Consider the following 72,089-nt stretch of genomic DNA (forward strand, 5'->3'; position numbering starts at 1 on the left):
CTTCTTCCTTCTTTGGATTCAGGAGACAGACACTATCTCTACTTTTAAGATTAGGCTTAAAACCTTTCTTTTTGCTAAAGCATATAGTTAGGGCTGGACCAGGTGATCCTGAATCCTCCCTTAGTTATGCTGCAATAGACGTAGGCTGTCGGGGATTCCCATGATGCATTGAGTTTTTCCTTTCCAGTCACCTTTCTCACTCACTATGTGTTAACAGACCTCTCTGCATTGAATCATATCTGTTATTAACCTCTGTCTCTCTTCCACAGCATGTCTTTTATCCTGTCTTCCTTCTCTCTCCCCAACCAGTCGCAGCAGATGGCCCCGCCCCTCCCTGAGCCTGGTTCTGCCGGAGGTTTCTTCCTGTTAAAAGGGAGTTTTTCCTTCCCACTGTCACCAAAGTGCTTGCTCATAGGGGGTCATATGATTGTTGGGTTTTTCTCTGTATCTATTATTGTATGATCCACTGTGCAATATAAAGCACCTTGAGGCGACTGTTGTTGTGATTTAGCACTATATAAATAAAACTGAATTGAATTGAATTGAAAAAGAGGTCAAAAGTCCAAAGTAATTTGATATTTAAAATCCTCATAAATCATTTTCTATATGGTGTCAATACAATGACAGTAAGAAACAGCTTTTAATAGCTCTATTTAGCCTTGAAGAATCTTGTCAGTTTTTGACTAATGAATCGTTGAAACTTTTCGAATGTCATGCATGCAGGCAAATGCTAGTGTTAGCTATCCATCCATTCTCTTCCACTTATCAAATTCACACACCTATCCCAGCCTCTACAGGGGTGAGACAGCTATGGGGCACCGTTTGTAAACAGAAACACGCTGAAATCAACGGCAACATTTTTCCACATTTAGCTCAAAACCTTATAAAAACATGTTTTTTTCGAGTCATTTTTCTTAACATTTACTAAAATGTTTGTAACTTCTTATATTTAAAACACCATATTAAATCTTAAATCTTAAATCTAAATATAATATTTAAATCTAAATGTTAAATGTTACAGGAAACTAAATATTTAGCTAACGTGCAAATTTATTGAACGGGTCAACGGAAATACCAAAATAAAAGCTTTACGAAAACCTCCGGCGCTAAAGTGTGCCGGTGGTGGTCAGGTTGCATCTGCTCTCCCTTGACGGTCACTTCTCACCACCATGAGCTGCTTCACTTCTTGCCTACCAGCATGTGCAGCGATTTAGCTGGACATGTGCTGCGGTGATTGTGAAGTGGAGGCTGTAGCTGCTGAGGGTGCTGGACCTTTGGATGGTCGGCAAAACGGCTCTTCCAATGTTTTCAGCTAAAGGAAGTTGGAGTAGGCGGACTACCTGGACAGAACCCACACATGCAAGGGGGAGAACATGCAAACTCCACAGACTTCCAGGACTTTTTTAATGATGCTGAATGTTGTATGATGAACCCAGGGCGTTCTTGCTTCAAGACAGCATGGCACTGTGTCACCGAGCTGTCCCAAGTATCATATACTGAACATCATTTGGATAATTACTGAAAAGTTATTTTATAAGCCAACTATTTGCCAGTCACTGAATATTATTGATTAAGATGTCATTGACTGTTACTAATAAATACGTATTAACACTAGATGATGTAAAAAATTAACAACACTAAATGAAATTTTGAATGGATTGTTCACTTTTTTTGTATTTTAATAAATAAACATTTGATCCTCTTTGAAACAAATCAGTGAAGATGGTACACTAACACATGGCACACAGTATTCAACAACTTTACATGATTTTTTAAATCATCCATATTATTTAAATAGTGACTTTTAGATTAGTTTCCAGTGTGTACAGCTTTCTTTGAGTTAGAAACGTGACATATTCAAACCTCTGGCAGTGATGTCCTCTTTGAATTTGAAGTGTCTGGTGTCATCATGCCGAGGACTGAAGAGCTCTTCAACCTGTCTGTTCATCTGGCAAAGGATACGAAAAAGAGCTGCAAATTATTTAAAATGAATAATTCCACCGTAAAGACAATCACCTACAAGTGGATTGTAAATGACTGCCAATTTGTGTGAAATTCAGCCTAACTAGTCTACTGTTTAATGTGAAAAGAAGACTCCAGGATCCCCATCAGGTAACTGTTAGTATCAGAATGCATGTGTCCGCGATCATAAATGCACGAGTGGTGTCCCAGAAAATGTCTTTGCTGTCCAACAGGAACAGTGGAGCTGAACAACACTTTGTGAACATGGAGGTAAAGACCTGGCCTTTTGAAGTAATGCAGTCTGGACATGAAAGAGAAATTTGTTTGACCACAATAACAGCAGTCTTGTTTGGCTCAAATGAAGGGGAACTATTCTGGAGAGTAATTTTGAAGCATAGACGTGTTCTTGTTTGGGTTTGCTTGGCTGCCTTGGAGACTCAGCAGTTGGTTATTCATCTATGAACCCTACATCCTTTGAAAAACAGGCTGGTAAAAGCTATCCAAGATGGACTAGAAGTAGACGGTTCAACGGGACAAAAACACTGGTTCAGAAAGAAGGCAGAGTCATTGGCTGGTTTAGTCACAATGCAGATTTGAAACCCGTCACACTGTTGGAGGGTTTGAGAGAGATGTAGCACGTGGACGGAATTTCTAAAACAACTTGTAGCAGACTGATCTCAGACACTAGCTGATGTTTAAGCCACACGGTGGCTAAAGGGGACTTAGTTGTTTCATAGAAGATGGATATATATGCATGTATCCACCTGAAAGAGCATATTTTCTTTCTGTCTATACCATCCTAATCCGAACACTGGACGGACTTCTTTTTCATGAGTATGTGTGTGAATTATTGCACAACACACAAAGTTTCTATTGTAATGTGATGTTGGTGTGAGGCTGTGCTTTGTGTTGTCTGGAGAATCTCCCCTGTAAAACCACCTCGTTAGCAGCAGCATGTCCACCTTCTTGTATTCTGTCTCTTTTTTCTGTGCCTGATTTTAGAAGCTTTCTACTGTCTCAAATCTTCTCTTTGTACTCACCTGTATGTTCTGACGTACTGTATCAGACAGGTGTTGGTGAGGTTATCTAGTGTCAGCAGACAAAGAAGAGGTCCAGATTGTAGATATTGTCAGCAGTGAAATGGGATACTTGTTACAAAAAACAAAGTTCTAAGTGGTTAGTAGTCCACAATGAGCTCATAGAAGCAGGGACTGGATTTTGGAGTAAAAGCTTACATTCACATGTGGCTGATAGAGGAGGCATACATTTAGCTCGTTGCTGGAATCAGTTGTTTGCATCTCTGTTGCAGTGAATGAACACAGTGACAGCAGCCCTGCATGAATCTTTCATTTTCAGAGGTGTTATTTTTTTAGCATTGTCAGAGAGGTGCTGATTGTGCTACAGTTTCTGAGCAGTCTATGGTGAAATTAATTCAATTTATGTCTCCTTGGTGTATTTCATATTAATATCAGATACAAGAACGTGACTCAAATAAAAAATAAAAATGTAATGGTGAATGCAGAGAAAGGAATTTGCACCAGTGTTCGTAGTACTGATAGGTGCAAATTCAACCACCAGGTGGCACTGTTCTCCCAGGTTATTCCAGGAACGATTGAAAAACATCTGCACTTGAGTCCTTTGCTAAGAGATCTACAGCGCACACACGTGTTTGCTTTCTTTGTGACAAGCTGAACAGCAGATACACAAACCCTCCCAATGTCACCTTGGAAATGGAGACACACCTGTCCTCACCTGGTAACAATAAAGTGAAACACGTTTCAAGTGATGCCAGTGTACGCAACTGCACCCAGCTCAAAGTAAACGCATTTAATGAAATAAAATGCTAATAGAAACATTTCATACAGTTTGGAGAAGTTTTCATTGTCATCACCATATTTCTGAGTTCATGTCCATATAACAGCATGCAGCACCTCTGAAGGACATACAGATACATCCAGATCTACTGCCTAACAAATCCTTTCTGAGTAATCATCATATTTGCTGCTTGCATAGAGGCAGTCCTGGCCTTGACGCTTTCATACCTGTTCTCTGTAGAATTTCACAATGAACTGAAATGTTTCTCCAGTGACCTCTAAAGAGTTTCTCTGATTCTACGGGCATTCACAGTGTGACTGGCTTATTAAAGAGTCAGGTGGGCCGCTTACATTGGCCAGCGTGTGTCTGCTCCCCACGTAGCACTCGGTGGAAACCTTTCCTCTCACACACCTCTGCTGTACCAGTCATTTAAAGAACTACCTCATGACCTTTTCACATCATCATCTGGGGAGGTAATCTTGTGGAAGTCCGCTAAAGTTCCTGCTCTGCAGCGCCTGGTCAACAGCATGAATGTGGGAGTCAATCATCTGTCTCATGTCGGGAGTGAATGGGTCAAAAGAGGGCCGCTGAGCCCCTGAGCGTTTGAAATGCCCGTCTTGGTTGCTCTCTGCACACAGAAACCTCTCCTCTGTCATAGTGACGTTTAGAAAGGCTGTGATGAGCCGGAGCTGGGGGAGGAGATCTCGCTGCAGCTCCTCATAATGCACCACCAGGAGGCGACGGCCAAACTTCAGCCAGCTCACAGCATGAGATGCCCACCAGGGGGCATAGCTGGAGACAAACTCTGGCCATTCTGCAAGTGAAAGAGGGTACAGTTGGATTATTTTTAGCTAATTTGATCAGGAATCACACATAGACGTTGGATTTTATCAATATACTGCATGCTTCTGAGAATTTTCATTTTTGTGTCTGTGTCAGTGTTGAATAACTGATTGCAGAACTAAGTAAAAAAAATGTACGTGTCCCAAATGATCATCTGAGTGAATGTTTATCTGTGTGAATGTGGAAGACGCGACTCAACTGGTTATGACACAAACTATGGAAAAAAATATGCGTAAAAACTGTGGAGAGCTCCACTGTGTGGATATCAAACGGCAGTACAACTTCAACATAGTTACTCCCAAGGTGAAGACTATAAATCAAATGATTTCATGCACTGCAATCAGATGATAAACATCATTCATCATCGTGTGAAAAAAAAGAGAAACTGGAATGTCAGCCAGAAAGCAGGCAGAGAGGAGACAATGCAGCATGTGTGTGTATATGCCTGTGGTATAGACAGGCTGGCTCTTTGTTGGGTCTCTAACTAACTGGTTGTTGGAACTGGTGTTTTATTTTGTTTGCGTTTTTTGTGTAAGAGCAGCCAATAGCCACATACAAGGGTTGATGAGCGCATCGAGGTGTTTTTAAGCTTGAGACTGTGACTGAAATGAGATATTTTAACTTTTTTTCTATAACATTCATTACGTTCTTAAACTATACATGAGACATTGTAGTTACATTTTGTAAGAAACAAAGAAAAAAACTGTCAAGAAGTAGTGCAGCATGGTGATGGTTTAGCAGCATGATGCCACAGCAGTAGCTTTCAGTCCACACTCATCTGTATTCTGCATTATCCTCAGAACACTCTGTCAACAGCTTTCAGTGGGACCAAGAAACTGCTTTTTCACTGTCTTTTGAAAATCAAATATTTTCAGTGCTGTGAGCAACATGAATGTTGTCTTCTTTAACCCCACGGTATGGAGAGAAGGCATTTAAAAACTCAGAGCAAATAAAAACTATTAAATAGGTGAATGTAGTCCCCGTAAACTCATTTCAGTTCAAGCGACTTGTAAAAAAGTTGAATTAAAACCTGTGAGGAGAGATATTACAGTTTTTCTCAAATGTTAAAACACAAAAGCCAATCCTGTAACCCAAATGACCAGTAGTCTAAACACATTTACTAAATGTAGCCACCATATTCCAGTACCATAAACACATGTCACATGAAGACACAATTCACAAAACACAACCCTATGTACTCATAAATCTAAACACATTTTTCCTTGCTAAAACACATGTTGCAAAACAACTCTGCTCATATTCTCAAATGAAAGCCCATGTGATGCAAAATGCTTGCCACAGTCACCAATCTTTGAACACAGGGAACACACCTGGCGTCATTCACTACACACAATGACTCAAAATTGAAGACACTTGTTGCTAATGCTGTACCCACATGTAAAAGCAAGTTCAGAGTGCACAGTATGCTGAAGATTCCAAACAAGCACAATGGATGAAGGCAGAGTCAGGGGAAGAGGAATTTGATGCAGAGGAGGGAGAAGAGCTGGCCCTGGAAGAAGAGGAGCAGGCCAATGAGGAAGAGGAGAAGGCCAACATGGGAGAGGAGAAGGTCCAGGAGGGAGAGCAAGACAACCTCGCACCATCATTACGGACGAGATGCGAGCAACAGCTCAGCGACATGATGCCGCACAGTGATTGTGGTGTGTGTGTGGTGTGAATAATGTAAATAAAAAAACTTCACACCCTGTTCATGTTTTCAAGATTACTGTTGTGTGCAATAGATTCTGTTTTTGCATTGAGTTGTGTTACAGTAGTGTACGTACATGCAGGATTTTCTATAGATTTATACTACTCATATGAAACTCACAAATCTAAATGCCTAATCCTCTGCAGAGATCTACGACGATCCGTTACTGTATAGTTTCTAAAATATGCATTGGCAGTTATGAAACAAAGAACCTTCTCACAAATTGAGCATTGTGTTTTCAATTGTTTTGCTGTAGTGTGTAATGCTGTGTATAGTGTTTACAGTTTTGACAGCTTCGAGCTGCTCTCTTGGTGTGGGAGTTTGAGTTTTGCAGTGGGAAGGTGTGGTTGTGTTTATGTAGCTTTAGAGAAGGGTGTTGTGTTTGGACATTGGGGGACCTGGTGGTAACGTTTGTGACATGTGTTTTAGCATTTGAGAAAAACTGTAAAGAGACGTGAAAAGCATAAAGCTACAACCAACCAAGAACCTTCTTCCTGTGAAATGACGACCCTAACCGCAGCGGCGCCAATAACGAGATTTACGATCCCGCAAAGGTCCGTCTGCGTACACGTTTACGGTTTCAACCACTCCTATCCAGCCCTCCAAGATTCCCATTGCTTCTGATTGTCACAGGTAACGCAAGCATCTGCTTGGAAAGCGGTCTCCTGGCTGGAGTGGACAGTGAACACATCACCTATGCTCGACCATAAATCTCGCTATACCGCCCAAGTACGTGGGAACAATATGACCATGCAGAGACTCGCCCAAAAAGCCACAAACGAGACACAATGAAGGGTGTGATCTGATGTCTGCTATGCCTGAATGCTACATTCCATTTTTTAGACTTTACTCAACAGATAATTGTTTAGTGGAACAAAGTAAAAAGACAACTTTTGAACAAAGTTTAGACAAAGTTTGACTTTTCTTAAAGGGTGGCTGTCTGGTGCTCAGGAGTGAGTCTTGAGTGCTGGCCTGTAAATATAAAGGTGCTTCACGACATTCATCTCTTGTCTACTCTTGTTGTATCATCAACAGTAGGACATTATGCAGCAGTAACTATAGCAACCTTCAGCTGAGCCATAAACCACTTCATTCTATTGGACTACATCACCTTTACTCTTCCACTGGGCATCTGTGGCGTGTCCTAAGTGTCCGGCGCACTTGCGGTTGAATTCAGCCATTAAGGAGCGGTAAGGGTTGCGAATCAGCAGGATGGCAGAGTCAAACATCTCAATTTCTTTCTGCCCACTTTCATGGGTCTTTACGCAAATGCTGCGGCCACTCTTCCAGTAGTCCTTCTCGCCTTTGAAACCTGGTACCAATGAATAAATGAATAGATAACAGTCAGCTGTAGGGCAATATTTCATCAAGCACCCACTTAAACTCTCATTTCAGGACACGGACTGTGCTCTCCCCACCTCTGTTGTACAGCGTGCCATCGAAATAGAAGCTGCCAGTGTAGTAGCCGGTCACAAGCTCGATCAGGTGTCGTACCCAGGTGTTGCCTGCCCCGGGAAAACTAGAGAGAGCCACAAGGGAACTGGATCTTTGAGGCAGAAACATCCTCTCTTTGCACCTGGAGTCTGGAAGCACAGTTTTTTTGTTTCAGCTGTTGTATATCAGCAGAATATCAGAATATATCAGAATATGTATGAGAATATATAGTAAGTATTGTAGCAGAGAGCCTGAAATGGAGTTTTTTCTTTACGTGGCACAAATTGCAGTAGGATTGCAAGTCACAGATCAGAGCTGAAATTTGGGATGAAGACTGTTTTCATTTTTACTAAGCATCTGACCCCAAGAAAACAACACAGTGGTCACAGAAAGTCTCTCAGTTGGGACTTAGAATTAATGCAAGACTGGAACTTTAGCTACACTGCATGATCAGCAAAAAATGACTGACACGGCACAGTGGGATGGGCTCAAAATAATACATTTACAAATAAAAACACGTGCAGATGACTAACACATTTTTGCATTGTGTAACAAATATCTCACCAAGCACAGGGGTATGGTAAACTTGGTAGTGGTCAGGCTCTGTGGACGCCGTGAGTGCAGAGGCGATGGTGTGGTTCCCCACACACTGCTGGTTGTCCGACTGCTGGTTGAGACTGAAAAGAGATGACGTCCATGTACAGAAACAGTGGGGTTTCTTGAACACAGCCAGTGGGAGCTCCTACAAACCAAAAGCACAAATGTTCTTCAGGTTGTCATATGACTCATCACACCAATTTTTCTCTCCAAAGACTTCTAATCTAGCTAAGGGTGATCTGTCATCTCAGCTCAGATGCCACCTGACAGGTGGCAGAGCAGGTCAGCCGCTAACCAGAAGGTCGGTGGTTCAAGCCCAGGCTGCAATCCAAATATCCTTGGGCAAGAAACTGACCCGATGTTGCTCTCCGATGCATCCATCGGAGTGTGAATGTTAGATAGAGCATTTAAGAGCTTAGAAGAAGTGCTTGTGTGATTGGGTGAATGAATTCGTTGTGTAAAGCGCTTTGAGTGCTCAGACAGAGTAGAAAAGTGCTATATAAGAACCAGTCCATTTACCATTTACTCAGCTGAATCTGCAGAACATCCCAACTCTCTTATTTTTCCTCACTCTGCCAGGTAGCAGGAGGTTAGAATGCTCAATGTCACAACACGAGGACACTGGAGTGAAACTTTTTTGGAACTGATATGCATGCATAAACACACACCGCACGGTGAGAATTAATCATATTGCAGTCACTGCCAATATTTCTACCATCCATATTTCTGTTTTTTGGAGGCGACACAGCTGCACAGAGTAAGATCTCAGTGCAGGATGCAGAGTATCTACATCTCATTACAGACACATTAAACCTAAAATATTCAGCAAAAATCCAGAGAGCTCTGTGCTCCTACATGTGTTCTCCAGGGAGAGAAGACAGCTCCCTGAGTGGAGAACCACAAGTAGAGTGTGCAATAAATTGATCATCATTGCTGTAATTTGCAGAGGAGAAATTCAAACCTTATCAGTGCACGTCTCGATGCAGGACTGCGTGGTTAGGTTCGGCTGAAAGGAGTAGACGGGGAAGGTGCCGATGATGCTTTTCAGCAACTTGAAGCAACCCCGGTAGTGCACATTTCTGACTGCAAGGAGGAAAAACGCACACGGGGATGATAAGGAATAGCGCTCTGCTAGTGACTGCAAAACACATTTGAAGGGTTTGCCTTGCTTTGGTCAACATTGGGGAGCATTTATTTCTATACAAACAAGTAGCAAATGTCAGATTTTCAAAGAAATGTACATGCAAAGGGTTTCTGCGATAATTATCTTTCCATACTTGGCTGAATTCTGGTACACAGTGTAATACATTCACAAGTCAGCTGCAAATCTCCAGAGACGCCGAATCTTCCAGTCATGAATATTAATATTGTTTATGATCATCAGCTGCTTATATAATAGATTCGCCCTTGACTGCAACAGGAGGAGGGAGCAAATCTTTACACAAGTGAAAACTGTTTTTATAAGAAAAAGTTATGGATAATCATTATAGCTGGATTTGTCGTGGTCATTGTGGGGCTAATACACAATTAGTTTAGTTGAGTCAAGAGTTTAGTCATAAAACAAAGAAGAGTAATGAGCAGTCAAAAAGGTTTTAAAATGAAGCATTAAGGACCATCCAGAACAGCAACACAGGTTAAAAGCTTGACATTTTAAAAGTGGCACATTAACTTTGTGCAACATCCTGCTAAGATAATACAACTTTAAGTATTTACTTAAATATAAATGTCAAATAATATACAGTCAGAGGTTTATGTACACTCATCATGGGCATGAATGTCATGGTAATTTGAAGCTTTTAATGATGTCTTTGAACTGTTTGTTTTTCAGAGTGGAATAAAGGATACGTCTTTAATGACTATAAAAATAAGTTTACATTTATTTTGGATTTTCCCTAATGCACACAGACTCAAAAGTACACATACAGGCTGAAGTACGTAGATATATACTCTTAAAAATTTTAATAAGTGGTGCTAAAAGTTCTATGCTGATTTTTAACTTTTAACAAGACCAATGTAATTAACTCTTTGCTAGCAATCATGGTAGACTATACTGGTAGTTTCTCTTTGCCAGCACAAAAATGATTTAATTTGACAGACGTGACTGGACTGACCAAGACTCACAGCGATAACAGCAAGAAGGGGAGCTGTAGATCAGCATGAGTAGCATGGTCTCTTACAACCATTTCTAAATAACTGCACATTCCAAGATCATCAGTTCAAACAATTTTATGTACAAGTTATATAGATGTGTCACCACTTTGCCAGGATATGGAAGAAGACCTAAACTCTCAGCCTCACCCACATAGCAGACAGGTCTGGCCCGGATCTGGTCTCAAGCCGGCACTGCTGGCTGACTTCTGGCATGGTAAGTGGTATGTCATCCAGATATGGGCCAGGCCCATGGTTTGGTTTATGTGGCCCAGGCTCATAGAAAGCAGGTCTTCCCCAGATCCGGCATCAAGCTGGCTCTTCTGACTGACTGGTGTCATGGCAGGGTGTATGTCAACCAGATGTGGGCCAGGTCTGGCAATGATGGCGCTATTTATGTTCCTATTTTCCTATTTTAGTTAGAAGACCCAAATGCCATGTTGCAATACTATACTGCTATGGTATGGTTTCAAATGCAGGTTTGACAGGCTTGTGAGTGTACACTTTATCCAAAACCTAGTGAGGGTTTACTCATGTTCATCACCAGGTAGTTGTAGGCAGTGTTGGGGAGTAACGGAATACATGTACCGCCGTTACGTATTTAAAATACAAAACATGAGTACCTGTATTCCGTTACAGTTACCGTTTAAAAAGGTGGTATTCAGAATACTTTGTTGAAATAAATGGATTACACTGCGGTACTTCCCTGTTTCATTTTGTCGCGGGTCAGGACTGTTTGGGTTTTGTTTGACAGCTACGTGCCGTTGTTCCAGGCGGCAGCGTTACGGTTGCCATGGTTACAGGGTGACGCTCTCTCTCTGTGTTTCCTGGGTGAGAGAGCGCCTTTTTGTTGTTGTTGTGCTAAGCTAACATGCAGAATGCTACAAGCATAGCTCTAAAGAATGTAGCATCATGGGCAGTGTAGTCCGTGCTGCAGGGAGAATGGACTGCCATACACGTTATGTGTCTGTGAGCGCGAGGAGGGAGAAAAAGGAAAAGTACGAGCTGTCATCGAACAAAAACGGGAGCTGGAAGCATGTAAATATAATAATAACCACTGCAGCCAAACAGAATGCCTGACGAGCCCAGTTGTAAGTAAGCTATTAAGACTCGACTGTACACCGTGTTCGTGTTTTCCTCCGAAAACAATAAGTTCCATTGGAGCCTTTCAACGCCTCTCTCTGTCTCTGCTAGCAAAGTTGACCCAGACAACAAAGTAAAGCTATTTTTCGGCTATGAGCCCGACACGAACCCGACGTATTAGTCAGAGGTCCCTTTACTACGGTTCGGAGCCGCGGACCTTCAGTAATAGTAATAAATCACACAGCAATAGTACATTCACGTAGTTGTAAAAAGCATGATAATATATTAAGTAATCCAAAGTATCCAGAATACGTTACTGTCATTGAGTAACGTAACGGAATACGTTACAGAATACATTTTGAGGCATGTATTCTGTATTCTATAATGGAATACATTTTAAAAGTAACCTTCCCAACACTGGCTGTAGGTCAGGAGGTTGAGCAGGTCACCTACTGATCGGAAGATTATGAAGCGCCTTGAGGCGACTTTTGTTGTGATTCGGTGCTATATAAATAAAATTGAATTGAATTGAATTGAAGATTAGTGGTTTGATCCCTGGCTCTTCCAGTCGGCATGTCAAGAGTGTGAATGTGTATGAATGCAGTTAGGAAGCTCTCAGTTTAGAGAAAGTGTGTGATTGGGTGAATGTGGCATGTTGTATAGAGCACTTTGAGCAGAAAAGCGCTATATAAGATTCACTGTCATGTTACTTCTGCACTATTATGTTCTGGCACATGTTGTTATCATATGGGCTGATTCAAGTACACGTTAGGCTGACATCTGGGGCCAGATCTGAAACTGTTCTGGGCCAGCACAGGACCACCAGTGTGTCTGCAACTGGCCTTGTGCTGGCCAATGTGTGGGCCACCTCTGGCAAACCAGATCTGGGCCAACAAAGGGCCGTCATTCTTTGCAGTATGTGGACCATGTGTAAGCACATTGTGTGGGCCAGATCCGGGCCTTTCCAATTTTGCTATGTGGGCATATGAGAGGAAATCGAATGGGTGTATTCAGTAACCACCAACGCTCAAACCTGTCATGAACTGAAAACCGCTGGAACACCAGCGTCACTGTCTACAGTGAAGCAAGATTCACATTGCCATGGTCTAAGACGGTGTCGACCAGGAAAGAAATTCTTGCTTCTTCAAACTGAAATTTGCAGATGATCACAGAGATAAGCTATTATGGTCAGATCAAAACTTTTGCTATTTCTCCATAATGAAAAGAAACATGTTTGGGGGTGACAAACCCAAGAACTGGACTTGACTCCAAAAAAATCACCATTTACAGTTTTTGCTCGTTGCTTGAACACTATAAACCCATGCTTAGACTAAAGTAACACAACTTGAAGCTTTTGTTACCATACCCCAAACACATGTACCCATACCTTAAACAAAAGTGCTGCTTTGCACTCTGGTTGCAATTATGCAACACACTTACTCCTTTATGCAACACACATGGTCCTGCATACTACACTCTATTTCATACATAAGACACTTCGTTCAAAAATGAAATTTCAGGGTGCCATTTGGAAAACACATGTATCCAAAATACAAAACACATCGGGTAATTGCAACCACTCAAATATACACCTGAAGGCACTTACTTGCAAAACTGAACACCAATTAGCCAACCACAAAAAGCCCTCAGTTTAGCCAATTCAAGAACTTTGCAAGCATGGATGGAGGGAGAGCAAGAGGAAGAGGAGGAGGAGGTCAAAGAGGCCATGCACGGACCCATATTTCTGATGATATAAGAGCAACTTTGGTGGACCATGTCATCAACCACGGCCTGACTATGAGGGAAGCTGGGCAGAGAGTCCACCCACATCTAAGCCGCTTCACAGTGGCATCTGTAATAAGAAAATTCTGACTAGAAAACAGGTCTGTCTTCATCTCACTGCCTTCTACTCTACTCAGATGGTTTTCATAGTACTGTTCTACAGTTACCATATCAAGTGTACAGGGTATTGCAGGGTGCTAATGCTCCTTTTGCAGCCAAAGTGGTAGTTTCTGTGAAACATACCATGATTACTTATATTGAAGTACAGTGTTGTACAGTGGATGATACAGTATATACAGTGAAGTACTGTAAGAAAAATAAGCAAACCGATGACAATATGTGGTTGTATTTCTCTAGAATGACTCGAAGACCTTCTGGGGGAGGACGCCAACGCCTGTTCACACAACGGCAGGAACTTGCTGTTGTGGACCTAGTGAGGGCAGACAATGCCATCCGTCTCCACCAGCTACGACGGAAAATACTTGCAGACAGGCGAGTGTTCAGCAACATAGACCATGTGAGCATCACCACCATCAGACGCATCTTGGGTAAACACAGCATCACCATGAAGCAGCTCTACAGAGTCCCATTCGAGAGGAACAGTGACAGGGTCAAAGGACTTCGAGCTGAATATGTACGGGTACGTGTAACTGTCACTTACATTTACAATAGAGTATTGGTGAAGTCCAGTAGCAGCTGAATATGTACCATATCAGTACCACATGGATCCATTCTGAGAGCTACACAGGTACCTGTGTGATGGGGTGAGGGTGCTGTATGTGTAGCACTGTAGTACAGTGATATGTTCCCCTTTTTTTCAGAGAATCTTGGCCATGGATGGAGCTGCACAGCCTCATGAATACATTTTCATTGATGAAGCTGGATTCGACCTGAGCAAAACAAGACGACGGGGTCGTAATGTAATTGGCCAAAGGGCAATTGTGCACGTCCCAGGGCAGCGCGGGGGAAACATCACATTATGTGCCGCCATATGCCTTCGAGGGCTTCTGCACCATCATGCAGTACTGGGTCCATACAATAGCCAACACATACTCACATTTCTAGATGCTCTCCATGATATAGTTGTACAGAACAGACCAGATCAGCCCAGGTTTGTGGTGATATGGGATAATGTCAGTTTCCATCGGGCTGCTCTGGTCCAGGCCTGGTTCTCCAACCAAAGTCAACTTGAAGTGGTATGCTTGCCCCCTTACTCACCATTTTTAAACCCTATAGAGGAATTTTTTTCGGCTTGGAGATGGCGTGTATATGACCGCCAACTACATGCCTGCATGCCTCTTCTGCAGGCAATGGAACAGGCCTGCGGCGACATTCAGGTGACAGCAATCCATGGATGGTTTTGACATGGAAGAGGATATTTTCCCCGGTGCCCAGCGGGAGAAGACATTGCTTGCGATGTTGATGAGGTCCTGTGGCCAGACCCCAACAGACGGCGGGATCCATGAGCCCACGTATGCACAATTGTCATGATTTTTTGTTTACAGTATAGTGTTTTTTCTATTACTGTATTATGGGGGTTTTTTTGTTTTGGTTTTTTTTGCTTTATCTGAATTCATGGTACTGCAATGTACAATATTGAGTAGGTCTATTTGCTTTTTTGGTTGTTTGCAAATGTGTCTCCTGAAAATATGCCTTCTGAATGAACAATGGAAATCAAAGACTGCAGTGCTTTATATAAAGTAGACTAGTGTGTTCCTCCTGCTCTGTAAGTGTTTGCATATGATGCAAGTATGTGTCATTTTGTCAACAGAGTTACATTTTGACAAAGGAATGTTAGGTTTTGATAGCAGAGTTTAGGTTTTGAGAGTAGAGTTTCAATTTGGTGCAGATGTGAATGGTATATTTCCCAGTGTTGTGTCATGTTTACTTGTGTTTAGGGTTTTGGCACAATGAGCAAAGTTTTGCAAAATGTGTTCAGGCAACGGGCAAAAACTGTAAAGCTACACTTGGCATAATACTGCAAAGAAGCAAAGGAGTGGAATAACAACAAAGCACAGTTGCCAGTTACACAGTAACACAATTTTGTCAAGACCATCTTCCCAGAGGAAGCAATGGCATGAAAAATAACAAAGAACAGGATGTTGCTGTGTTATATTTTTCTTATTATTTTGCATTACAAATACTACAACAATACCAGAACCAACAGGATTTGTCACTCATGCATGTCTGAGCATCAACAGATGACAGCTCGCAGATGGCTGTCGCAGCAATGCAGCCCGCTTTCTAGGTGTGCATCAGACAAATATGATGACCGCAGGAACGGCGATGGAAGGATTTGTCAATTTAAACATCAGCCAAAGAAATGCTGACACATCTCAGCCAGTCAAGCTGTTTGTGTGTGTGTGTGTGTGTGTGTGTGTGTGTGTGTGTGTGTGTGTGTGTGTGTGTGTGTGTGTGTGTGTGTGTGTGTGTGTGCGTGTTGATGTGCGGGCTGATATATACCTTTTTATGATAATCTTTCTTGAATAAAGCCCCCACCGTTTCACACACCTTCCCCTTTCCTTCTGTAACACTGTGCACTAAGACAAATCCTTATCCTATCCTGCTGTGCTTTTCATTGTAATTCACTTAACTTTCTTCTTTGCTCCTAGCTGTGAATCCCAAAAGTTATCTGATTCTTTGGTTCATATCAGACGCTTTCATTTTTTCCGGAGTGGTTAGGTTAGACCAGAGATGGGCAGTAACACATTACTTGTAATGCGACCACTTTTTTCAAGTAATGAGTAAAGTAAGTGATTACTATTGGAATAAAGTAATAGATTACTGTTACTTTCTAGTAAGCACGCTGCATTACTGCATTACTAAACCATGATTTTGTTTGTGAAAGTGTCTCATGACAATGGCGTACGAGCGTGCGATGTCCGTGGCAGGAACAGCGAAAAATTTAACTTCAAATCTGATCAAGCACCCAGCACGCCACCACGGGAATGTGAAATTCCCATTCCCCTCCATGACATGACCGCAGCGGCTCCGGGCAAACCTCCACAGGCCCCACTCCTGCTAAACAACTGAAAATAGATTCAAGAGCGACAGGACTTAGTGCTGCTGAATCTTTGATTCTGAACATTATTTTATTGTATATCTTGGAAAATGCAGAAAATAGGTTTAAATGTTATAAGCAACAATCAGAGACTGTTGGATATAATTTAATTTTTGCTTGATGCATAAAAGTTTAAAACTAATAAAACAATTTTTTAAAAGTGACTTTTCCATTTGATTCAATTTTATATGATGGATTATGCAGACAAAGATCGATTTGGGTTGAAAGGCCTAATGCTTTATTACTTATTCAGGTTGTGTATCATGTTTTTTAAAAGTATCTAAGTAATAAAGTAACTAATTACTTTTGAAAATAAATAATCAGTAAAGTAATGGGATTATTTTCTTGGAGATGTAATCAACAATTAGTAACTAAGTACTTTATTCAAGTAATTGGCCAACACTGGGTTAGACAAAGCAAAGTTATGGTTAAGTATATGTAGACACATTTAGAGGAAGTAAATGACGATAAAACCTTCAAAATATGAGTAATGTTGGGTGGTTCCAGACAAAAGATGATGAATGTGAAAGATGCTTCTCTGGTTGTGTCTCCAAAACAATTCTCCCTCATCGCATCGACAATGCATCCTCACTGACCAACAAAATATGAATAATGCACCGTGGAAGTGACACGCTGACCAACTTGACAACATCTCTAGAGCAGGGGTGTCCAACTCCAGTCCTCGAGAGCTACTGTCCTGCAGCTTTTAGACACATCCTTGTTCCGACACATCTGAATCAAATGAATGACTAGTTACCCGGCCTTTGCCAAACTTGATGGCATGCTGAAGAGGTAATCCAACCATTTGATTCAGCTGTGTGGGAGTTGGACACCCTGCACTAGAGAAAAGAAAACAACAAAAACTGATGGCAGTATACCTCTGAAACGTTGGATTCACCAAAGAAGAAAATGTTGAGTTGAGACAGTAGAAACTTTGGATCCTGTGGTACTAAATTCAGTTCAATTTAAACTCTATTGAATTCATACAGCACCAAATCACAACAAGGTCCTTTATGTGGTAAGGTCAACCCTTACAATAACACAACTGCTATCTATACCAGTCATCTGATTGTTGGCGCTTTCTCTAAGTTAGTTCCTGGACAGAGGAATCAAATGTGCTGTATGTATAAGGCTTTGGTTGCACAGCGGCATGTGGCAGCGTTATAGATGGTGGTGTGGGGAGTGCATAGCTTTAACTTTTCTGTGTTGTTGTGTTTTGAGAATTTAACTTCAGTCATTTCTTCACTCATCTGCGGAGCCCGTGTAGGGTATAAATAGTAAACGGTGCCGTGTCTTCCCTGAGGGAAGTCAACTCACATTTTCTGTGACCTGGCAGCTGCTCCTCCACCTTGTATATGGAGAGACGGCCCACGCCGCCACAGGGAGACCCCCTCTCACCCCGACACACCAGACTACAATCCTCTTCCGGAGCCCGAGGGCTGCTAATCCGATTCCCGCAGTGGCACTCGGCTCCGTACTCCAGACCTGCAAACTGGTAACCACTACACACACACACACACACACACACACACACACACACACACACACACACACACTGATAGTTATTGCCCTAGCCAATGGCAATCCATAACCTGAAGCTATTGCCCTCTGGCTATGCTCTCCCACAGGACTTTCGATAACATTTCAAACTTATCATTTAACTCAAAGTTACTGGGCTTACACATACAGTTTCCCCGTGATAGCCATCAGTGCTTTTCATTCTGCACTCTCCTGACTGTGTAATGCCTTCTTCTGGCTGCAGTGCAGTCACCTCTGATCTGTACTTTACATATCAAGGCTCTTGTGACTCATCCCCCTTTCCTCTTCCTTTATCCAGGCTCCTTGGGAAAGACAGAGACCTCATCAAAACTGACCTTTTCATGTATGTCCTTTGAAGCTTGCTCATAAATTGCCTTGACTTTTTACTTTTGCTCATTGCGGTAATTGGCTCGCTCAGGTAACGAGACTGCCTTCCATGTGGACAGGCAGAGGGCGGGTTTGCATTTGAGATGGAAGCGCCAGCTATCCGCCTGGCAGCATCCATCTGTCCTCAGCTGTTCCCGTTTCACTGGGGATGCACTGCTTCCTGGCTGCTAACATATAAAAAGGAATAATTCAAGCAGGTCATTCCTTGAGTTGTGTTTGAAAAATTCCACCTGTCTCTACATGTTTAATAACAGGTTTGTTGAGGATGTGGCAGCGCTGATTACTCGGCTCACACTGACCCAGTCAGAGACTTCCACACCACAGCACGTCCACAGGAAAAGCACATATCTAACCACTGATTTATTCACCAACTGCTGGACTCAGCTCATTAAGCGTTCTATAACACACACACAAACACCTCCCTTCTTCCTTTTTCTGCAACAGATCGAGCCTTCTGTCCTGGCCTGCTCTTCATTCTCCCCTCTCTCACTCCTCACCCCCTCATCTTTTACTGTCATCCAGCCACCTGGCTCTCCGCTATAGCTCAAAACACAGGAGGCATTCATGGAGGAGACTGAGATCCAAAGCATTTACTCACACAGCGAGCTTTCTGTGGTCCCTTCACAGGAGCCCGCTGTGAACGCATTACCTTTCCGAGCAGGTGTCTTGACACAAAGAACTGGTCATTTTGCGCAGGTCGTAAAGCATGGTCCCTCCCAGGGCTCGATCGCTGGCGTTGTGAAGGAAGCATCCGATGTAGGTTCCTATATGAAGAAAAGAAATGTGAAATTAAAATTCATTCAGGCAGAAAAGTCCTGTGGTGGCACTCAGCGTGCGCAATCACAAAACCAAGGCAGCTGAATGAAAAGTACACATTTATGGTCAAATCTAATAATAAAACAGGAATCGGGCACTTGTCATTCAAGAATCGGACAGATTTCCAGCAACGCATTTCTTTTTTCTTTGATTTGACCTTGGAATTTTCCCTTAGTTTTCGCCTATCATCCTTTATTGGCCAAATTAAACTGAGTGACAGACTCATAAGGTATAAAAATACTCACCATTAGCACCATTGACAAACTAAATAATGTCCTACGTAGTGCCTCGCAAACTTAGAACACATTTGTTTTTTAAAATCAAACAGAAATGAGACAAATTGTGTATGTCCATGTTTGTGTTTGGTCCATGTTGCACACACACACACATGTTGACACACTCCTCTGCAACTTGATATGGCATCTTCGGTTTGGCTCCGGACACATTCTCCAAGGGTGGCAGAACCAAAACAGCCTTTGCGTCATCACTTAGTCACGGTTATTATGCACAGCAGCATGTATCGTGAGCCATAACATCCAACTAAATTATAACATGGCAAGGCTTGATTTATCCAGCAATGTAGATGATTGGTATTTCTGCATTACTGTGAACCTATTTACTTCCACTAGAATAAAAATCACCCGTGCAGAAAGAAGGATGTAACGCATAATAGGCTACGGCAGACTATTATGATGTGCTGACAAGATTAAGGCACCATATAAGATGTAACCCAGATTCAGTCTTTGATGTAATCCCTGTCTTTGCCACATTGCAACATCAAACTCTGCTCAGCTGACACATTAAAGTTTTCTTTATAAATTTCATTTTCAGCGTGCGAGGGAGCTGATGCATTTCTTTGTGTGCAGATTTAATTTCCATCTTCCTCCTCGAGTCTGACACTATTATGTTTTGAGGCCACATGCTAGATGTTGTTAGTCCTTTAGGAACTGAGTTTTTGGTGGATGGAGTGCGTGCACATACTTGGCTTTTAGGTTTATTTTGCAATCCCTAACATGAATTTACGTGTATCGATGTTTATAGGTTTTAAGGACACGAGGGGCTTGGCTTTCTGTTTTCACTTTACTACCAGCGGCGAAATAGGCCGATGCCAACTGGTCAAAGAGAGGATTTAATAAGTGTTGGAGGTGCATGTGACGGGGACTGATGGAATGTGCAGCAAGGTGAGCAGACAAGACAGAAACACGCAATGGGCTGTGAAATCTCTGGCAGGCCAAGCATCACCGTATCGAATTTGTGATTCAATCAGTCTGCAATGTCTTCTGAAGCTCGTCCAGCCTGTTGTGCTGGAGTCAGGCTGAGTCACCAGCCGCCGGCGCCCAAAAAACAAATGCAGGAGTACAACGGTAGCTGCTGCCTCAAAGTACTGAAAGGCTGGGACCACCAAAGAAGAAACTCAAATGGTATCACCCAAGGTGATGCCCCCCTATGCCTCTCAGCCACCCGGCGGTGCAGGTCATTGTTTTAATCAAAGTGAGAAAGAGACCCCGGGCAATAGAAAGAAAGTGTGTACTTTATTGTACTTTATTGAGCCCCGTGGGGAAATTGCTCTCTGCATTTAACCCATTCACTTAGTGAAGCAGTGGGCAGCCATATAGCAGCTCAGGGTTAATGGAGGGAATCAGCCTGAATTCCCAGACATGATAGAAACGACTGCACTTTTGGCTTGCCACTGTGCTGCTTTCTTAAACACCAAGACAGATGGCTGAGCTGGAGCTGATTCTTCCCCGCAGGATTGGATGGAGGAGGCTAATGACAGGATGGCCAAGAATGAGGACATGTGCTGCTGCCACGGGTAGCAACTGTGTGTGACCATTAAAGTCCGCTGAAGGGGGTTCATAGCCTCGCTGCTGGATCTACATACTAAAACCCTCACAAGTGTGAGCAGCGTCATAAAAAAAGGACAACAAAGAGGGTTTCGATGCATTACAGGCTGACCTGAGACAGGATGAGAGGAGGATCATCTCAACGGGGTGTCGGATGCTGAAAAACACAACACTCCTAAGACTGTTAAGACTTTTTCACACACACACTGCAGCCCTGAACTTGTCTAGACATTATGCGGAGGAGCTGCGTGTCAGAATGATGCACGCTCTATACAGCCGCCACTGCTCGCCTGAACCAAACTGAGTGTTTGCAGTAGTGAGAAAGCATTTAACAAGGACAAAATCAAGTGCAGCATTAATTCAGGGAAGCCACAGAGTCAAGCTCAGCTGCAGATTAACTGATTTCAGTAGCAGCACACATCCGATACACTTCCACATATCCAAATGGTTATTTCATAGAGGGCATGCTATTTAAGCTCCTTATCTGCAAACCCACCTTGTAACCGACCTCCTGCCCAGCTCCTCTTTTTCTGACTTAATCTCCTGTTTCTGTTTCTGACTTATTCGGTGTCATATCTGTTGTCACTGACGCCAGCTCTGTTCTGAACTGCTCCTCTGCCTAACTCAAACATTCCACATACCCGCATGGAAGGCTCCAGGAAAGAGCCATGGTGCAAAATATAAATTACTGCAGATGGAAATAGCTTTTCTTCTTTGTCTGAAGTTCAGAGTTGCCAGTCACATCACAGAGTTAATGCAGAGACCTATTACGTTCACATCAGACTCCCAGCGAAACCAAGGGGCAACTTGGACTCTTCCATGTGCCTTTGGGCTTTGGGAGGACACGGAAGCACGAGTACAGACCACTGCACCGCTGCCACCTGTGTGTACAAATCACTTACAGCACTGAGTGAAACTTTGCCAGAGAATCAAATACTTTGTCATATCTCCATCTACACATCTCTCCTTATTTGTACTTTACATATAAATACATTTGTCACTCATTCCTGCAATGTGTAGGGTTTCCAGCAGCAGATACAAAGTATTATACATCTCTGACGTTTATTATAAAATGTTTGAACAGGTAGAGCTCCTGAATCCATGGATATATGAAACTGAAAATGCATGTGCAAACTTCTCCATCTGGCTGTGTGATGTTATTACTGCTACACCCTCTGTGTGAGAGCAGCCACTGAATAAAGATGGGATAAAGACTAAAATCATGAAAATGCCTTTTGGGATTTTGCACCTTTTTGGAAGTCCAGAGCGGAGCGGGACTGATATGTCAGCAGATTACAGCCAATAAATGAGCTACCATAGAGAGATATGTTTAACCACCTGTCTTGTCCTCACATTTGTTATTAAAATAAAAAAAATCTCTTTTAAAGGATTTTTATTGTAAGTATTTGTTTTCATTATGTGATTAATACAAACAGGGGACGGTAACTCTTGATCACATTTTTAAAATTCAGATAATGTGTGCTGGCCTGAAGCTTTTGGGCTTCAGTCCAGAGATTTAAGCCGTGAAATTTGGATAACGAGACTGTTTTGGATGGGTAAGAGCTGTTTAATGGCAGCCTACCTTGGCTGAACCACCTTATGATAGTCTTGATTTAGCTTCTTATTACTGCTTGACTCACAGTAAGTAGCAGCATTTCCCCTCTCCATTACACCGCCTATTCTACTAAATAGGAAAGTGCTTTTTAAATAATTTTAGACATGGTGCTGCAACTGATATTGATGTAACACTGTCTCTAAGACTGTACCTACTTTCATTATAATTTGATCTTTTGATTAACTCATTTGCTACCAAGTCAATTAACTGTTATAGGTTTTCTTTATTCAGCAAGTAGTCCAGTACACAAACATTCACAATAGCAGCAATCACATCTCATTTGAGGAGCTGGAACCAGCACATCTTTCTGCTTTTCTATTATTTTGATGACACATTTAAAGGTTTATGCAGAAATATTTTCCTTTTGCAGAACTTTAGATGAAAATAGTGATGCTTGTTTTATCTCGCTACACTAAATATGAAGGTAAAGACCGTAGGCTGCTAGCTTAGTGTAAAAACAGCTAGCATGGAGATTGCTACTTTGGTTCTCATTTGAGGTAAGAAGGCCAAATATCAGTAAGGTCTCCAGTTAACATTTTTCACCTTTCTGTGTGTGTGTGAATCTGCCATCATGGTGGAGTTTGTTTGCTTAACACAAAAACTAAACGGTGACTTTGTGGGGTGCTATTTACAGAAATGCCTTTTGATCAGAAGCAGTGACTTCTTGGAATCAGTCCACTAGAGGTTCAGTGAGATATTTCTTGCCTCAAAGTCCAGCAACAGCAGCTGGAAGCTGCTGACAAGACCCACCAGCGTCTGGTTTTTATGTTAAGCTAGGCTAAAAATGTGTTAGTCATGGTGGGAAGTGACTGCAGCAGACGGCTGTCCATCCACGAGCCTGCTTGTGCTGGAGGTTACTTCCTGTTGAGAGGGATTTTTTTCCTTCCCCCTGTCACCAAGTGCTGGTTCATACACAGCAAATTCAAAAGTGTTAAATGTTTTGGTGTTAATAGTCTTCTTGCAAAAGTAGAGTTAATTTTACTCTAAGCAGAGTCACATTCTTTTAATGTAACTCTGAGGTGTAAAATGATAGTAGTTAAAATCGAGTGTTAAAAATGAGTGTTTCTCTGTCAAATCTGGAGGTGTTACAATGGAAACATTAACTCTTGACCTCTTAACTCTGAACTCCTACAGGGGCTATGACACCAACAGAGTAAATTCACAGACTCCGCCCCCAGCACGGCTCCAATCGAAGCTGAAGTGAAGCCGTTTCAGAACATTTTGCTCTACATATTTGAGTTGTTTGCCATGCTTGGTAAGTCATTTTTTCAAAGATTGTTTCAATTATTATTATGAGCTTTTACTTCTGTGGCTCTTTGGAGTTGAGACAAAGCTGTGTGAAAGGCATTAGCCATGTTGCTCGCTGATAGCATAATATTCTGTTTTAGCTAGCTGAAAGGTATTGTTTGCGGGCAAATACCACAGCCTTGAAAAAAAGCTTGCATGTGAATTTTCAGTCAAACTTTTGGTCAAATACACCTAAAACAATGTGTAGAATGTGAAATGTTGGTATAATGGTGCTACTTGAAGCCTGAAAACGATCGCCCATAAAAACGAGCAAACAGCAGTAGCAGACGTCCTGACTGGGTTCTACGTTAGCATAGATCCCTCCAGAGTTTTGTGCACACGGTTTAGGTAAAAATGAAAAAGGTTGAGGTTTTACATTTAGTTCAGTATTACCTGTTGCCTGTGTCCTTGTCTTTTGGGAAAATACTTTACACAAGTAATGGCTCAAAGAGGATTCCTTTTTTTTTTTTACTGTGCTGCAATTGTTTACTGGATTATTTGTGCCATTAATTAGTGTCAACTAATTTTTATTCGATCTCCGCACAGGATATGCTTGTGAAGATGGAATATGGGGGAGAGCAGAAGTGCGTTGAAGTTCCACAAAGGGATGAATGAAGGACATGCATATTGTATTGAAGAAATAAGTGATGAGATGCTGTTATTTGCATTTACCAGCTCAGACCTTTTGATAAACAAAATTCTAATGAAATTGAGAACATGTATACTGTTACGTCTTTCAGAAAATGTTTTGAAATCTTGGTGCACAGTTCAGAATAAATGTTTTTCAAAAACCATTGCATCTTTTTAGTAAATGTTTATTTCCAAAAGAAATTTCTAGAAGTTCAGAACAGTAAAATTCCCGCTTTTTAGAGTGAATTAGAAGATAACTCTTACGTAGTTAAACTAAAATACTCTTTGAGAGTTAATATATAAACTCTTAACACCAAGTATTAAATTATCAACTCCAGACAGATTTGGTGTTTAACACTAAATCAGAGTTAACGTACCAACTCTCCAAAAAGAGTTAAATTAACACTCTCTGGTGTGGACCCATATAGACACTTTAATAGTGTTGAAATCAAATCCGACAGTGTTAATTTGGACATGCTGGATTTGCTGTGTAGGAGGTTGTCTGATTGTGGGGGTTTTCTCTGGGTTACTCGAGGGCCTCTTCCTCACATGATAAAGCACCTTAAGGTGACTCTTGTTACGATTTAATGCAATATGAAGACAATTTAATTTAAATGTATTTATTAAATATTGCATTTACATGTAAATGATTTTCATTTCAGTGTCAAATACATGTTGTGGAATTCGAGTGATTGCTTCATTATTATCTGGACTGATATCCTGAAATAATGCATATACTTGGTTTAGAAACGGTGTCAAAAATACGCTTTTTTCTAAGCCCTTCAACCGGCTACTTTCACAGGGCCTGTGGCACAATAGACTTGGGTAATTGAATTCTGTGTCCTGGGTAATACTTTTTAAAAAAGACCCTTTGCCAGATGGCTGTTACTGAAACTGATCTCTTTCTTGCCTCAAACATTTTTCATCTGTATTACCCTACTTAGTGACTGAATGGTCATGTAGTGTCTGTTTAAAAAAAGGATTAAGAGCTTTTACGGGATGCTTTTCAAGAATGGGCTGAAAGAACAAATGTTCCACCGAAGGTAATTCCAATGTATTTATCATTTCAGCAAAATGGCAAAGGCGCTGACAGGCACAGTTAAACAATGGAGTAAACATCCATGGATATCTCAAAGTACTCAAGTAATGGTGAGGGCTCCTTAGCAGAGAGTGCAAGTAAGAAATTATATCGTTTTTTTAGCTTCATAATTACTAATTTATTTTCTGGAAGCTACTTTAGTGCTCGCCTGCCTTTTTTTTTTTTTTTACTCTTCTGGTTTCGAGAGGATCAGTGAGCTCTATCTTTCATCTACAAGATCTGAAGCAACCAAATGTAAAATGTTATATAAATGTATAATGAAGCTCTTCTAAATGTTCTAAGGTCATGATTATCTGTTCATAAATGTCGAATGAAGCTTGTTGTGAGTGCACTATGTGAGTCCTGTGCAGAGAGTGCGGTTTCCCAGCCCCTGGCCATCTGAACAAAAAAGAAAGCCCAAAAATAGAAAATAAACATGCATATGTGCTCCTGATATGTTGTTCACGGGGAAATCCGTCGGCTCAATATGCTCATAGGGTATTTTTGTCACTTTTTCCCCCAGAGTGTTTTCATAGACTTTGTAATATATGTTTTTAATTTAATGGCAGAAGAGTTGTCCAAGCTTGGCCACGGTCACCTGTGTGGCCTTCCTACGATTTGTGAGAAGGCCACACAGGTGCAAGTCAGTGACATAGCAGAGGTCCCGGTGTTTTAGAAAAGCAGATCTAAAACGTGTTAGAGTGTTTAAAATCCCAGCTCTACATTCTCAGCAGAAGTCATTGGAGAAGATCTTTTTCCACGTAAAGAATCGTGCATTTGTCATGATGCACGTTAATGGCATTAACACTTCACTGGCACACTAATACATCTAAATAGGGCGACGCAGTGACCAGTGCTTGTTTTGTCTGCTGGCTAGTTAGCTATACTAAAAACAGCAGTGAACCTTGTCAAGCCACAAGTGATAGAGGCAGGACAGTGTCAGCTCAATGTGCAGACAAATTCATAGCTGTGCACAGTTATTTACCTTTGTGCCTGCTGCTTCTCTGGACGGAGACTCTTTGCTCTGGACTCTCTGGCAGCAGACTGTGAAACCAGCGATGATGCAAGTGTTGGACCCCTAGGCTTCGGGAAGCAGTCCAGTGTCGCCCTCCTGCCTTGGCTCCCCCTCCAGACGCAGCCTGAATGGCAACCCATCTGGAGCGTGCCCTCATGCCCAAGCCTGCAGTCCTGAGGGCAGTAGGAGGTGCAGAGAGGGACCACAGGGGGGGCAGGCTGGCCAGGTTTGGCTGAGCCACTCTGATGCTGGAGCGCTGTAGAAGCAGGATGCTGCCTGCCATCAGATAGGCGATGCCCAAGCAGAGCAGCAGCATTTGAGCCCGCTTCAAGAGGCAGTGCAGCTTGTAGAAGGGTGCCACCATTCCTATACCATTTACTGTCTCGCAGCTCAGTGGAAGGCCATTTGGCGAGTAAGGAGAGAGAGCAGATCTGTAGCCTACTTAGAACTTCATAATAATGACAAGACCTGTAGGATCTAGCAGAGGTGCAAACATTGTCTTGGTCCTTTTGGAGCCACAGAGTCTGAGATCAGCAGTGTAACAATGGATGTATCACACCAGAAAGATTTAATATCCAATGCTGTGGTCAGTGACTCCAAGGGGATCCTTGGGTGTAAGCTGGGGGGAGAAAACAGAAAAAATAGCAGCAGCTAGATTTAATGCAAGCGTATTTCTCTATATGTCAGCACAATGAAAAGGAAAAGATGAGCCCGACTGGTGAATTAGATTCACAGCTTATGTTGACATATCGGCTTGTGTTTCTGTCTTGCAGCGTCTTGCAACAAATCCCATGGTGCTGCTCCATTGCTTCCATTGTTCGCATTTGTTTTTATATCATATTGCTGCCCAAAGTTGCGATTCCTGATTTTAAAATGACACCGAACCTTTGTGGTTTCAAAGTGCATTCTTGACCTTATCTCCCAGCTTCCAAATCTCAACTATCTCAATGAAAAAAAATATCATGTGATTAAAACTGTCTGGAGAGCGCATTATGGGTGCTTATGAAATGGGGATTATCATAGCAGTGTGCGCAGACAAACTCTTGCCTCATCCGTGGAGAGATGAATAAGTGATGAGTGGGGGAAAACATGCAAAGATGAGATGTTGAGGATCGCTGAATATGTAGGCTAAAAACACTGTGGTGTTCGCAGTGTTCTCTGAAGCCTGACACTTTGACTGAAGAGTGGAGCAGTGGAGTGAACATCCGATGAGATCCATTAATGCCTCGTTGTCTCGGTGGCCGTCACACACCGTCATGCCCTTCAGCTCTACTTTTCATCTCAGGCCTTCTAAGACACACTCCACCCCCCCTCAAAAAAGTAGGGGTGCGGTGATGCTCCCTATGATAGAAGCAACAGTTTGCTCAGTGAACAGTCTCCGATCATGTCCAAGTGCCCAAGTTATGTTCAACTCCACGTTTTTACGCGTAAAATAACTCGCGGTTGTGTATTCGAGGTGAAAAACAAAGACGCGTGGCTGAATTGATTTAGTGGAACGGGATGGGAGGTTGAAAGGCAAATGAATCACAAGCGAGAGTAAACACGCATCACCTATTTAAGAAGCCGAGGTCTTCCATCTTAAAAGCCCCTCACTGTGCCTCCACCATTTACAGTATTGAATGTTGGACCATGCGGCTTACCTTCAGCACCGGAGCGGCGCGGCATCCTTCCACTGCGCGATCACTTATCAGTTTATAGCCGTTAAGATCGCTGTTTTCCTCGCTTTGTTGTGCACCGAGTGTGTCCTCGGCGTTTCCCAGAGCTGTTATATAAGCTCGCTCTCCCTCTCTCTTTCTCTCTTTCTCTCTGCCAGCGCTGCTTTCCGTCGCCCCGAAAGGCTGGCACGGCGATATAAAGCGCAGGCAGTACGTGTGTATGTGCTTGTGTGTCAGAGAGAGAGAGAGATACAGAAAGAGGAGGTGATGGGGACGAGAAGGAGGGGTAGTCGGTCTCATTTGCATTGGTGATGTGGACGCGTCACAGCTCCTCCACCGTGCAAACGGGAGTCGTGTCCAGCAGTCCACAGGCTTTACTGCACATAAGGAGGGCCTTAAAAGGCGTGCAAAGGCTATGCTGAAGCCCATCTCCATACACTGAGCTCCATGCCCACAGTGCACTATATATTGAGGTACAATGCAGAGGGCGGCGGGGCAATAAAACCCCACGCGTGAACCATTTGAAGGACGTTTCAGAAAACGCCACAGAATAATCAGATCCACGTCTAAATAAACAAACTAGGACTGAATCTGACAATATCAGCATTGCTCAGAGATCCAGAGCACAAATCATGCAGTGGTTCCCGCGCGTGTGGCCCTACAGGTTAGGCTCGTTGAAGCACTTAATGAACTGCCGTGACTCACGCGTCAGTCTAGCGTGGATGACGTCCTAGCACTACAGCAGCACAGTCAGAGCCTGGCCTCCGTGTTCCTGCCACCAACAATGCAGAGCAAAGCAGTACTTAAATGTCACGGTATCTGTGTTCACGACTGAAGGTAAAGAAAACAACCACACTTACCCGTGAAGTTACCGAGTAAGGTAGTAAAGGTGGGTCAAAGTGATCACATAGTGGAAAGCTATTTCGTGAGTTATTAATGAATTATGCAATAAAATATGAATCTGCAATTTCATTTACAGACGACCTTTTCTTTTGTTATCTACACATTCATAAAGTAGGCCAATTCATTATTTGATCATTTAACTGACAATAAACAGAGGAATTATAAATACATAAATTCCTAAATGAACTAATAAATGAATTAATAAATACTTTTTTGTACTTGTCCTCCATCATAATATGTTTATGTTCTTACAAATGGTTTTTCTGTCGAGATCATTTATGTTCTACATCAGCGTCTTCTTCAACTGGAAGGAGGTGTGTTTGTTAAGAAATCCTTTAAGTAACAGGTGGATGCTGGTGTCTGTAGTTGCTAGCGTTGCTGGCTTTACAGTACCTCTATGATTTGCTTGTTGTGCCGTTGGTTTTTTCTAGATCATATTTATTGCAGTTACAATGCAGTCTGTTATCATTTAGACCAGGGGAACTCCAGGCCTCAAGGGAGGGTGTCCTGCAGGTTTTAGCTCTCACCCTGGGTCAACACACCTGAATCAAAATGGTTAGTTCATTACCAGGAATCTGGACAACTTCAAGTCATTTAAATCAGCTGTGTTGGATCAAGGACATATCTAAAACCAGCAGGACAGTTTCCCTACCCCTGATATAGACGGTCATGAATGCAGCTTGAAAACCTGTCTGGCTAGCTTTAGCAAATAACTTAGCATTGCACTGTCTCACCCAAATATGACTGCTTATGGGGACCAACATGAGAGCAACAAATGGTCATCTGTAAATCTTTGAAATAGCGCTTTACAAATCAGACGTCAATTGTCTTCCACTTTTCTAATTTGGGAGGCAATCGCTAACCATTATAGGGCGAGAGGCGAGCTACACCCTAGCCAGGTAAGAGTCTATTATAGGGCTAACGCAGAGAGAGAGAAATCCATTCTCACCTACAGTCACTTAGAAAGCATCAAATCACTTAATTACCCAGAGAGATCATGTAAACCCGCACAGATAGGGTCAAGCCTGATGGTGCATTTAAACCTTCGATTCTAACCCAGGACCTTGTTGCAGTGAGGCAAAAGTGCTAACCACTACGCATCCATGCTGCCCACGTCACAAAAGATTTGGGAATTTTGATATGGTCTATGCCCTGCCCCACCCAAACCATCACACAATGGCAGATACTTCAGTCATGAGAGTGCTGGTAACACATGAGTTATAACAGCTTGTAGAAGACAAATCACCCACAGGGTCACAGGCTGTTTGTAGAAAGAGCAGTATTATATATTTTGGAAACATCCAGTTGTTAAGACACTGTTGTCATCAAGGCATGATGAGGCCTCTAACATGATGAAGAATATTTTGCAGTGCACTGGGATTTAATGTCTCTTGGAGATATGTAATGTCACACCTCAATTTTCCCAGTAAAATGTAATAGCTGCTCCCATCGAGAAAACAAAAGCATTATGATGGACTGAATGGAGCTGAAATATTTGACAGAGCAGGTCTATCTTGTTCAGCTGGGTTTTTTAAATTTTCTTTTAAATTTAATCCTACTTTGTGTAACAGATGGATTTAGACAAATGCTGGAGTCTGACTATTTGTCTGATCCAAGATAAAGTCTATCTCCATGCGGTCTATCAGTGTCTTGTAGAGGATGTTGTTATTTGTGGTGTTTGTTCTTGTAGTCATTTAAATAAATTCTCATGCTCCAGTTTGTATGCACTTGGTTGTAAAGCACATTGAGCTGACTGCAAATTAAATGTGTTATATAAGTAAAATTTCATTGATTTGACTTCAAACTACTGCGTGCTGTTTGCTTGGTATGTTCTCTAGTGGGAAAAGCTGTAGTAAGCCGTTAGCTTGCTGTTCCCCTGAGTTGTCAGGTGCCACTTTATAAAGAGCGACAGTGCCTCCCCCACCGAGCCAGGCACTCCTGTTATTATTCCAATCAGCATTAATATTGCTTGATCTCAGGCTTTCTCCCTGTGGTTATAGCTGCTGTTGAGCTGCAGACTTGTGCAACTCGTCCTCTTTGCGTGGACAGCTGCAACCCCCCCCCCCCCCCCCCCCCCCCCCCCCCCCACCTTATAAAAAAAAAATCCACAGGAGTCTGTTGAGGAAGGACAGAGTAAATCCACGGCAGTCTGCCTGCTTGTTTTCATTATTTTTTTCCCTTTCAGTATCCTCATCCGTCTCTTCTCCCAGCCCCTGCTTGCTTTTTCTGAGACACAGAGCCATCTGTCCCCAACATTGCAGTCGATTTAACCTTATTCAACCCTTAAGGTCAGCTCGCTTTCACTCAGACCATCACAGAGACAGGATGGTTGAGCTGTCAGTCAGCAGTCCAGACAGCGGAGCTCATCTCCCTCATCTCCCTCATCTCTGCCTTTCTGTGCTGCCTCACAGGCATTGATCACCTCAGACAAGACAGAAACACTTGCTGCTGTCTCTCTGCAGCACAATGCCTCAGTCTCTGCTCTATCCTATAATTCTGGCTCTCTGTTCTAGAACACTGCCATTCCTCTTTTTCAAACAGACAGCAGTGTTAAGTCTTAATTTGAAGCTGTTGCTTTACAATCATGGAATCTTTGTTTTTTACAGGTACTTGAAACAGAGTCTTGTAGGGAAGCATTTGTGTATGCAAATGGCTTTGCTGTAGCTTAAAAAGCAGGATAAAATGTGCACAGATGCATAGTAAATATTTAGGTTTTAGTATGGATTAGTGGCTGCCTTTAATGGAGGGTTTGAGTATTTCAGATGATTCAGCAAGAAGAGTTTTAGGATCAGTAAACCGATGTCAGAATGGTGGATTTTCTACTTGTGTTTTCCACTTTGAAAATATGGTTTTAGTTTTACAGTAGGTCCATAAACAAGCAGCATTTGAACACAGTCCATTATTCTGTTCAGTCTCTGTGACTTAGATTAGTCAGCTTTACTTTGAACAGTGACATTTTTTGTGTTTTTATCACATTGTTGTGTATCTCCAATCACAAACCTGTAATAACAATAATATTCACCCTCTACATGCACATAAATCAGACATATAGGTTTATGGTTTCACTATGGTCTCTGTATTCTAAATAATGGTGGCACATATTTGGTTTACACCATTATGTCATCAATGGATATAAATGGCAACAGTTACTTTTTGTCTGTCTTTTGAGTTACCCGCCTGCTACATCAGTCCATCCTGGATTACAGTTTTTTACAGTCGCTAACAAGCGTTTGTCCAAACAGTTGTCACATTTACAAAACTCTAAACACAATTAGCACAGGATCGGTCTGTTGTGGCCATACCATTCACACATTTCATGTCGTGTTCACCCAATATGCAGTCAGTGAACACATTTCCACAATGCTTACATTTTCTTAACAGACAAGTTATACCTCCCAACAAAACTATGGACTGTTCTTGTAGTATCTACGAATGTTAACACACAACATCCCACAATAGCAAAAACAATATTCCAAACCGTAGATACAGTATAAAAACCTCTGCCCCTGCAATGATATCAGTACAAAAACAATATCAATATCAAAAATATATCTCAGCTGTAAACAAACAAACAACTGAATAATTGAGACACAGCTTATTTATGTTGGGTAAATTGGGCCAACCACAGCTTCTTCCATTCTGGCTTAGACTCAGTGGGGTTTATAAGGCAAGACCTTGAGGAGTGATGTTTTTGGAAACAAAAAAAAGAAAAACACTGTAATGTCTGGTCGAGGAAGAGTAAGAGCAAGGGGCCCAGGGAGAAGAGCAGGCCCAAGGAGAGGGCAAGGTAGAGGTGTAAGAATGCGTGGTGGTGGCATTCCAAGGGCTGCAAGAACAGTAGTCAGTGATGAAATCCGTGCCACTATCATTGACCATGTAATCAACCATGGTCTTTCACTAAGAGAGGCTGGTGAAAGAGTGCAGCCCAATTTGAGGCGGTCAACGGTTGCCTCCATTATACGCACCTTTCAACAAACCAACAGGTAAGTATTGCATTTTACATGGATTGTTCCTATTCTCACTTGACATGTCAATATGGTCATACAGTAATGCATATGTTGAATTGTCTGTCTTTCTAAAGAATGCAACGTCTTCCACCCTCTGGGGGAAGAGGAAAGCTCCTCAGTAATGATCAGGAGCTTGCCATTGTGGAAATGGTTACTGCAAATAATGCAATAAAACTGCGTGAAATACAAACCAGAATTGTGGCGGACCATGAGATATTCGACAATATCGATAGAATCAGCCTCACAACCATTTCGCGGACATTGTCCAAACATAGAGTGCGGATGAAGCAGCTCTACACTGTTCCCTTTGAGAGGAACAGTGAGAGGGTCAAGGAGCTACGACGACAATATGTCCAGGTACAGTGTATATTCAATCCAATGTCCAGTTCTATAAGCTTTGCACTTTGCAAGTAGGTAACCTACACAATACTAGGTTACAGTACAGTATGGTATACAGTACTAACATGACTTACATAAACTTTGTTTCAGAGAGTTATGGAATTGGAGGCCAACCAGGCCCCTCATGAATTCATATACATCGATGAGGCAGGATTCAATCTGGCCAAAAGGCGTCGACGTGGACGAAATGTAATTGGAAAAAGGGCCACAGTTGATGTGCCAGGACAGAGAGGGGCAAACATTACCATGTGTGCAGCAATTGCAAATGCAGGATTACTCCTTCACAAATGTCAGGTTGGACCCTATAATACAGAGCGCTTGCTTGCCTTTCTCAATGATCTCCACCAGCGCCTGGTTCCAGAGCAGGGTCAGGAGGGTGAAAACATGAGGACCTTTGTAATTACCTGGGACAATGTGGCTTTCCATCACTCGCAAGCAATAACAACATGGTTTGAAGTCCACCCAAGACTGGTGAGTCTCTTCCTTCCACCCTATTCACCTTTCCTCAACCCCATAGAGGAGTTCTTTTCTGCATGGCGGTGGAAGGTTTATGACCATCAGCCACATGACCAGATGTCCCTCCTTGAAGCCATGGATGCTGGCTCCAGGGACATCACAGTTGACGATTGCCAAGGGTGGATCCGACATACCAGGCGGTTTTATCCCAGGTGCATCGACTTGGCTGACATCAGATGTGATGTTGATGAAAACATGTGTCCTAACCCTGAAGATCGCAGAGATTAGATGCAACTTTTTTGCCTTTTTTTAGCCCCCCTCCCCCCCTTTTTATCTTGGCTTTTTGCTGTTGTTTTTTTGTTCAGAATGCTCTTGTGTGTTTCATGGATATTTTGTTCACTGTAAGCAATACTGTAAAACTTTCTCTGTCCTATCATACCGTGTTTCTACTGTACCTCCTGTGGTAAACAGTAAAGGAACAAAAACTTGTTTGCTTTTTACTGGAATGCTTTTGAATGTGAACATTACTGTACATGTGGACATACAGTTACCAACCAAGACATTTCTGGTGTCAATATGGTGGATTGCATGTTTCGCATGCAAATACCTGTGAAACTGAAACATAAAAGTCTATGCAGTTTTTGTAATGTCAATAATAGCCAGTATTTTGAAACCTGGTGTACTTTGATTGACTGCATGTACCTTGTGAAGTGAAAACAAGTGTTATTCTTTGACAGACTAATTTCATTTTGAGTCAGATTTATAGTGTTTTTGTACAGTTAGTGTGTGCAGAGAAAGATGTGTTCTAATTTTGAAATGAGGAGTTAGTATATATTTAACAAAGTGTATTTTTGGGAAGGATATTATCCATTTGGCCAATTGTGTTTTGTAGGTGTGGGTCTGTGTTAAGAGTTTAGAAAAAGTATCTGAAGTATGGGTAGGCGCTTGTTAGCGACTGTAAAAAACTGTAATATAAGAGGAGGTGGAGCTGGTTGAAATGCAGAGAAATGGCCTGAACCATCTGCTGCGACAGCATGGGGGAATGAGTTTCTTTGTGCCGACTTTCTTGTCCTTGTGGTGTTTTTCCCTTCGTGTTGATAAGGTTTTGCACCACTGAGTTCTCTCTTCCTTGGGCAGGTTATTGTTATTATTATTATTTTACATCATTTTTGTCTGTTTGAGGTACAAGAAAACCTACTTTTCGAAACGTTACTCCTGTGCTTGAGTGGTTGTTTATTTACAAGAATTAATGACCAGCATAAAAATTAATGTTCATATATATGTATAGCTTAAGTCATATGTGCTACATTCAGGTACACTGTCATTAACAGTCGTGGCCTTTGCTCTGATGAGTGTTCCCTTTCCATATGTTTCTCGTGCCCAGTTTTTAAGTTATTATGTTTTTGTTTTATGAAATTCAGCCTCGTTGTATGATCTTGCTCATAGAAAGGCACATAGACATGCAAACAGGACTTTAGGCATCTCTCTACCTCAGCCTCAGCTACTGCTTGGTGAAAGGATAAAAACAATAATGAATATATTGTAAATAATACATGAATAAGTATTATAGTACTACTTTGCTATCATTTATTGAACATTCTGTCTCATCTTTACCACAGTCTTTAATTTTTCTTCTTTGATTTGATCATCTTTCTATTAATATTAAAAATATCATCTGACATTGTATTCAGCAGTTTGCCACCAATTCCTGTGTCAACTTAGAATTTTAATCTGGCTTTACTTCACAGCACGTCTCCTTAGCAGAATCTGCAGGCTGTAGAACTCCTCCACAGACTGCACTCCTCCTTCATTAGCCGTCCTCTGTTCTTCTTTTGACCTTCACTGTCATGATTTCCTTCCTGAAGCTTGGCTGTCTGAAAACCTTGCAAAATTAATTGTAAAAGGCTCCCAGCTGCTGTCACAAAGAGGCAAAAAAGCTTGGCTCAGCGGAAATTTTCAGCAAAAAACCCCCCCCTAAAAAACTAAACAGCATTTCTGTGGAAACTTGCCTCCATCTCCTCCTTTATGCACTCTGCCCCGCTCTTACACGGCAAAGGATTATGTATGCGTTACATCTGGGGGTTCTTTTCTCCTCCATCCTTGTATCCTCCTCTGACCCCGGTGATTCAGAATGTTTCAGTGCTGATCTCAATCTTTCCTCATCCGCTATAAGGTTTTGAAACCTCAAACCTTAGTTGGGGGAAACACATCCACTCTTGACTTCCCCCAGCCCTTCAGACAATCACTGCCCATCTGCTTCTTTTCCATTAAGGTTCAACTCAGTGTGAGATGATGTAAAATGAGTTCAAACATAATCTGGAGTCATCATAATCATAACACTTATCAACAGTGCCCTCTAGATTGTTTGGGAGAAACAATTTGATTTTCTATGTCGTTTAATTGCCTTTGTGCTTCACAGCTTTCATTTGGTAAACAGACAATACGTCTTGTTAAAATGCACTAGTAAAATTTTACGAAAAGCAATTTGTTGATGTTTCTGTATAGCAAGGAGAAAATTACAGCATCTTATAGTCTCCCCTTCTCTCACGGCACCATAATGTTTGGGAAATTTGTGTGGTGATTATTTAGGTGTGTTGAATTGCTTCATTAGCAACAGCACAAGAGAGCTGTAGCCTACCTTCTGATTTCTCAGCTCATGCATCCTCACTCAGTGCCTCTCCTCATGTATTAGTCCATCCTCCCACATATGCGAGTGGTTAAAGCGAGGAAGAGACATGAGGAGATAGTAGACAAGGCAGAAGGTATTTTACAATTTTACAAAATGAGACATCCTTGTTCCCAAGCTGTCATTTTGAAACCATGTCAATGACATATGACATTTGTTAAAACTATCACCTCTTCTGTTACAGCCTAATGCTGTATTTTATGATCCTAGATATGAGGTGACCATAACAGTGTTTGTGACTATATATTCACATTTACATTGAATGAAATGTCTAATTATGCAGTTGGTTTTGCAGTAAATAACCAAAACAACTAATAAATACAGGAATAAAACAGCTGTGTGTTTTCTGTCCTCCAGCGAGCCTCCTCACACCTCTCTCCGGTCCATTTTAGGAAATCATTTAAGATATTGCACAGAAATTGATTTCCAGGTCATCAGGCAGGAAAGAGGAGGATATGAGGAAAGACTAATTAGAGAAATGAAAAAAAAATCCTAGGGTTGCTTTTTATCTTTGTGTCACCTTTGATTCCAGAGCTGTAGTTAGACTCTGGATGATCTGATTCCAGTTTGCAAAAAAAAAATAGATGTTGGACAGATGTGAGTTATGGTGAGAAAAGTGTGGAGGAGTATAAACCGATCCAAAGACACCTCTTCCGTTCATCATGCTGGAGGGCTGTTGCCATGGTCTACATCATCATGATTGGTTAGTTTTCTGAAGTTGCTTAGAAAAATCAGTGGCTGATCAGTTGACCATAATCTGGACACATTAGTTCCTGTTGATAGCTGATCTAGCATCTCTAGTAAAAGATAAGCTTATTAATATGGAACTCCAAAGTGTTCAAAATTAAATAAATAAATAGGACATGATGAAATAAATAACTATGATATATGTAATATATGTGATGTGACAATGATATTGTGAAACTTTTTTCAAAGTCAGTCTTTATTTCAAAATCCCGTTTTTCCCAGTGGCCTATTTATTTCATAATGCGACTTTTCAGCAGAATGACTTTGTCTGTCAATCAGTGTGAGTGGGCTGGACCTTTGCACTTATTGGCGTATCGTTTACCATCGACTAGTTTTCCTGGATACCTGCTCCGCGGACAGCTACCACAGCTTGCAAAAACGTGCTAGGTCAAAAGTCACGGAGGATGGCGGACTGGTGTGAACTTCAATCAATTCTGCTCATTTTAGCAAATCAGATAGAGAGGGATCATTTACCTGTAGATACTGTTTTGAGTCGTTTAGATGATATTTCTGAAATGCTTGGGATGATAATTGCTCTTCAAGATGTTCGCATCGATGACAACATTGTCGAAAGTTTAAGATCAATTCAGCGCCGTGTTCGTTTGGAATACTCTGAAGAAGAACTGTCTTCAAATGTTGGTCGTCCACGTCTTGAAATCCCGGCTGCAGCACTCAGGACTTTAGTGCTGTCCGGGATAACCATCGGGGTAATTGCCGATATGTTTTCTGTGTCTCCGAGCACAATTAGGAGGAGAATGACGGAGGAAGGTCTAAGGTAAGTTTACGCTGTAATTGAGCACCTGTGTGAGTCTGTACACAGCATTATTTAGATGTTGACCTTAATTATGACGTTTGACATTGAAATATTATCGTTTGCTTTTTTATTGTGACTGTCTAAATAAGTGGAGCAGCTATGGCTAAAGCTATCAGCGCCATCTCGGCGTTGAGACACGTTTACCAGTGTTAGCTGTTAGTGTGTTAACTCAGAGACTGGGGGCAGTGGAGCCTGTAGGAACCTTTTACACAGAGAGTAGACCCACAAGCTTTCCACAGTCTACTTACTTATCACATCTTGGTAGACAGCACGGTCATTAGTGCTTTAAATAGTACATAGTTGAATGTTTCATTGCTGTTTGCAGCTGATTGTTCTCTGATAACACATAACAAAGTTGATGTTAAATAGCGAGTTTATTGAAATAGTTTTGTCTATTACAGCAGCATTTTAAATATCATACTTTCTCTGGTGTCTTCAGTAAAGCTAAAACAAGAATACATTTACATCCTTGGTTCTTTCAGTATTAATTGGAAAACTTTGTTGAGATTTGCTGTTATACTAAAAACAAAAAAAAATTATGTGCAGAAAATCTGATAGGTATTCTTCTATTGGAGATGAGGACTTGGATGCAAAAGTGCTGGACATTCAGCGTCGTCACCCAAATGCCGGCTGCAGAGTGATGATGGGACATCTACGATCCAGAGGCATACACATTCAAAGTAAGCTGATATTGTTTGAATATTCAAACACCAGTTTCTGGCCCGGAAAGCATGTGTCAGTGTGGCCATGATGTGATATTTTAATGTTTCCATCAAAAATGACTAGCATGTTCTCATCACTGTTATGCAGTTATGTTCCTGTTTGAACCATTTTGTACACGATTCTCTCTCCTCAGTAAATCTGTACAGCACCTGGATACTTACCTGAAGCAATGAAGATCTGTCCCATAAGCATTACAGTGTTTACAATACAGTCTTTTTGTAGTTGGTAGTACTAAGACATGATCTGTTTGTTAATCAGGATTTAGACTGATGGATTCAATGAGACAAGTCAATCCACAAGGGGTCATGATGAAGGTGCCTAAGAAGTACAGGAAGCTGTCCATACCTGAGGCCTTGGAAACTGCCAAGCAACGACTCACAGCCTTAGCCAGCCGCTTGAGGAAGTACACCAGAGAGATAGAAGGCAGGAGAATAAACCAGCTGTTCTCCACGGAACCAGCCAAGGTGTACTCTCAGTGGCAGGGGAACAATATGAAAACAACACCACCAAGGCTGGAGGCAGAACAATACTGGAAGACAATATGGGAGAAGGACGCAACCCATAACGGCAATGCTCAGTGGCTAGTGGATCTGAGGGCAGATGATAGCGACCTCCCCGAACAGGGTCCAGTAACCATCACAGTAGCAGATATCCAAGAAAGGGTCTCCAGTATGAAGAGTTGGACAGCACCAGGCCCTGAAATGGTTCACGCCTACTGGCTGAAGAGGCTGACTGCACTCCACGAGCACCTGGCAGCACAAATGAACCAGCTGCTAGTTAACGAGAGACACCCGGAATGGCTAACCGAAGGCCGGACGGTCCTGATCCTCAAGGGCCCCCAGAAGGAACCGGTCCCCTCCAACTACCGACCAATAACCTGCCTCAGCACCACATGGGAGCTCCTGTCAGGCATCATAGCGGCTAAGATGAACTCAATGGGGATGTGGTGGACAACACTGGAGGCCAACCTCAAGCCCATAGCACAAGCCACCATCAAGTGCGGGATCTACCAAGAAGATGCTCTGTCCCCACTGCTGTTCTGCATAGGCCTGAACCCCCTCAGTGAGATAATTGACAAGACTGGCTACGGATACTGGCTACGGAACGGAGCAGTTGTCAGCCACCTCCTGTACATGGATGACATCAAGCTGTATGCCAAGAGTGAACGAGACATCGATTCACTGATCCACACCACCAGGATATACAGCAATGACATCGGGATGTCGTTTGGGCTGGAGAAGTGTAGTCGGATGGTAACAAAGAGAGGGAAGGTAGTCAGAAAGGAGGGGATCAAACTACCAGAAGGCAACATTGCAGACATAGAGGACAGTTACAAGTACCTGGGGATCCCGCAGGCGAATGGGAACCATGAAGAGGCCGCTAGGAAAGCTGCAACCACCAAGTACCTGCAGAGGGTCAGGCAAGTCCTGAGGAGTCAGCTGAATGGTAAGAACAAGATCCGGGCCATCAACACGTACGCCCTGCCCATGATCAGGTACCCTGCTGGGGTAATAGGCTGGCCAAAGGAGGAGATAGAAGCCACTGACATCAAGACAAGAAAGCTCCTGACCATGCATGGAGGGTTTCACCCCAAGTCCGGCACCCTGAGGCTGTACGCTAAGCGGAAGGAAGGGTAGCCGGGGACTGGTGAGTGTCAGCACCACAGTCCAGGATGAGACAAGGAACATCCACGAATACATCACGAAGATGGCCCCAACTGACCGAGTGCTCAGTGAATACCTCAGGCAGCAGAAACCCAAGAAAGAGGAAGGAGACGAGGAACCATCATGGAAGGACAGGCCCCTGCACGGTATGTACCACCGGCAGATAGAGGAGGTGGCTGATATCCAGAAATCCTACCAGTGGCTGGACAAAGCTGGACTGAAAGACAGCACAGAGGCACTAATCATGGCAGCACAAGAACAAGCTCTGAGCACAAGATCCATTGAGGCTGGGGTCTATCACACCAGGCAAGACCCCAGGTGCAGGCTGTGTAAAGATGCCCCAGAGACAATCCAGCACATAACAGCAGGGTGCAAGATGCTAGCAGGCAAGGCATACATGGAACGCCATAACCAAGTGGCCGGCATAGTGTACAGGAACATCTGTGCCGAGTATAACCTGGAAGTCCTGGGGTCAAAATGGGAGATGCCCCCAAGGGTGGTGGAGAATGACCGATCTAAGATCCTGTGGGACTTCCAAATACAGACGGACAAAATGGTGGTGGCTAACCAACCGGACATAGTGGTGGTGAACAAACATGAGAAGATGGCCGTAGTGATCGATGTAGCGGTTCCGAATGACAGCAATATCAGGAAGAAGGAACACGAGAAGCTGGAGAAATACCAAGGGCTCAGAGAAGAGCTCGAGAGGATGTGGAGGGTGAAGGTAACGGTGGTCCCAGTGGTAATCGGAGCACTAGGTGCGGTGACTCCCAAGCCAGGCGAGTGGCTCCAGCAGATCCCGGGAACAGCAGCGGAGATCTCTGTCCAGAAGAGCGAAGTCCTAGGAACAGCTAAGATACTGCGAGCTTGAATGATCGGCCGCCCACAGGGGCGAGTGGGGAATTTTTTTTATATATATATATGTGTGTATATATGTGTATATATGTGTATATATATATATATATATATATATATATATATATATATATATATATATATATATATATATATGTGTATATATGTGTATATATATATATATATATATATATATATATATATATATATATATATATATATATATATATATATATGGTAAATGGCTATCCACAGATTGATAGTAACATTAGCAAGTGGTGGAGGCCAGCAGGTGGATGAGGGAAAGGGGAGGCAGGGGGAGGAGAGACCCGAGGAGGCCGCCGGTTCGAGTGTCAGGTGAACTGAACTTCAGGTAAGAAGTTATGAACTGCGCACTAGCTAGCATGACGGAGTTTCTATACAGCTGGGCGGGTGCTATGATGTTACTGATGTTGAACTTTATTTTATTCATAAGGTTAGTTAGTAAAGTTGCCAACCATCCTCTAAAAAATGGAATCGTCTTGTATTCAGAGAAAATATTACACGTTTCGTATTGAGGTGAAAAGGAACAGTTTGTCCCAGACTTCAGCTAGAATGGAAAAAGACACAAAGCTGGAGTTATTCTGTCTTTACGCTGCACAGCTGCCTCTTCTTCTCTCATTCTCTCACCCTCCCTCTCCTGTTTCTACTTCAGTCATGAAACTGATCAATGATCAGCTGATCGGCTTTTCTCTCTCATTTGTTTATCGCTCACTTTGCGCCAGAAAGAGGAAACCAGTGGAGGTCGCGTTAAACAACAGCAGCATGTTTAAGCTTGATCAGCTGTTGTTAGAATTTATTTAATATTAATTTCTAGTATCAGCTGATGTTTGCTGGAGCCACAGCTGTAAAGCTGCTGGTCATGATATGGGTTTGGATATGTGGTGAGAGAGAAACATGAAGATGAAACCATGAGATGTCCTTACTGAATCATCAGAGCTGAACAGGTGATGGACAAACAGGTTTACCTTTTAGGTGACATGAATGAGTTGAAGGGAAGTTATGAACTGTTTCTGAGAGACAAATAACACCAGGATCCTTTTCTAAGTAGCTGACAGCTGGTAACTGTGCAGGGGCGGGTCTAGCAAAGTGTTGCCAGGGGGGCAGGTAGGGCATTAACAGGGAAAGTAGGGCACAAAGATATACTTTTCTTTCCTATTCTCATTTAAAATATCTAGCTTTTAAAAAATAATTATCTGAATCTTACAACAAACGATTGATAGATTGATGCATATATACCATCAAAACAGTGTACATCACTGTCACAACAGCGTTTGTTTTCATTCAAAGGCTTTGTTTTTTCCTATAATGGCGGCCGGTCTCTAGTCAAAATGCCCGGGCTGATTTTTGTCCCAGTCCAGCTCTGTATGCAGCTCATCTGCAGTCTGGAGTTACCTACATCTTCCTATTTGAAAGACAGAATTTCCGAGTTCTGAGTACAATCGAAAGCACCACGACTGCAGTTTTCGTGTTGGATGTAAAAAGCACACATGACGCTGTGACGTAGGCTAGAATCATGTTGGTGGTCAATGATGGTCCAGGTGTGGGATTTCTCTCTTGGAAATATGTATTTTATTTTTTCCTTTCTATTGGTAGGTGGCACAGTGCACTGTGGCAAGTAAGCAAGCTAGAAGACTGGAAATCTTGCTGGGTATCCAGTTACGGAAGCAACACATTAACAAGAGAATTCTGAGTAAAACCAAAGTAACTTTCCCTAGTAACTAGTTACTTTGAAAGTAACGTGTAACTTGAAGCAACTGAGTTCCTTTTGATAGAAGTAACTAGTAATGTAACTAAGTTACTAATTTAAAGTAACTTACCCAACACTGAGTATGACACAACAAAATCCAAGGCAAACTGAGGGCTTAAATACACACACGGGGCAATTAGGGAGCGAGAACACAGCTGAGTAAAACAAGACAAGGGTGAACCAAATCAAACTCATGAGACAGAGGGGAAGCAATGTAATCAAAGCACACAAGACTAGAGACTAGCAAAATAAAACAGGAAGTAACCAAACATGGGACACAGAAACAGACTTGACACCAGTAACACAGGAAACAAGGAACACAATACAGCCATACAACAATGAAAATAACCCAGATAACTACAACTAAAGTAAAACCTCAGGATATAAATATGAAGAAACCAACCCATAATTATCTCTAAAAAAAAAAAAAAAAAAAAAAAAAAAAAAAAAAGGTACAAGGCTCAAAACAGAAATGTTCAATAAAAAACTGAAAGTGCAAAAGTCACAGACAAATACAGTGTGTTACAGTTGCCCCCTCTTACTATTCCACCCAGTCTCCCCTACTGTTGCTTTCAGCAGTAGACCTCCACCTCATCAGGTTCACAGGTCTGAAGAAAATGTTATCCGCAAGTTGGAGCTGTCTATGTAAGAGAAGTATGTCTTGCAGAAGTGACCTCAGCTCAGGCTGTTTTTGCTTTGAACCATATTAACCTCAAGTGTCCCTTTTCATGTTTGATCTCCAAAGAATCTTTTTCGATTGACTTTCCTAATCTGCCCTCACCAGGGTCTATGTTTTCACACATTATCCCAGGGCTGTAGAATCCACTCGCATTCATCTTCTCCTTGACTCCACTGTGACATAAAATTGCAAACGGAATTAGTAAGCGCACCTTCAGCTCTGTACTTTTCAATTCTATGACTCCTTCCTTACAAATCTTACTCAGTTCAGTCTAAACGAGGCAATAGTACCCTTGGGCTTCTTAAGGCCACCCTTTCTTTTAAATGTCAGGATTCGAGAAATCCTGCAACAGCATGTGCTTTTGAGCACAGCTAATGCACTTGTTGGTGTAGATGTCTCAAACAGAAATACAGTCCTGTTTCCAAAATGTTTGGATACTACATAAATTGCCATTAAAAATAACCAGCAAAACATTTAAATGCTGTCTTATTTACATGGCATTTTCAATTTTTTTGAGTGCTTATGAGTACTGACAGCAGAAGCATCAACAGTAACAATGGCTACAGCAGAAGTCTGTGGTATATGTTATGGAACAAAGTGTTTTTTGTCCCGGTCATAGAACACTGGACCAGCTCTTCACCCTCTCAAGGATATGTGAGGGTGCACGGAAGTTTCCCAACCAGACTACATGTGTTTTGTGGACTTAGAGAAGGCATTCGACCATGTTCCTCAGAGTGTCCTGTGGGAGGTGCTTCAGGAGTATGGAGCACCTGGCCCGTTGCTACGAGCCATTCGACACCTATACAACATTTGCAAGAGCTTGGTCTGCATAACCAGCATGCCAGGGCTGCCCTTTGTCAATTCTCTGTTCATAATTTTGATGTACAGAATTTGGACAGTTGAAGTCTGGAGCGATTATATCTCTCAGTCTTCTGACAAGGATGCCTCCTGGGTGAGGTGTTCATGGTGTCCCACCGGTAGGAGTCCTGGGGCAGATCCAGCACACGCTGGAGAGATTATATCTCTCAGCTGCACTGGCAACACCTCGGTGTTCCCCCGGACAATCTGGAGAAGCTGGCCGGGGAGAGGGAAGTCTGGGCTTCTCTGCTTAGGCTGCTACCCCTGGGACCTGGCCCTGGAAGCAGAAGATGGATGGATGGATGGATCTAAGACTGTAACAGTACATGACAGAGAAAACATGGCAAAACGAAATATGTTATGTTTATAGCTGACAGCATGATAAGAACATTCTTCTTTTCTTCTATCAACTCGCATCTTAAGGTTTGCACCTCTGCTTGGTGAACATCTACAGCTGGATATCTGCCAAACACATCAATCCAAGACAATTTTTTAAAATCCCTATACAAGACCGCCGTTTCACTGACAGCTCCACACTCTCTTCTGCTCAGAATAGCAATAATCTTGGTGTGAACTCACACACTGTGCAACCACTGCTCGTCTGCGTGACGACAATTCCCTCCTGGCTGAGCTCCCGGCCGACCTTTCTCCAGCCTCTACAACTCATACAGAAGGCTGCAGCCTGTCTCATTTTAATCCACACTAAATTCTTCCATTTCAGCCCCCGCTCACTGTCTCCACGGTTCGTCATATTGAATTCAGCACCTCGGCTCTCTTTTCCCTGTGTTCCCAGTAGTGCAATGACCTCTCCACCCCTGACAGGACTACATAGTTGCTCCCTATCTCCAAGTCTGAACTGAAAGCTCTATCCCACTGAAGCGTTGCACATCCACCTTTCCCCCTCATCTTCCTCGTGTATCTGCATCAGAGCTCGCTGTCTTTGCTTTAAAATGATTCATGTGAGACTTGTTTTTTTTCTCCCCTACGTTTCTTTCTTCTAATTCTCTATACCTCAACAGTCAGCCAACGTGAATATCAATGTGTGGGTTGAGCTCAAACTTTAACATTATACATCTAGTTTCCACTGCAGCCAGATCTTTCAGACAGCACGAATATAAATTGAACAGTATAGATTTGTTTCCAGAGCTCATTAACATGGGGCTTGAAGCAAGCTTGCGAGGACTAGTAAACATTAATGAAAAGTTGGATTTTCATATTACACTGCAAATTTTGTTATACAAAGCAGCTTTGTTATTCCTCACGGACGCTGGTGAGGCCATTTCCACTGCAGGAAGCATCTAAGCTTAATGGAATAAATACTTTGAAGTATACTAAAAGAAACAGTATATTCAAGTCCTGACTGTTTCAGTTTCATGTTCAGCTGCCTGACCTACTGACGAATGATCAGCCACTGACTTGCCAGTATATTAAGTATAGCCAGCAAGAGAACTGTAATGCTGAATCAAAACAAAGCCAGTAGCAAAGTGAGGAATGTGCATATAATAACTGATACACAAACTCTCTGTACCACAGTTGGAGGGCTAAAAATATTTTTTAACCAAAAAAATTTAAATTTACATCATTGTTATATATTAAATAATAAATTTCACCAGAATTTGAGTTAATGAAGCATGTGTTGTAGATGACGGACTTCTGAATTCTAACTATTATGCTAGTACGGTATTTTCAGGAAAATTGTGGGAAAATAAATGTGAACATTAGATATGCATCTGGGGCATAGGGTAGTTACAGAGCTAAACCCTGACAGGTACACAGAACACTTACTCGTGCACTCGTACAGAACTATACTGTTACAGTGTAATGATCAGTCTGGAAAGCGACATTTATACGTAAACCTGACTGTTATGTATGATTTTGCACACGCGCGCGCACACACACACACACACACACACACACACACACACACACACACACACACACACACACACACACACACACACACATTTTCATGGTCATATTTTTTGGGTATGTGATCATTGATTATTACCAAGTTATGACTTATCATAATTTGATGATTTTCATAAAAATTATAATATGTCGTAAACATTTATTACTTCCTAAGTCATAAAAAGTTGGACAGTGGACCATAAATCACTGGTATGACATAAGGGGTATATTATCCCTCCTAGTCTTTAAAATAAAACCTAGTCTGGTCCTTTCTATTGACATGTTTTTATTCTTGGACTAGATATTTCATAGGTCAAAGTAATTCTTATTTACTTTATAGTGGGTGGTTTGGTGTGGCCCCTCAATTCATCCTTTATTTAAAAGAAGCTGTTTCAGCTCTTTTCCTTTTAAGCCAGCTTTTATCTGATTGGCTGAATCACAAACCGAAGATGTGAACAGCAGGTTGTTGAGGCTTCTGCACTCACAAGCAAAGCTGCAAGCCTGAGATGTCAATATTAGCAATATCCAGCTATATCCAAGAGCAAAAAGAAGGGGCCTTAAACTGAGCGTTTCGAGTCTAATGCCGAAGCTTTTGACACATGGGTATTACTGAACTTATTTATTTTTTTATGTTGTTCATTTATCCATTTATTTATGTATTTATTTTTAACGAACTCTTCCACAACATGCATTTTTCAGTTCTCTTTGATATTTGTGCATATTGGGGCCCGATGAATGTAAAAACAAAGAATTACCAGATTTTTTTTAATTTTTTTTAGAAAAATAAGAGCCATATATAAGGATATTCGTTTAAAATTTTGATAGAACAGTAGCAGTATAATGTCCTTGTAAGTGGATATCAGGCCCATGTAGAGCAAAATTGAATATTTTAGTCTAAATAACCCAAAATGTGACATCCACATATGTGGACGCCAGGTCCTAGGAGGTTAATTATTAAGGTCAAAGTGCTATCTACACTTACCTGGCCCCACCTGGTGAAAATGTATTTGCACCCTTTGTTAAATCATGAATTAACTGTGTTTAGTTCAGTGTTACTGACCATAGGGTTCATCTGTTTCACAGAGTATTACAAAAGTAATGTAATTACTAATATAATTAATTACTTTCTCCTTGGAGTAATTAAATAACATACTGTATTACTTTAAAGAAAAGCGTGTAATATGTATAAATGTGACTTATTTTTGAGTAATGACCCCAACACTGATCACAACAAAATGCACAAACCTTTGACCCCCAGCATGCAATTACTTTGCATGAATGTAAAGTCTTTGATATGCTGCTTGTGATGGTAACTCTCAAAGCGGAGCCAATTGGAACCCAACGAGAATTGATAAGAAATCAAATTGTGATATTGGTAAACGAATTGGAATTGCACAATTCTTACCTGTTCCCATCCCTAACCTTATTTTTTTCTTTTGAAAGAAATTGACCTGCCAAAGTCTATATAGCACTGAAAACAAGGAAAATCTTATCTCTAGTCTCTTTTTCATATAATTGCTTTTTTTTAGAAGATGCACTTAAGACTGATGCACATTAAAATACAGCCTGACGTCTTTAATACAAAATCAGAATAGTGCATCTTTCTGTCAAATATAGCTGAAACATACTCTGCATAATTACAGACTGGAGAAAAATTGATATGATCCAGTTTCTTTTGTGAAGTGTTACATGTTTCCCTCTGTTTTCAGTCCTCATGCTAAGCTAAGTTAACTTGTATCTATAAGTGTAGCTCTGCCTTATATCAGTGAACACCCATATGTTTTATATACAGTGTAAGGAAGTAAAACACACAGTTTGCAGTCTTATCATGATTTCAAAAACCAAAACATCTGCCTGTCTTCTTTCCTGTGATATTTTAGGTACACGTGGTGAATGCAGGAGCAGCTGAATTCACTGGCTTAATGTTTTGCAAGCACTATCCTCTACAAGCTTGGTTATAGCTGGGCAGGAAGAAATGTTGCCATCTGCCCCGACTCCCTCATAAGGGCCTCACAGTGGTTTCTGCCAAGAGATGGGGTGCTAAAGCTTGAATTCACAAGAGCGACTAAACAGTGCCATGCTGTGCCTTTAAATCTCCCTCACCAATGTTTCACCTATCAAATATATTCTGTGAGTTAAAGTTGAATAAGAAAAGAATAAATCACAGAATCTAGTGGTTACATTTGGTCATTCAAATGTCACCACAAAGAATATTATTTCATTTTTTTTTAAATTCAGGGGTTGAAAGAAGCAAGTTTATGTTAAAAAAAAACCCCACAAGGGACAAAAATTGTGTTACACCAGTACACAAAGAAATAAAGCAAAGGATTGAAACAGTTTGCACTACTTTTTATTCTCACACTCATAACCATGCCAGCATCTCTTTTGAGCCTCTCTGCTACAACTTGCATTGGTATTCTTATTTGTGGGCAGAATGTGTCTCTATGAAGATAAACCAGTATTGGCAGATTCTTCATGCAGATGGTTCCCCATCTATCCACTGTTCGTGGTGCCAAGAACTCTTCTTTCCTATGAATGATAACAAGACAATGACAAAGGAATTTGATTTTCTCACGATTTAACAACTATATAAGCATTACTATCTAGCTTTTCTTCATACTTCACCACTCCTTCATAATATCTTCTGTTTTATTAACCCTTTCTGCATGATTGAAAATGCATCACAGCACTATGTATGATGAAATCCCTATTTTATCATTTGCTGTAAGAAAAGTTGACTTGCAACCTGCCCAGGCTTACTGCGGTTCTCCCTCTGTATTACTAGTGGAGAGTGCCAGACCTGCAGGGCCTGGTCTCAGTCATAATCAGTAGCAGCTGTCTGTGATCTGTTTGAATCCACAGCTATGCCATTTACTCTGACATTGTAATACTTACGTACTTCATAGAACACAATAGGATTCCCCCTCTGGCCTTCACCACCCAATCAAGTTAGCACTCACAATTCCACCAGCCATGCGTTTTCAAATGGTCCCACAGTGGGATCTCCTTTCCACATTGATAAAATTCCTTTTAGTAAGCAATGCCACCAAGTCTGCCAATCTAGAGGCACCTCCCCAGATCTCCATATGACATGTCAACCAAGATGACCTGCAACATCATGGACTTTACAGAACTCAAGGCAAATATTCTCCACCCCAGATGCCACGTCAACAAGGAACTACCTCAGCAATCTCGCCCCCAGTGATGGACGAGTTGTCTCCTGTGTCCCCGGATCCTGCTTTCTCTACAAAAGACATGTCTATATCCTTAGCTGAAGTCAGCAGCACCAGACCTGTAAGCATCCTCTCCTACCATCTGATCCAGCTAACCACCACATGTTTAGAACATAGGGCCACTGATCTGATGATGCAATTCTAAAATCAATCTAGGATCTCCTGATGACCTACACGCTTATGTTTGAACATGGTGCTCACTTGATTTGCACAAAAGTCCAATAACAGAATACCGCTTGGGTTCAGATCAGACAGACTATTCCTCCCATTTATGCCCCACCAGGTCTCACTGTTGGTAACATTATTGCTTCGCAACACCCTCATCATCAGTAAAAACCCCACATACAGGCAATAAGCTGAGGGGATACATACATGGATACTCACAAATATCCGCCTCCTCTCACTGATGGCAACTCCAGACTGAACAGAATCCAGCCCCTCTGTGGTTCCAGAGCTCACACTGTGCGTTACGCTGAGTCTGACTGTATCTAACTTTCATGCACCAGCTTAGACTCTTTCTCTACCGGAGTGGTGATGTTCCATGTCACAGTAGCCCTTCTCAACAGCTAATGATCGGACCACTAGGGCCTCCACCCCTGATTGCCGTCAGACCATAGCTGGACTGGCCATCGGGCATACCGGGCATTTGCCCGGTGGGCCGATGGTGACTTTTCATTTTTATGGGCCAATGATTTTTTTTTCTGGTAACGGTATAAACAATGAAAGGTGGTGGATTGGTCAGATGCTGGCCAGTGTGTAAAAATACTTCCACAGATTCAGTAACATTAGCAAGTGGTGGAGGCCAGCAGGTGGATGAGAGAAAGGGGAGGCAGGAGGAGGAGAGACCCGAGGCGGCTGCCGGTCCGAGTGTCAGGTGAACTGAACTTCAGGTAAGAAGTTATGACCTGCAATCTATCTGGGTCAGATATAAACCAAGTTTAGGTGGAGTTTATTTTCGTTGTGCTGACTTTTTACAGTCAGTTACAATAACTCTAGCTAGCATGACGGAGTTTCTATACTGCTGGTTGCGTGCTATGATGTTACTGATATTGAACTTTATTTTATTCATAAGGTTCGTTAGTAGAGTTGCCAACCGTCCCGTAAAAAGACGGAATCGTCCCGCATTCAGAGAAAATATTACACGTTTCGTATTGAGGTGAAAAGGAACACAGTTTGTCCCGTACTTCAGCTAGAATGAAAAAAGACACAAAGCTGGAGTTATTCTGTCTTTACGCTGTCAGCTGCCTCTTCTTCGCTCATTCTTTCCCCTCCCTCTCCTGTTTCTACTTCAATAAACATGATCATTAAGATGATCAATGATCAACTGATCAGCTTTTCTCTCTTGTTTGTTTATCGCCCGCCTTGCGCCAGAAAGAGGAAACCAGCGGAGGTCGCGTTAAACAACAGCAGCACGTTTAAGCTTGATCAGCTGTTGTTAGAATTTATTTAATTTAATATTTAATATTTAAATTTCAAGTATCAGCTGACCCATATGGAAAAGAAATAGTAAAAACTTATATGATTTACTCATGAAAGTGGCCACTTTCTCATTACTTTCATATATTGTTTTAGTAAGTATCCAAAACATACAAGTTTCATTATATAATTTTTCAAGGGATCTTACATGTGTTTTCACTCTTGTATGTGCTTTTAATACAAGTTTCACACAAGACAGATACAAACTTTATAAGATTTATATATATCTTTTCCATATGGGAATGTTTGCTGGAGCCACAGCTGTTAAGCTGCTGGTCCCAGGAGATGTCCTTACTGAATCATCAGAACTGAACAGGTGATGGACAAACAGGTTTACCTTTTAGGTGACATGAATGAGTTGAAGGGAAGTTATGAACTGTTTCTGAGAGACAAATAACACCAGGATCCTTTTTTACGCTTACAGCTGGTAACTGTGCAGGGGCGGGTCTAGCAAAGTTTTGCCAGGGGGCCGGGTAGGGCATTAACAGGGAAAAGGGGGGCACAAAGATATACGTTCTTATTCTCATTTAAAATGTCTCGCTTTTATTAAATAATTAACATGTCCGGCTGGATAACCGCTGCTCATCTACAATCACGATGAACACCGGTGTACCACAAGGCTGTGTGATGAGCCCTTTCCTCTACTCCCTCTTCACCCACGACTGCAGACCTGCTGATGGTTCCAACACCATCATTAAGTTTGCAGATGACACCACGGTGATTGGCCTCATCAGTGACAACGATGAGGCCGCCTACAGGGAGGAGGTGGATCGTCTGGCTGAGTGGTGCGACAGAAACAACCTGCTGCTTAACACCGAGAAGACCAAGGAGCTCATCGTGGACTACAGGAGGAATGCTGACCCACATCCACCCATCCACATTAAGGGGACGGCTGTGGAGCGTGTGAGCAGCTTCAAGTTCCTGGGAGTCCACATCTCCGAGGATCTCACCTGGACGACCAACTGCTCCGAGCTGGTCAAGAAGGCTCACCAGCGCCTCTTCTTCGTGAGGACTCTGAGGAAGAACCACCTGTCCTCAGACATCCTGGTGAACTTCTATCGTTGCACCATCGAGAGCATCCTGACCAACTGTATAACAGTCTGGGAACTGCTCTGCCTCGGACCGGAAGGCGTTGCAGAGGGTCGTGAAAACTGCCCAGCGCATCACCGGAGAACCACTTCCTGCCATAAATGACATCTACAGGAGGCGGTGTCTGAAAAGGGCTGGGAAAATCATCAAAGACCCCAGTCACCCATCACATGGACTCTTCACCCTCCTGCCCTCTGGGAAGCGCTACAGGAGCCTCTGGACTAAGACCACCAGGTACCGGAACAGCTTCTTCCCCACAGCTGTCAGACTCCTGAACTCTGCCTCCTGACATCTGACCCACGTTAAACTCATGGACTGAACATACACACACCCACAATGGACAACTGTACCCTCAAACACACAATAATAACATGGACTGAACCACCACTCACAACCACTAGCACTTTATATAGCCTCTGTAGAAACTATCTACACCCTCACTTATCTTAACTGCACTACTGTATAGCTCTGTAATAATCTTTCTGTACATTCGATAATCTTTAATCCTACAACTGTTTACAACTTGCATAGTTCCCATTTCTGTATAGCTGTATATCTCAGATTCTGTAAAGTTATTTATTTCATATTCTGTATAGTTTTTCATATTTATATCCTGTTCATAGCCTGTACATAGCTTGTACTCACTACAGCCTGTACATACTTATAGTTATAGAATATTCACAACATACTTCATACCGTGTACATTATAACATATCATAATAGACCCATTTCTGTAATATACTCACATATCTATATTATTGCTAATATATATTGTAATATATCTATATCACTAAAGCACTTCTGGATGGATGCAAACTGCATTTCGTTGCCCTGTACCTGTGCATGTGCAATGACAATAAAGTTGAATTCTATTCTATTCTAATTCTATTCTATTCTATAATTATCTGAAGATTAGAACCAAAGTTTTTATCTGACGTAAAATGTATAGAAATCATACATATACCAGCAAGACTGTACATCACTGTCACAACAGCGTCTGTTTTCATTCAAAGGCTTTATGGGGGGCCGGTCTCTAGTCAAAATGCCCGGGCTAAGCTTTTGTCCCAGTCCAGCCCTGCGTCAGACACACATTGTTCCTGACTTCTGTGGCATCACCTGCAGGTGTGAGCCTACAGGAGGGCAAGCCTGGCTGGGTCCCATGTGCCTGGCTCCAGGGTGGGGCCCTGGTAACCCTATTTTGGGTAATATCGTCCATTTATTTTTTTTCCTTTCATTAAAGGGTTTTCTGAATCACTTTTTTCTGAGAATGATGTCACCCTTTTTGATGATCTTCATTATTTACCCCCGTGTTGGGCCCACTGATTAACCATGTGACTTCCCAAGTAGTTAAAAATGGCCACTTATGAAAAAATGTATTTGCTGCTGTTTTTGTTTTCTCTATTCATGCTGCTTTTGGATAGCGCAGATACTCTGGCTCCTGCTAATTTCTACATCCTCTCTGATTTAATCTACAGGTTTTACTTTTAATGAGGCAGTTATTTTTCCCTCTCAGGTCTCCATCTCTTTGACATGGCTCTGCCAAAGAATGGTTCATGCTAACCAAGCACTCTTATTATTTGTTTGTTCAAGGTCACAGAACAATCAAGAGATTGACTATGAGCAAGCTCACTGTTTGTGCGTCAGAGGGATATACTGGATTAAGGTACTGGAAGAGCCATGCTGTTAAAGCTTTAGAAATGGCAAACACAATCAGCATGTCTCTACATGCCTCGCATTTTTCTATCATCTGCAAGGAATCGTGGCACGAATGGAAACCCCCAGAGAGCAAAGCAGCAGCAAAATATGATCCCTCTCATGCATCTCTTATGGACATGCGTGCGTTGAACCAAGAGCATCATGACACTCCGTTAATATAAATATTAAAGGTGATATTCTAAGACACCATTACTCTCAAAATCTTTCTCTCAATATGTAAATATTGCATGAAACATAAAGTGCATCTGAGTCTTCCAGGGCCTGAAAGTGTGCCGATCACACCTGAATGGAATATTTTAACCCTGTAGTATTTAGAGTGCAGTAAAAATGTTTTTCTTTATTTATAGTTTTTTAGGTTTTTGTCCTGCATATTTGTCACACTTAAATGTTTCACATCATGAAACAAATTTTTATATTAGACAAAGACAGCAGAGCAAATACAGATACTTCAAATGTTTTTATTTATTAAGGGAAAAAACCTACCCAGACCCACCTGGCTCTGTGTCAAAACCTAATTGTCACCCTTAATCTAATAACTGATTGTCCGACCTTTGGCAGCAAGAACTACAATTAAGATTTCCGATAACAAGTTTTTCACATCGCTATTGTCGAATTTTGACCCATTTTTCTTTGTTGCATTTTTGAATTAATTCAATTTTATTTTATTTTATTTTATTTTATTTTGCTTATGCTATTTGTATATGTACAGCACTGTGTGAACCCTGGTTTTCTGTTAAAGTGCTTTATAAAGCTGGTATGGTATGATAACAAAGAAAGAGGAAAGAGGAGGTTTTTTGAATAGAATAGAATAGAATAGAATAGAATAGAATAGCCGTTGTTATTGTACATGTACAACGAAGTTGTGGGTGCTCCACACCAACTGTGCCAGAGTAAAATATAAATAGTAGACAACAGGAATAAATAGCAAACAGGAGAAATATATTCAATAAAGAGGGATATATACAAAACAGCTATAACTGTAGCTACCAGTGAGCATGAAGGACTTTGTTTAAGCTGATATCAAAGCATCTTACTTGGATTAAATCCAGACTTTTTCTAGGCCCCTACAAAATCTTCATTTTATTTGTTTTTAAGCCATTTAGAGGTGGACTTTCATCATTGCACTGCTGCATAATAGAAATGCACTTGAGCATCAGGGAATGAACTTATGGTAAGATATTCTCCATGGTTCCATCAATCATAGTAATCCATCCAGGTCCTGAAATATAAAGCAGAAAAGCAGCCCCAGACGTTCACACTACCACCACCATGTTTGACTGTTGAACTTGAAATGCTACGTTAGTTTTACACCACATAGGATGTCACAGGATGCAAACCTTCCAGAAAGTCCATCACTCCACAAAATGTTTTCCCAAAAGTCTCAGGGACATTTTGGAAAATCATTTAAGACAATCATTTGTGTTCTTTGTGGTCAGCAGTTTTTGCCTTGGAACCATTCCATTAATTCCACTTTTGCTCATGCTCTATCAAAGACAAGCTAGGATCATAGTTTATGCTGTGCAGTGCAGACCTGTAAAACATAAACTGTGTTGGACCTCTACAGTGGAGAAACCAAACAGCCTCCCCATAAATGCATGGCACAACATAGAAGAGCCACCTTGACAGGACAAGACTCAAATGTACATCTGTACCTGAAGTATGCCAGTGTTCACATTTTGGACTGAGAAGACAGATGGTGTGAAAGAAGAATAAAAAATAGGCCACTGCGAACAGAGGTGGTGGCATATGACACCAACTGTCTGCCACATACAATACAGTCTTGAGATTCCTTCTCAGGACTGACAACTGCCATGATTACAAGCATGATTAATAGTGTGTCAGTGATCACCTCCTCCTCAACCTCCACTAGGGTTTAAATACCTGCACTCTACCTCCACCTTTTGGTTTTAGAGCCAAAGAAGCCTCTATGATGAGAGGTGGAACATCTTCAAAAAATGTCTGAAATCTCTTTTTTTTTTTTTGTTGAATCATGAACACTAAACATACTCAGTTACCATATAGGTAGTTGCAGTGTTCACATATATATTGTCTATGCAACCACTTCTGGCCATGGCAAAGCTGTTTGACTAAGCTGTCTGAATGTAATTATCCCGTATCTTATCTTATATTCCTACTGGGAAATCCAGTATCCAAAGTATATAAACCAGTCATTAAAAGTGCAGAAGCATTTACATACAAGACGATGCCCCATGGCTCTTTCCCCCGTCCTTGTGCGTGTATGCTGCAACAAAATCTTCTTCCCAGTGGTGACCCATTTTCTTCTCTGCTGCTCACACGTGTCTCCTCATGTCAAACATGCTTGTACTCACAATAATGACCAGATGGCTCCAATGAAATATCAGTCATGAAGCTTCGTGTCAACAATTGATGCCCTTCCATCAGACATTACAGCAGACAGCTTTACTTACTCTACTCATACACAAAGAAAGAAAACACAAATGCATTCAATAACAATGGATTACTTCACAAAGATATTATTTACTATTTTAACTGCTATGGATGTTTGGGAGAAAATATAAATTACACAACTACATGATTCAAATAAAGGAGTTAAAATATAACTGGTATGAGCATCTCAGCACCTAACAATATGATAGCAGTGGAGGATGGTTCAAGGTGAAGGTCTTAAAACAGTCAATACCCTGAAAGAAATCTGTGTTATGGAATGCAATCGATGGAAACATGGTCTGTAGTGCAGTTGTGAATGATTAGATCATAACTGAGAAATGGAATCATGCAAGCTCAATAATTTACCCAGAGACTCAGAAAAGTTAGGATTATTCTAAAGTGTGCGGTCTGGAAGCTTCTTCTGTATTTTTCCATTGTGCAGATGAACTGACACAGCATGGCGAGAAATACTAATCTCACACCAAGTAAGAGGAAACTCTCCTTTATGGAATTAAAAAAAAAACACGTAATAGGAATGGTTGCCTTTGCCAGAGGCACTCACACGGAGCTCTCCAAAATTACAGAACACTGTTTATGTATATTGAGTCTCTCCTTGTATGCTTTAATTCACAGTGTTTTACAAAGAGTATTGAAGAGAATGAAGCTGAATGACACTGAATCTAGAAAGATAGATCAAAATAAAGTTGATCCTCCTCCTCAAAACACCCCCCCCCCCCCCCACACACACACACACACACACAAGCACAAAATTAAGGCACTATTTACAACTTTACACTTTGCTACAATTAATTAAAACATCTTTGCAGACTAATACGATGCCTAAAAATCTGTGGATTGACAGAAAATTGAAGTTGTTTGAATAGGTCTGTCTGCATTCTTACAGGATATCTGAATGAGCATCCCAAAGCACGATAGCTGTGTATATTTATGTATGTGTAGACTTATGTATCAGTAAATTAGACTTGGGTCCGCATTGGTCATGCAGTGTTAGAGAATGAGGGGGTCTCTGAAAAACGTGGATCCCAGGGCCCAGGGTACCTCAATGTGGCTTTACCTTCAAGTGAAGTAACTGTGAGTAAAATGTGCTGATGCGAGCTTTTATCCCCAGAGTGCCTAAGAGCAGCCACCCTCTGGTATTTAATTAATTCTAACCAACATAATACTTGCAATTTATAACAGTTCTTTACAAAGTACTCAAATGATTTTTTGACAAATAGCACATACAAAGATGCGTCATGATACCTGGCATAACGTCGTAATACAGAGTTCCACTTTTACAATGAAAAGATATTTCAAGTACAGTTTTACTGTGATTTTTGGAGCACACCTCACAATCTGCATATTATGCATGGAGTGTGAGATTGAGGACCCAAATGCAGACACGGAAAGGAGACAGGATTTAACACAAGGGAGGTTTTTTTATTAGGCTGTTGCAAAAGTGCTCAAAGGGGAAAGCAAAACAAAAAGTCCAAAAGGGAAAGCTAAATGAAACCCACAGCAGTGACAGGAAAACACGGAAGGCTCACAGTCTGACAAGGAACGAAAGGAAAACTGAAGCTGCATATACACACAGGACGTGGACACAGATGCAGAAAACTGACTTGTGCAAACAATCAAGGTAATGAGACAAGGAGAAGTGAAACAAAATAAAAGACACAAGGGAATAAAGATGAGCAAAATAAAAGAGGATGTAACTAACAATTTAAAATTTTAGAAACACACCTAAACACTAAGGTAATCATTGGGGAAATCTAGAAAACTTGTATAAGAAACTCGAAATTTAAATCCAAAGAATCTCGGAAAAAACAAATCGCACAAAAAGCACAAAAGCCCCGAGACCATGACAGCAGAGCCTTTACTGGTAATAGATTATTCTAATTATCCAGCTACTAAAACCAAATACATTCTGCCATGCTTTATCAGCACCCACTTATGCAGTATGCCTACTGCATACCTGCTTATCTATGAGATCATGGTTTTATGTTCAGCTCTAATATATCGTAGTGCCTGCACTGCTATTTAAAAGGAGGGTCTTTTTGAAGGTATATGAGCTCCTATAAAGAAAACAAACTACAAAACCATGCTATCATTTATTGGTTTAATTAATTATTAGTACTCATTAGTAACTAATTAATATTGACTTTGACTGTGAGACTTTAATCAGATCAGGTTTTAGCTTTGAGGTGCAAGTTACTCCGCCAAGTCTTTAAACACCTGTTCTTTTTGAAACAATGGCAGCGGAGCCTGTCTGGCTTTCAGAATCGTGCCTTGACCTCTTGGGATGAGGAATGCTGTTGGACATGTTTTGAAGCACATTATAACGTCTCTCTCTGTAAGGCCTTTGCTCTTTTTTCCTTGCTACACTATTCTCCTCAGCCAGACTCTCGTGCTCTCTTGAGCTGCAGTGATAGCCTTCAGTGTTTACGTGTCATACGGCATGACTTATACATGAAGAGGCTGTTCTTTATTCATCTTTGGGACTCACACTGAGTGAGTGTAGCATTCTGTTTCAGCTGCTGTGTCTTTTCTAACCTTTTAATCTTGCGAGCACAGCCCTGTTCACTTAAACCTGGGAACCTCTGGGAACCCTGTGGAAGTGAAAGCAAACCCTTCTCACCCTATGCTGTTTGAGTTTGTGTAAATATATTTGTGTGTAGGTGATCTGCTGGTTTCTGACATGGTTGCAGAATAAGATTTTTATACATTTATTTACAGCTCCATTAGGGATGCTCATGATTTTCACATTTTCAAATATTTTCAGCTATGAATTTTTAAAAATCAAATAGTTTATGCAATTATGTCTTATCTGTTCTTTTCACCGGTTTACAGCAGTATGCAATGCACTACTATACCACCAGAACGTGACTCTAATGCAAAACAGCTGTTAATGCACGTCTAGCTGGTTAGACAAAAGCAATGCAGACAATGAAGATTTCTATTCCTATTTGCAAAAGTCATTAAACCACTGTTGAAATGTTCTAGTTGTAAGTATTAATATTCGTTGTTGCATTTTGTCAGAATAGATAGTCAAAATGTGGCGTCCTTACTTTATCAGTAATTCGTTTAGCAGAGCATAAAACAGCTGGTTCATGTTTGTTATCATCTTTCAGCAGCCTTTGTGTTTAATGCTTTACACTGTGAGTATAAACATATCTGTCATATTGCAGCATGTTTCCTAAAAATGTTATTGAGGTCTAGGCAGACACATCCAGCCACTCACTCACCAGCAACCGACCAGCAAATAGCTGAGAGTCTATTGTTAGCTGCTTAACATTTAACCACTATCCATTGTTATATGCCTGATATACCTTTAAATATGAACGATTTAATGATGTTCATAGATGCTGCTCAGAAAATATTGATAAACTTTTTAAAGAGCATCAACTTAGTTGGTCAGTTAAGTAGCAGAGGGGGGATGTTAATCAATCAACAACTGGTGCTCTACAGAGGCAACAATGAGACAAGGCCCCAAAACAGGAGTGGTTTTCAGGTGTAGGCCTACTTTTGGATTTGGGTCAGTGTCACTACTGGTAGCTTTGGGCAATACCCGGACCCTACAGAGGCTGCACAGGTAGTCCGATTCCCCCAGGATAGCACATCAATAGGTATCATTACCTGAAGGTTTGCTGTGTCTTATGCCACTCTCAAATTTCATAGCATGAAATAAAACGTAACCTCACATCATACACAGATATCTGATTTAAAGAATGAGAACTTTCATGTGAACTTTTTCAAACATCACTGAGCAATCCTCTCCTGTCTTTCTTATCTTTCTCCATCTCTGAATGACGTTAGCTCTCATTCTTTTCTCTCCCTGGGAAATACAGCAGCTGTACCTTTAGCCAGTAGACAGAAACTGCATATAAAGTTTGTTTGTTTGCTGATATTTGTTGAGCAGGGAGAAACATTAAATTACCTGACACTTAAAAAAATGTTACTGCCATTGTACTGGTTCCTCTTCTGTAGGGCTAGCTAGTTCTGTGTTCCAGTGTTGTGCCACAGCCCACTTCACCCCCCTGACTATGCCACTGTAATTTATGCATAAACAACATGGTTTTACCTCTTTCATCTCTTTGTATGCGATAACCCCAGAGATTGATACACTATTAGGACTGCCTTTCCTGTGTTACCATTTAGACTATATCAACCTTTGTGAGTCAAACTTGTTTTAATGAAAAAAGTATTTAAAAGCCTGTAAAACTTGAAGCTGTGATATTTTGATATTGTGAAATGTCATTTCTTTCTTCTGGTATTGAAAACACAAGTGACAAATAAACATTCCCTCTAAGTTAGAAGCATACAGCCATATGCTGCTGCTCCATTTGAGTATTTGCACACCAGCAATTTTAATGTCAGGCTTATAATGAAAAGAATGTCAATATTAGTCTGAGCCACTGGAATCTGGATCTGCTTATCGCAGATATGCCATTTTCAAGTTGTTTTTAAGCACGAGAAAAAAAGAAGACTAAGAAAGTGATTCATCTTATTCTGGGGCCATATCTGTTCCATCTGACATGTTTGTTTACCAAAAATACAGTGTGATTAATTGCAATCCCTCTTGCAGAGAGCTTAATGAGACCTCTGATGGAAAAATTAGTAATGCTCTGCAGGAAGCATCATTCTTCAACTCCTCAGTGTTATATAATTTAATAATTATCATAATAAGCTTGGATGAGTAGCATGTTGCCACAAAGACATACAGTATTTATTATATATAGTGATTGGTGCACTTACAGTCAGTCTTCAGAGGAGGTTCAGATTTGGAAAGCAAATGCATCAGGGTCAAAGGCATTTTGTGTTGTTATTCTCTTTGAATTAAGCACATTCATTTTTCTCATTGAGGATTAAATCAAATAAAACTGTATTTAAAGAAAATCAGCGTGAGATATGTTTGTCCTGAAGGGTAAAGCTCTAGACATTCTAAAAGGCCTCTACAAGCAGTCATTAAAAAAATCCATCTGTATTAATTTAATTAACCTGGACATAAAAACTGCATCTATGCAATCAAAAATACCTCATTAAAAAATCTTCTTACACTAGAAGTTACACTTATTTTACTCCTGTAGGTCTTTATGTAGGAGTCTTTGCAGGACAGTGTCTCATCTTTATATGTCTGACTTATATGTGGTCTGGCTTAGCCTCCATCCACAACATTCAATTTAATTCCATTCAGGCTGTTTAGCAACAAATGACAACAACTGTTTGTTCAAGAAGCTTTTTATGGTACAGCCCCTTCAATATTAGAGAAGACCCCACCAATCCACAGAGGGGACAACTACTGTAGAGCCTTGCCCTCCCAGCTGCCCCCCCCCCCCCCCCCCACACACACACACACACTTTTATGTCCTTAAAAAGTTGTAAAAACTAATTGTCTAAACCTACATATAAAATTGTCTTTATTTTCTTAGATTGTTTTAATAGTTTTAAAGTGTTTTTGTATATTTTTTGTTGACTTCATTTACAATTCAATTGAGAGTTTTTTTGTAACTTTAGCAGCAGTAACAGCAAAGACTTATCATAAAGCTTTGAAACCAAAGAGCTAGTGGCCACCAGACAAGTGCAGAGAGGGATATTTGTTCCAGCGTTTCATTTCCTGAACATGTTTTTAAACTCGCAGCATGGCAGTGTTTCTGTGCTGAAAGAGTCCCTTTACTTTTCTGTCTAACAGCAGATTTGTATTATTATGTCTTTAAAAAAATACACACACATCCTGAATTTCCCCCGACACACTGGGAGAAACAGAGCTCAAATTTCCTCCATTTTTATGTCACTTTTGTCACTATTTGCCATCATTTGTCCAAACACACATTGCCCTCACACCTGCATGTGGTGCATGCACATGATTTGAGCCTGGCTATTCTTATCTGTTGGTTTCTTGAATAGGAGATGATATACCTGAAGGGGTCATGACCTGAGCAGTTATTGAGGTCTTTTAAATCAGAAGTTTGATTCAAGCTGAGGGTCAGAAACGCGAAGATGATATTCGGATGATTCAGTGAATCATTGCAGGGCACAAAAGATTTATTATTGTGCATCCTTCCAGAGCACAATGCAAACTGATTGATATCCTTTGCTTTGCAAGTAGATGATTAAAAGCTATTATGTTTTCACACTTCTTTGTGTGTTTGGTTGAAAAATAGCTGCAGGCTAAAAAGAAGTTAAAGCTGGGGAAGGTAACACGGATTTGGTGCCATTTGACAAAATAGCCTTAATAATATTTCAGCATGTTGTAATTCAAATGCTTTGAGAGGGAGCCTTCTTTGGGCTGTTTTCAAGCCTTTAAAAAACGAGCCTGTGACAGAGGAGCTAGTCACAGGGAAGCGACACAAAACAAGTCCAAAGCCGAAGTAAGATTCAGTGGTCCAGTGGGTTGAATACAGGGATTTCCTTTTGATTTGAATCCTGTGTAAATTCAAGAGTCCAGCTTTTTGTCTTTGTATGATGTCAGAGAGAGCCCAGTATTAGTTGAATTGAGCATCATACAAAGTATATCAAGAATATGCTACTGAAAATGACCATAACTGGTCCCCCATAAGAATAAAGTCATGCAGTTGTTAATGCTACTCAAAACTGCCTTCCTTTTAGCCGGAGGTTCCCTAGTAGTGAGGAACAGTACCATGAGCAGAGAAACAGCGCTAGTGTGAAGAAGTAGGAAACGCATGAAGCCTATTCTTTCCAGCAAATTATTACATCCTGGGCTGAATTTCAGCCAAATAGGACACAATCTTGTGTTATCGCAGAACTTAACTGAAATGTCTGTTGGATTAAATCAGGCTCCAGTGAGAAATCCTGGAGACAAATGTAGAGGTCAGCGCTCACTATTAAAGTTTTTTCTCCAATAGAGCCACTTGGTATCAGTATGCTAGACTGCTGTAACTCATAAGAGCCAATATTGAGGGTGAGGCTTTCCTTTGAATTTGAAGAATTCAACTGAAGAATTTCATTTTGAATGACAATGGAGGCATTCTTGTTAGTATAGGCACTTAGGAAAAAGCCTTGCTGTAATCCACTGAGAAACCTTTCATGTATTCGCTGGGTGTTTTCTTCAACCTTGGGCTGAATATTCCTGTGCAAATGTATAGTGCGTAACTTGTCATTCAAGGATGTAATGATATACCATCCATGGCGCCTCCTGGCACTTTCAAAGGTCATCCCTTCACCAGCGTTGCACTCGCTCATCGGAATACAAAGACTGCAGGAAAACTTATCTCATCTGCTCTCACAGGTGCCTTTAAAATGATATGTCACTGCAGTAGAACATTTTATCATTTAGTGCACATGCACACGGTGTGTGGCTATTAAGGAAGAGATTCAAAAATCAGTCCAAATAGGGCTCAGTGCCTTGCTCAAGGACAGACTGGCAAAAATGTTATTTCAGTTCCAGAAGGGAGATCAAATGCAGCTCCTGCTTCAGCAAAGAAAAATCAGTTTGCTGGAAATGTATGTGTGTGCTACAGTTTATATTCCAGGGTCATTCTTTTCAGGCTGTAATTGATGTCATGATGTGGAGGGAAAAAGCCAGACCGCTGGTGGTAATAGCAGATCCTCAGGGCAGGCAATTTGGAGGTTGACTGCTCTTAACCCAGAAGGAAGGCGCAGAAGCTGAAATCTTTATGGCATGGAAAAATGTAGCTGGAGTAAACCAACAGTCACTCACTTAGTATTATGAGGGGTTTGAAATTTTACTCTCCATGTCGACCACCAACTTCTTCCTACATTCATTTTCTGCTCTGATTCAGTCTGTTCATCTGCATTGACACTTAGTAAAACTGATATTCCACTTGCCAGCTTCAAAGATGGGTTTCTGATCCCAGAGGACCAGATTTGGAGCCGGAGCTGGAGCTGCACAGACTGTGTGCATATCTGCTTGGCTGGTTTCACTTTCATATCACACAATGGGCTCATCTTTCCAAGTCCCATCTTGCCTCCTGCGCTAGACAAGACCGCCAAAAAACTGTTTGTTCTGTATTCTCTTTGCTCTTTTTACACAGACGTAAGATGCAAAATGCAGAGATTTCTTTCTTTTAACAAACGGCAATGAATCTAGCCTCCCACAGAACACTTTCTTTGGCTCACATGTTTATTTGCCCTCCTCCAATTCCACCTTTTGTAATATCTTGTTAGATTCCTGCATCAATCACTCAGCTCTGCCTTTGCTTGGGCATCACCTGCAGATTGATTACCTTTCAGGGGTTCAATGTAATGACAAAAGGGCAAGCTAATTTTTGAAGTGACAAATGGTCAGTTAAGTGATTTCAATCCAGTGGGAGGCAAATGGTCCTGGAGCTGTTCTGTGGAGCGGCCCCAGCCTTTCTTTAATAATGACCTCTATTTTTAACAAAAGGAAGGCAACAAATTATTACTAAGCATATATCCAGGAAACAAAGAAGCAAAATGAGCCAAAATGAGAGTACAGCGGCTTTTCTTTTGGGAAGTTTCTTTTGATAAAGCGCCTTTAAGGTTCAGTTTGTAATGGCAAAGCAGTGAATGCTAATGAAAAGGTGTGACATCAAGTACTGCTAGAAGCTCTAAAGTTTGTTTTTGGGGGGGGGGGGGGTTTAACTGATTTAAAAAGCTAATAACTGTGAGATTAAACCAAGCCTGAAGGTCAAGTTGGAATGAAAAAGAGGATTTGCAACCAGGCACAGTTGTACAGGGTTGCAAAAGCATGCACTGCATCCTCCATTGACAAATAACGTGAATAATGTCAGTTGTGTTGCAATGCTGTGCCCCGAGACCTTGAGGTCCTGGCATTCATATGGATGCTACTTTGATACATAGTAATCAGTTCAGTTCAATTCTATTTTATTTATGTAGCGCCAAATCACAACAACAGTCGCCTCAAGGTGCTTTATATTGTACAGTAGATCGTACTATAATAGATACAGAGAAAAACCCAACAATCATATGATCCCCTATGAGCAGCACTTTGGCGACAGTGAGAAGGAAAAACTCCCTTTTAACAGGAAGAAACCTCCAGCAGAACCAGGCTCGGGGAGGGGCGGGGCCATCTGCTGCGACCAGTTGGGGTGAGAGAAGGAAGACAGGATAAAGACATGCTGTGGAAGAGACACAGAGATTAAAAACAGATATGGGTTATTATCTGATCATGCTTCCGGTCGAGTGAACGCTGGCGCGCTTGGCTGCCGCTGCTCGGCTGCCGCTGCTCGGTTATTAGTGTGAATGCTTGAAAAGCATTCACAGTATTGTTCTTCTAATCTTTATTAGTGTGAATGCTTGAAAAGCATTCACAGTATTGTTCTTCTAATCTTTATTATTAGTGTGAATGCTTGAAAAGCATTCACAGTATTGTTCTTCTAATCTTTATTATTATTATTATTATTATTATATTTTATTCTGTATTCCGTACGTTTTTTGTAATCCTATAACTTCAAAACCGTTCAACTTAGAAAAACCATTCAAACACCGTTAGATTCCTATTCTTTTGGACAACACTGCTTCTATTTTTCATATTTTTAACATTTATATTTTTAATTTTATTCAACTTTATTCAACAAAAATTTATAATGTATTTCAATGGGGAGACCCTTCAAATCCTCATTCAACTTACTCATTTTTAAACTCTTACTACTTCCACATACATTGACATAGAGCCACCATTCAAACTTTAAAACGAAGACAAGACATTCAACTATTCAACTTGTATTTATCTTTTCAATATCTATTATACTTTTTCTTCAGTTCCAGTTTAAGTTTCATGATGTTTTTTCACCCGTTTCAGAGTTTATAATGGGTGTGTATGGGACGGAATGTTGGGGCTAGAGTGAGACAGCTCAACTGCTAGAGTGAGAGGAGCAAAAAAATTAATCTTAAAATCTTTTTTAAAACTGCTGCTGTGTCCGCAGCGTTTGCTCTACAGGTATGATTTTACCCTCAAAACGTAGCCATGGCTGTCCTCTTTCATCCAATGTGTTTACTATTGTACTAGGTGTTATGGTTCTTTCATAAATGTCACCAATGCACAGCCTCCTCCCTCCAACTCTTCCATAGACTCTAATGTTAAAATGGCTCAGAAGGTTCGTTTGAAAATCAGAAGAGCATGGTGTCTTTACACTGTCACCACGTCCATATAATAAACTCCACAGGCATGAAAACTGAGAATTAGGTAGACTAGACATGGCTGTCGCTCACGGTGAAAGAATTTTGTCAATACGACATGTACTTTTCATTTGGGAAGAATTTGTTTGGGCCTGACTTTTCTGTTCATTTTAAGCAGCAAAAGTGAGGTGCATGTCTGTGTACGTGTGTATGGAGCCATTGGGTGCAGTCACTAGAGCAACCAGGCTCACACCTGCCTGCTTAACGAGCTCTGCCTGCCACTGTGCCAAGATTCATCTTAAGCACTTCTCTTTCAACTGCTGCTGTGTCCACAGTGTTAAAGCCATCATTTTACCCTCAAAACGTCGCCATCGTTGTTCTCTTTCCAACACCGTGTCTTTCAAAGCTCAGGCATTTAAACTTTTTAAACTGTGTGGATCAAAGTGGAGGGATCACATTTGAGTCATTCAGTGATTCAAAGAATATGACCTTTTAATATTCTTTCAGATGTTTTCTGACTCTAAATGTTCTTTTCTCATTTCTTAGGTTTTTCTAATTTACAATTAAAACATTTTCAGCTTTTTTCCAACTTCTTCTTCTGTGTAACCTTCAGCTTTTAGCAGTTCAGCACCTTTGTTTTCAGGTTGAATTCGTTTTTTTTTGTTTGTTTTTTTTTATCTCATTCAATATTTTTAACTCAAAATTCAGCAATTAATTCATTTCAGTGCATACATTCAGATTCAAGCATTCACACTGCAGTTTCTTCAGAAAATGCACTTTCTAGTTATTATATTTTATTATTTTTCCGTACGTTTTTTGAAAGCCTACTCCTTCAAAACCGTTCAACTTAGAAAAACCATTCAAACATCGTTAGATTCCTATTCTTTTGGACAACATTGCTTCTATTTTTCTCATTTTTAACATTTATATTTTTAATTTTATTCAACTTTATTCAACAAAAATTTATAATGTATTTCAATGGGGAGACCCTTCAAATTCTCATTCAACTTACTCATTTTTAAACTCTTACTACTTCCACATACATTGACATAGAGCCACCATTCAAACTTTAAAACGAAGACAAGACATTCAACTATTCAACTTGTATTTATCTTTTCAATATCTATTATACTTTTTCTTCAGTTCCAGTTTAAGTTTCATGATGTTTTTTCACCCGTTTCAGAGTTTATAATGGGTGTGTATGGGACGGAATGTTGGGGCTAGAGTGAGACAGCTCAACTGCTAGAGTGAGAGGAGCAAAAAAATTAATCTTAAAATCTTTTTTAAAACTGCTGCTGTGTCCGCAGCGTTTGCTCTACAGGTATGATTTTACCCTCAAAACGTAGCCATCGCTGTCCTCTTTCATCCAATGTGTTTACTATTGTACTAGGTGTTATGGTTCTTTCATAAATGTCGCCAATGCACAGCCTCCTCCCTCCAACTCTTCCATAGACTCCAATGTTAAAATGGCTCAGAAGGTTCGTTTGAAAATCAGAAGAGCATGGTGTCTTTCCACTGTCACCACGTCCATATAATAAACTCCACAGACATGAAAACTGAGAATTTGGTAGACTAGAAGCTGCTGTCGCTCACGGTGAAAGAATTTCGTCAATACGACTTTTACTTTTCATTTGGGAACGATTTGTTTCGGCCTGACTTTTCTGTTCATTTTAAGCAGCAAAAGTGAGGTGCATGTCTGTGTCGTGTGTATGGAGCCATTGGGTGCAGTCACTATAGCAACCAGGCTCACACCTGCCTGCTTAACGAGCTCTCTCTCTCTCTCTCTCTCTCTCTGCCAAGATTCATCTTAAACACTTCTCTTTCAACTGCTGCTGTGTCCACAGTGTTACAGCCATCATTTTACCCTCAAAACGTCGCCATTATTGTTCTCTTTCCAACACCGTATCTTTCAAAGCTCAGGCATTTAAACTTTTTAAACTGTGTGGATCAAAGTGGAGGGATCACATTTGAGTCATTCAGTGATTCAAAGAATATGACCTTTTAATATTCATTCAGATGTTTTCTGACTCTAAATGTTCTTTTCTCATTTCTTAGGGTTTTCTAATTTACATTTAAAACATTTTCAGTTTTTTTCCAACTCCTTCTTCTGTGTAACCTTCAGCTTTTAGCAGTTCAGCACCTTTGTTTTCAGGTTAAATTCTTTTTTGTTGTTGTTTTTTTTTAATCTCATTCAATATTTTTAACTCAAAATTCAGCAATTAATTCATTTCAGTGCATACATTCAGATTCAAGCATTCACACTGCAGTTTCTTCAGAAAATGCACTTTCTAGTTCTATTTTATTCTGTATTCCGTACGTTTTTTGTACTCCTACTCCTTCAAAACCGTTCAACTTAGAAAAACCATTCAAACACCATTAGATTCCTCTTCTTTTGGACATGACTGCTTCTATTTTTCTCATTTTTAACATTTATATTTTTAATTTTATTCAACTTTATTCAACAAAAATTTCCCAAAATTTCCCATGTATTTCAATGGGGAGACCCTTCAAATTCTCATTCAACTTATTCATTTTTAAACTCTTACTACTTCCACATACATTGACATAGAGCCACCATTCAAACTTTAAAACGAAGACAAGACATTCAACCATTCAACTTGTATTTATCTTTTCAATATCTATTATACTTTTTCTTCAGTTCCAGTTTAAGTTTCATGATGTTTTTTCACCCGTTTCAGAGTTTATAATGGGTGTGTATGGGACGGAATGTTGGGGCTAGAGTGAGACAGCTCAACTGCTAGAGTGAGAGGAGCAAAAAAATTAATCTTAAAATCTTTTTTAAAACTGCTGCTGTGTCCGCAGCGTTTGCTCTACAGGTATGATTTTACCCTCAAAACGTAGCCATCGCTGTCCTCTTTCATCCAATGTGTTTACTATTGTACTAGGTGTTATGGTTCTTTCATAAATGTCACCAATGCGCAGCCTCCTCCCTCCAACTCTTCCATAGACTCTAATGTTAAAATGGCTCAGAAGGTTCGTTTGAAAATCAGAAGAGCATGGTGTCTTTCCACTGTCACCACGTCCATATAATAAACTCCACAGGCATGAAAACTGAGAATTCAGTAGACTAGAAGCTGCTGTCGCTCACGGTGAAAGAATTTCGTCAATACGACTTGTACTTTTCATATGGGAACGATTTGTTTCGGCCTGACTTTTCTGTTCATTTTAAGCAGCAAAAGTGAGGTGCATGTCTGTGTCGTGTGTATGGAGCCATTGTCACTATAGCAACCAGGCTCACACCTGCCTGCTTAACGAGCTCTCTCTCACTCTGCCAAGGTTAAACCTAAAAATGTTAGATTGTAGTAAGATTAACTTTTTCAAAAGTACAATAAGACAGATTTGACAGGGTTTTGCCACAGATTAATAGTTTGTCACTAGTTAGTATATGCCAACTAAGTAGAGCATTGTGATTGGCACAAAGGTTTTTCAGATCTGGGCAGTTGGAGTCAGTTGATGACTTCAAAATCATCCTTTCTGACTGGATAATTAAAGCTCTCAGCATCTATCGGTCTGTAGTTAATTTCCCCACCTTTTAACTAACGTTTAACTAACCTAATCTCATTTAATGTCTCTGTTTATAGTCTGTATAGTTTATCTCCCCACGAATACACTCAAAGTAGTCTTAAAATAAAACCCACAAAACAGTTCAAGATTTAATACTTTTTATTTGCTCATTTAATGCCAGTTGCCCTGTTTTTCTGTATGTCACTCATTCGCTTATACTTGGGCAAAAAGGACCAATTTTTACACTAGTATAGTGTATTTTTTCCCTCTATCTCTCTATGTCTGTCACACACAGAGACCAACACACAGACATGTATATGCTCATTATTGCTGTTCAAACTGATGGTCAAATTTCCAAGCACCACCTGAACGCCTCATCTGTTTTTAACCTATCACTGGACCAACTGTCGTCATTCCGCTTTGCTCTCTGCTGTGGTAAGTACAGTACACTCAGTACTGCAGTGTTTTATTTTTATGATGGAAAAAATACATGTTTGACATTTAAACTCACATATCAAGTCCAACAGAGTTAAAAACAATTCAAAGAAGAAAGAAAGAAAAAAGAATAACCTTCGCTATCATTTATATACGTTTATTACGTTTTGCTGTTAGCAGCAGTGCTAACGCTAGCTTCAATGCTAATGCTAGCAACAATGCTAACGCTAGCTATAGTGCTAACACTAGCCTTAGCAGTTGTTAACTGACAAAAATAATATTCCTGTGATATTTCTTGCCGGTCAGTGAGACAAAAGTAAGAAATTAGCTTTATTATTGCCATTGTGGCTCAGTTTTAACAGTAAGAGTGCTAGCGCTAGCTGCAATGCTAACGCTAGCTGCAATGCTAACACTAACTGAAGTGTTAGACTTGGAGTGTTAAAACACTCTAACACCTTAGGAGTGTTAGAGTGTATTGTAATGTCTGTACTCAGGTGTTTCCCTCTGTGATCCATCCCCTTCAGAGCTGAGACACTCAGGACTGAACAGACGGCACAGTTTCTGTGACTGAGCCTCCAAAACACCTTCTTTGAAACCACTCATGATAGAAGGGCTTCATATTTGCAGCAGCACTACTACAGGTATTCAGTTTATTACAGGATGTGTTTGTTTCTTAGGACCAGCTCTGAGTGCACACTACCTAACATATACACCTTTCTGTTCATTACAAACCCACTACTCTGGATCATATGGCCAGTTGGCAGGAATGTTGCTGCAGGAAAACATCCCTGGAGATCACCATCATTGTCAGACTGACTGTGCCTCCTCTGTGCAGTGTCAAGATCCTCCCTAAATGAGTGTGTAAGTTAACATTTTCATTATTTTATTCCCTTTGACAAGACAAGTATCACTGATATTTACATTTACAACTACATATTCCTGTTTTCTGCTCTTCTTTTAAAGTCCTCAGCTATCCTGCTTCTGTGCTGCTTGCCACACATCAAACACTGGCCGGATGACAGGGAGGATCCACTCTGAAGTCACTGGACATGATGAGGATCATATGGGACTTTATAGTTTCACAGAAACGATGTGCTCTGTGATTACAGGTTTTAAATGGACATAATGACTGCCTCTCTCTGATCAACAGGCTAAAGGATTGTTTTCATTGTTAGTGCTCTGTACAATGTATGCTTATTTAATATTTCATCACAGAGCAAACCTTTATTTATTTAACATTTTTTTATTTTTTTATTTGTGGGGATAGGTTAATTGATTAATCCAAATTGTCACTAGGTGTGAATGTGCGAGTGAATGTGAGTGTGAATGGTTGTCTGTC

At 41.1% G+C, this 72,089-nt stretch overlaps 3 protein-coding genes and 1 long non-coding RNA gene across 4 annotated transcripts in view; 3 read left to right on the plus strand and 1 right to left on the minus strand.

Annotated features, from left to right (window-relative positions):
• Positions 1-3,543: 3,543 nt before the first annotated feature.
• wscd1b (WSC domain containing 1b) lies at positions 3,544-28,547 on the minus strand. Its single transcript, XM_080867087.1, has 9 exons — positions 28,285-28,547; positions 26,615-27,263; positions 19,009-19,123; positions 17,751-17,935; positions 9,321-9,442; positions 8,327-8,504; positions 7,747-7,911; positions 7,440-7,640; positions 3,544-4,591 (listed from the first exon to the last, which is right to left on the minus strand). The coding sequence occupies exons 2-9, from the start codon at positions 27,006-27,008 to the stop codon at positions 4,239-4,241; spliced, it is 1,713 nt and encodes a 570-aa protein (XP_080723213.1). The 5' UTR covers positions 27,009-27,263; positions 28,285-28,547; the 3' UTR covers positions 3,544-4,238.
• Positions 13,489-17,264, plus strand: LOC308387188 (uncharacterized protein). Its single transcript, XM_080867088.1, has 3 exons — positions 13,489-14,012; positions 14,194-14,568; positions 14,680-17,264. The coding sequence occupies exons 1-3, from the start codon at positions 13,617-13,619 to the stop codon at positions 14,734-14,736; spliced, it is 828 nt and encodes a 275-aa protein (XP_080723214.1). The 5' UTR covers positions 13,489-13,616; the 3' UTR covers positions 14,737-17,264.
• A 4,371-nt stretch (positions 28,548-32,918) lies between the features above and the next one.
• LOC308386852 (uncharacterized protein) lies at positions 32,919-35,004 on the plus strand. Its single transcript, XM_080866658.1, has 3 exons — positions 32,919-33,185; positions 33,284-33,566; positions 33,699-35,004. Exons 1-3 carry the CDS (start codon positions 32,923-32,925, stop codon positions 34,350-34,352), a joined length of 1,200 nt encoding a protein of 399 aa, XP_080722784.1. The 5' UTR covers positions 32,919-32,922; the 3' UTR covers positions 34,353-35,004.
• Positions 35,005-71,267: 36,263 nt separating this feature from the next.
• LOC308387247 overlaps positions 71,268-72,089 on the plus strand; it is a 1,616-nt gene continuing 794 nt past the window's right edge. Inside the window, exons 1-3 of the long non-coding RNA XR_013969909.1 lie at positions 71,268-71,391; positions 71,508-71,611; positions 71,714-72,089. The exon at positions 71,714-72,089 is cut by the window's right edge and continues 794 nt beyond it. This is a non-coding gene — a long non-coding RNA (uncharacterized lncRNA). The remainder of the gene's footprint in view (positions 71,392-71,507; positions 71,612-71,713) is intronic.

The sequence above is a fragment of the Rhamphochromis sp. 'chilingali' genome (assembly GCF_963969265.1).
Source record: "Rhamphochromis sp. 'chilingali' genome assembly, chromosome: 19".
Classification (NCBI taxonomy): Eukaryota; Metazoa; Chordata; class Actinopteri; order Cichliformes; family Cichlidae; genus Rhamphochromis; species Rhamphochromis sp. 'chilingali'.

Coding starts and splice junctions, on each gene's coding strand:
- LOC308387188 (XM_080867088.1), top strand. CDS start 13,617: ATGATTACTTATATTGAAGTACAGTGTTGTACAGTGGATGATACAGTA. Junction 14,013..14,193: donor TTCGAGCTGAATATGTACGG/GTACGTGTAACT, acceptor CCTTTTTTTCAG/AGAATCTTGGCCATGGATGG. Junction 14,569..14,679: donor ACCAAAGTCAACTTGAAGTG/GTATGCTTGCCC, acceptor CCTCTTCTGCAG/GCAATGGAACAGGCCTGCGG.
- wscd1b (XM_080867087.1), bottom strand. CDS start 27,008: ATGGTGGCACCCTTCTACAAGCTGCACTGCCTCTTGAAGCGGGCTCAA. Junction 7,641..7,746: donor TGGCACGCTGTACAACAGAG/GTGGGGAGAGCA, acceptor CATTGGTACCAG/GTTTCAAAGGCGAGAAGGAC. Junction 4,592..7,439: donor TGCCCAGTGGAAGAGTAAAG/GTGATGTAGTCC, acceptor TTTCACTTGCAG/AATGGCCAGAGTTTGTCTCC.
- LOC308386852 (XM_080866658.1), top strand. CDS start 32,923: ATGTCTGGTCGAGGAAGAGTAAGAGCAAGGGGCCCAGGGAGAAGAGCA. Junction 33,186..33,283: donor ACCTTTCAACAAACCAACAG/GTAAGTATTGCA, acceptor GTCTTTCTAAAG/AATGCAACGTCTTCCACCCT. Junction 33,567..33,698: donor TACGACGACAATATGTCCAG/GTACAGTGTATA, acceptor ACTTTGTTTCAG/AGAGTTATGGAATTGGAGGC.